Consider the following 72,089-nt stretch of genomic DNA (forward strand, 5'->3'; position numbering starts at 1 on the left):
AGTGCACTATCAAAGGTAGACCTGTAGATGGCAGTAATGCAACACTGGGTGCCAGCTACCATAAAACCCAAAAGATAAGCGTGCACATGCGCACACGGACTTCCTCAGTCTGCTCAAATTAAATAACTTCCCAGCCACAGAATGGCTTTTTTTTTTTAATATATAGATATTACAGAAATAAACAATCACAATGACCAAATTTCAGAAGGAACTAAATTTCACCGAGTTTATGAAATCAAAAGGCCGTATAGTTTTAACTAGAACCACAGTCTGAGCTGCTATTACAGAAAATCAAATCAATCAATACCTTACACGTGACCAATCAGAATGAAGCACTCAGCAGCACTGTGGATTAATTTCTGATCAACAACCAAGTGTTACTGATTTTTGCATCATTTTTTTAGATGAATATTTCAGGTCAACTGAAACTTGAGCTTGCAAACGTGCAGCTTTTTTCTTCTTGATGTTGATTGTCATGTTGTAAACACCCATTACTCAAATCTCGTTATTTGCGCGATACGCATTTCATTTTCACATTTGCCTATATCTTTTTGAAAGGTGTCTTCTCCAATTCTCAGCCATGAAAAGCACTTGCCTGAAAGAACTTTTAAAATGTGAATAATGCATGGAAATTTCTCTCATTCTCTTTTCTTAGTCCGTTACCACATCGGAACCATGAGGGACGCCAGCTCTACTCCACCTTCCATCCCATCACCGACAGCTGCCACTGCTTCTTCCTCTAATGCTTTGTCCTCTAGGTCTTCCACTACCTCCTCCTCTTCATCATCTTCTGCTTTTGCACCTTCATCCACCACTAACTTCTCCAACTCATCCACTACCTTTTCCTATTCCCCCACCAATGCCTCCTTCTCTCCCTTTTCTAATGCCTCGTCCTCTTCCCCCACCAGTGCCTCCTTCCCATCCTCCTCCTCCAGTACCAATACCTCATTCTTGTCCTCCTCCACTGCCTTTTCCTCTTCTTCTCCCAGCACCAATAACTCCTCCACTACCATCTCCTCTTCTCCTCCCAGCACCAATACCTCATTCTTGTCCTCCTCCACTGCCATCTCTTCTTCTCCCAGGACCAATGCTGCCTCCTTATCTTCCTCCACTGCCTCATCATCTCTCAATGGTTCCTCAAATGAACTGAGACTGGTCCTGCTGGGTCGGTCTGGATCTGGGAAGAGTGCAGCTGGGAACGCCATTCTGGGTCGAGATGAGTTTAAGCTGCGTGGAAATGATGCCACTGGTGCCACCACACAGTCATGCATGAAAGGAACAGCTGTGATTGGACAGAAACGGGTCAGTACTGTCTGATTCATATTGCATTCATAGCCTTACACCACATATTCCCATTTTCACCCAATGACTAGGCCAAGTTAGTAACGAGTGTATGTGTTGCTGTCTCAGGTGGCAGTGGTGGACACTCCAGACTGGTTCTGGCCCAGCTGTCCCCCCGAGAAGTTGGCAAGCAATTTGTCCTCCTGTATGGATCTGTGTGCCCCAGGCCCTCATGCCTTTCTACTGTGCATTCCTGTCACCCTGCCTGGCCGCTCAAACTTGCATGACCTGGGCTCTATAAGGAATTCCTTTGGTCACAACGCCATCCTGCGCCGTACCTTGGTCCTCTTTACACACTCGGACATGCTGAAGGACGTAGACGTGGAGGAATACATCGCAGCCAAACGACCAGAGTTGCTCGAGTTGGTGGAGAAGTGTGGTGACAACTACCATGTGCTGAAGCAAGGAGGGAATGGAGAGAATATTGAGGCGCTACTGGAGAAGGTGGAGCAGGTGGTGAAAGAAAGTGGAGGAGGCCATTACGGCTACCAGGGACAGGTGGAGTTTGGCAGAGAAAGGACGACACCATCGCGGAGAGGCCGAGGGGGAGAGGACGATGTGGACCGAGCCATCTCAGCCACTCTACATTCTCTGAGAGAAGAAGAGGAATTTGAGCAAGAAGAGAAAAATGCAAAACCAGCAGGATCCACAGTCTCATCGGTCACTTCTGTGCTTGGCTCCATCCTTCGATTTCTTGGGCAGAAGGCAGGCCAAGGTGCCAAGCAAGTGCCTAAGCTGGTGGCTGGAGGGGCAGTGCTAGGAGGTGTGCTTGGGCTGTATGTCGGAGGACCTGTAGGGGGTGCTGTTGGGGCTACAGCAGGAAGTGTAGCTGCAGAGTACGGAAGACGAAAATACAGCAAACCCAAAACAGACTGATTGATAGTAAGGGACAAATTACTGCTGCAATAATGCTCATAGCCTCTGCAATCTATAAATAACTAAACAAATGCTAAAGCTTTTCTTTGTCAACAAGAGTTAGCAATACAACTAAAATGAACAGTTTCTTACATACCGAACTAATGCGCAGGTTTGCACTATACAAATTAGTTATTTTAGTGGTTTGTTCAATTGTGTTTTACTGACAGAAAATAAAGACAGCTGATGGAGTAAGGATTTTAAGAGGGTGAAAACACAGGTACAAGGAAGTGAAGAAAAACATGCAATTCTGAAACTCAGTACTTCATTGTACCCAAGGACGCGTTATCCTAATGGGCTTCATGGGCAGCTGCCCAGGGCCTCGGCCACTAGGGGGACTCGGAGGTAGTGAGATCGGAAAATATGAAACGATATTTTCAGAAGTTTTGATCATATTGATAAAATTTTTGATGCATTTCGTCACCCGTAAGGAAGCCCACCTTGTCCCGTCGCATAAATCACCCGTCATTGTCAATATGATCACTGTCCACCATGTCTTCACACGCTACGCCAGCTTGAGTTCAATGATTTAAATAATGACTTCGCTTTCCAGAAAAGTAGGAAAGTGCCCTTGTAAGTTGACCCATGGCTGTCAAACTGAATGCGCAAAGCTGTGTGCCACTGCTGTTTGGGACATTACGTGTGTGAAAGGATGAAATGTTTCACATAGCCTAACATTTTGAGATTTAGTTCTGAGAAGCAAGATATTTTTCTCTCTGTTATCGCTCTTTGTTTTCACAAGTTAAAAGTCGCCTGGATTCCAAAATGAAAACGAATGGTTATATACCAAATGAATGTTCTTGTTCTGAATACTAAAGAAACTGTTGTCAGCCTAGGTTATGTTCTTGACATGTTCATTGACTCACTCATTCAAAGGCTTCTTGAGGCTAAACTTTAGTTAACCAGACTTGTTAACCGTGATGTCTGATGGATTTTTTCACCATGCAATTGCCTATTTCACCATTGCTTTTTCTCGATTAAATAGGTGTTGATGGAATTAAAGTTTTATCGTTCAATAGTATTTCTAATTGTGCCACTGTCATTATTTAAGTTTCTGTGTCTAGTTAGACAGGCATGTCTGAGGTGGTGTTTACATTAGACCGTGTCCGTATCGTTGTCATTGCAGATGCACTGTCCGTGCACATTAAAACGCCGGAAAACGACTCCACAAGCGGAACAATTTGAATCCACCAGGGCCCACGTATTCAACCCAGTACGTATCTGATCCGGTGCTGTGTAAACATTGAGGAACGAGGATACGCAGTGCTGAGCTCTAGCTGACGTCGTCATTGGACAACGTCACTGTGACATCCACCTTCCTGATTCGCTGGCGTTGGTCATGCCACGTTGGTCATGTGACGCGACTGCTGAAAAACGGCGCGGACTTCACTTCCTGCTATTTGTGTGTGTACGCGAATCGTTTTAAAAACGTTAATCTGATGATCCGCTGATACGGTCTAATGTAAACACCACCTGAGGGGGTGAATTTGCTGAGCGCAGTTGACAACAGGCGGGGGTGGGTCTGCCCAGGGCCTCGGCAAGGGTTAACCTGGCCCTGATTGTACCAAGTCAAAAGATATTTCTACTCAAAGTTCCGCTATTAAATCTTTTGAAGACTTTATCTTTGCTGAACAGTTTGGGATTCACCATTAGTGTAGCATCTATCATTAAACTAATATTATAAAATACATACAAGCTTTGCAAAGCAGTGGTCTGTTATCTTATAATTATGCTCTTTAAATTAAGGTGGGGCTCTTTTTTTTTTTGGCTCGAACGAAGCTTGTAGCCATACCTGCAGCCCTTTTAAAAAAATAAAACTAAAAACTTCTGGTGTAAAGCGTCTTTATCAGAATCTCCGATCATGGTTTTGGTGCCGAGCGTGGCAAAATCTTGAAAACCACTTCACTGCAAATGGAGTCACTTGACTTCCAGCAAACATCCTGGTTACACAAAATTACATTTCTAAATTAGAAACAAGGAGATGTTCTTCCTTGTTCTGTGCTGCCAGATAAGGAAAAATTTATCTAAATTTACTGAGACAAAACTTACTTTTGTTTTACACGAAAAGTTCCTCAATTTGTGAGCTGAGTTGCAGTTTTATCTTGATTCAGACCCTCAATTAATTGTGTAATCTTGTGCAGGAATAGGTTCCGTTACAGTATTTGGCAAGTTGAGATGCGATTGTGAATGCAAGAGGAATTTCTAACACACAGCCAGGTCCATAAGTATTTGGACAGTTACGGTTTTTCATTACTTTTCCTCTGTAGTGGATTTGAAATGAATCAACATGTGACTGAAGTGTAGAATTTCACCTTCAATCCAAGACATTTAACAAAAATAAAACACCACATTAACCATTTAAGAATTTTAGCCTTTAAAAAAAAAAAAAAAAAGTCCCTCCATTTTCACAGGCTCAAAAGTAATCGGACAATTGCCTGATAAGCAATTTCATGGTCAGGTGTGGTCCGTTTCCTCATTATTTCATGACAGATTAAGGAGTTAAAAAGGTATGTACAGTGGGGAAAACAAGTATTTGATCCCTTGCTGATTTTGTTGGTTTACCCACTAAGAAAGACTTGATCAGTCTGTAATTTTAATGGTAGATGTATTCTAACATGTGGAGACAGAATATCAAAAAGAAAATCCAGAAAATAACTTTTAAATATCTATATTAATTTATTTGTATTTTATTGAGAAAAAGAAGTATTTGATCCCCTAGTAACCATCAAGAGTTCTTGTTAATACAGACAAGTTAGACTCTCCAAATTACCTTGTCACCTAAATTGAAGACACCTGAGATCACTAATGACTTGTATAAAAGCCACCTGGCCACAGAATCAATCAGTTTGTCAGACTCCAAACTCTCCAACATGGGAAAGACTAAAAAGAGCTTTCTGTGGATTTAAGGGAGAAGATTGTAGACCTGCACAAGACCGGTATGGGCTACAAAACCATTAGCAAGAAGCTGGGCGTTAAGGTGACAACTGTTGGTGCAATTGTGCGCAAGTACAAGACTCACAACATGATCATCAATCGACCTAGGTCTGGGGCTCCAAACAAGATCTCACCTCGTGGGGTTTCCAGGATCATGAGAATGGTGAGAAATAGACCCAATACAACACGGGCAGAGTTAGTGGATGATCTTAAAGCAGCTGGGATTACAGTCACCAAGCAAACAGTTGGTAACACTTTACACCGCAATGGTCTAACATCTTGCAGTGCTCGCAAAGTACCCCTGCTTAAGAAAGCACATGTGCAGGCCCGCCTGAACTTTGCCAATGAACATCTGAATGACTTGGAGAGTGACTGGGAGAAGGTGAGACCAAAATTGAGCTCTTTGGCATCAATTCAACCTGTCGTGTCTGGAGGGAGAGACATGCTGCTTATGACCCCAAGAACACCATCCCCACTGTCAAGCATGGAGGTGGTAACATTATGCTTTGGGGGTGTTTTTCTGCACAGGGCACAGGGCTACTTCACCGTATCAATGGGAGGATGGACGGAGCCATGTACCGTAAAATCCTAAGTGAAAACCTCCTTCCCTCTGCCAGGAAGCTTAAAATGGGTCGTGGATGGGTCTTCCAGCAGGATAATGACCCAAAGCATACAGCCAAGGCAACCAAGGAATGGCTGAAGAAGAAACACATCAAGGTCATGGAGTGGCCCAGCCAGTCTCCGGACCTGAATCCTATAGAAAATCTATGGAGAGAGCTGAAGCTCAGAGTTGCCAAGCAACAGCCACGGAATCTTGATGATTTAGCGGTCATTTGCAAAGAAGAGTGGACCAAAATTCCTCCTAATATGTGCAGAAACCTGGTCATCAACTACAAAAAACATCTGACCTCTGTGCTTGCTAATAAGGGGTTTGCCACAAAGTACTAAGTCCTTTTGGCAAGAGGGTTCAAATACTTATTTTCCTCAATAAAATGCAAATAAATTAATACAAATTCTTTAAAGTCGATTTCTTGATTTTCTTTGTGATATTCTGTCTCAGCATCTTAGACTACACCTACCACTAATATTACAGATTGATCGAGTCTTTATTAGTGGCCAAACCAACAAAATCAGCAAGGGATCAAATACTTGTTTTCCCCACTGTAGTTGATTCCAAATGCTGAATTTGCATTTGAAAACTGTTCATGAGAACTCTCAGTTGCTGGGTTTCACGTGACATCACATCCACCTCATTAGTTATTCAAAACTTTAGCTGGTGGTCTACCAAAGCTCAGTTGACTAAGCTTTTGTACGGAGAAGGTGCATTGCTCGTGTGTAATAATGCCTGAGGCTTGCATTGTTTTAGGTTGTTTGAATCGATCAAACCACAAAACTGATAAACGTTTCTTCAGGGTTCCTCGTGAACTAATAAAAAAGGGTGAACGAACACAGAATTTCACAAAAAGATGTTGAGAAAGGTGGCTTTTGAACCTCTCACTAAAATCGAAGGGAGCCGAGTCGAAGCATGCTCGAGTTTGCAGTGATCACTTGGTGAAAGGTTTGTATCTCCCTCTCAGCTCTGTCCTTAGTGTTTTCCAAGTACTTTTCTTGCTACGCGTCATTATTTTATGGTACTTTTTTTTATAGTTACGAAGCGCTAAAGTCCCCAGCTGTTTCTTTGTTTACTCCTCACAAAAGTTCATATGCATGAAGGTCGCGACAAAATTCTTACCCAGCCGTACAGTTAAAATGCGCCGTGATCACTTCTCCGTCTTGTTTAACTAAGATCCAGGTGTTTAAAGGGGTTCCTGATGATCTTTGTGAATGATTTACCTGAGAGATAAGAGCCAACACAAGCGAATTGTTGTTTGTTTACACTTCAACTTGCAGCACTTTGTTGTAAAGATGCGAATGAAAAGCTTAAAAAACAAAACTACTTACACAGGCAAAAACAATACAGGATTAATTCAGCAGTGACTTGATACTGAGGTCCTTTACCCAGCAACATACAAAAAAAAAAAAAAATTTGTAAGCCTCCATACTCTTCCACACTTTCATCTGTTTTGCAGTGTAGAAGGACGTCTGCAACACCAGATAGTTCGAGATGTCGGGGAACTCGACTGAAGGGTAGTTTTCGAGATCGTATGACAAATCCTTCTTTCCCAGACTGTAGGGGTCGATTCCATTGCACATAGCAATCTTCTGAATATATCGAAAGCGAGCAGTGGCTTCTAGATTACGAGCATACTCCGATAAATTATCGCTAGTCGTTTGCACTACGGTAGCTGTTTAGACCACCAGCTATTTCACTTCTGGTAAAACCGCTAAGAAAAGTCATGTGACTGAAATCCAGCAATAGGTGCTCCAGAGGTATTGATGCAAGTGAAGAGGCCATCATTAGGCTGAAAAAACAAAAAGGGACACATCAGAGAGATAGCAGAAACTTTTGGTGTGGTCAAATCAACATTCATAAAAAGAAGGAATACACTGGCAACACCAAAAGGTCTGGAAGACCACAGAAAACAACTAAAGTGGATGAGTGTAGAATTCAATCCTTGGTGAAGAAAAACCACTTCACAACATCTAGTCAAGTCAAGAACAGCCTTGAAGAGGTAGAACTGCCTTTGTCAGAGTCTACAATCAAGAGATGCCTTAATGAATGGAAATAATCGCTAGTTAACCACAAGGTGCGACCCACTGGTAACACTCAAGGAAAGGCGGCCAGATTAGACTTTGTTAGAATTCCGGAACCAGATTCTTTGGACAGATGAAACCACTTATACCAGAATGATGGGAAGAGAAGAGTATGGAGAAGGAAAGGAAGGGCTCATGATCCAAAGCATGGCAGACACGGGCATGTACAGCTGCCAATGGAACTTCATTGAGGAATTGGAATTCATGCCCCTTGATAACTTAAAACTTACTTTGTTCAATTTCTAATTCAATCAGTACATGAGATGACGAGTATGATGGTGGTATTAGCATAAGACTTGAAGCTTTAGAAGCTGATTTGTTTGAGTAGATTGTAAAGATGAGGAGATGAACAGACTAAAGGACTAAAGCGCTGCTGCATCAGTCTACTTACAGTGGTGCTTGAAAGTTTGTGAACCCTTTAGAATTTTCTATATTTCTGCATAAATATGACCTAAAACATCATCAGATTTTCACACATGTCCTAAATGTAGAAAAATAGAACCCAGTTAAACAAATGAGACAAAAATATTATACTTGGTAATTTATTTATTGAGGAAAATGATCCAATATTACATATCTGTGAATGGCAAAAGTATATGAACCTCTAGGATTAGCAGTTAATTTGAAGGTGAAATTAGAGTCAGGTGTTTTCAATCAATGGGATGACAATCAGGTGTGAGTGGGCACCCTGTTTTATTTAAAGAACAGGGATCTATCAAAGTCTGATTTTCACAACACATGTTTGTGGAAGTGTATCATGGCACGAACAAAGGAGATTTCTGAGGACCTCAGAAAAAGCGTTGTTAATGCTCATCAGGCTGGAAAAGGTGACAAAACCATCTCTAAAGAGTTTGGACTCCACCAATCCACAGTCCGACAGATTGTGTACAAATGGAGGAAATTCAAGACCATTGTTACCCTCCCCAGGAGTGGTCGACCAACAAAAATCACTCCAAGAGCAAGGCGTGTAATAGTCGGCAAGGCCACAAAGGACCCCAAGGTAACTTCTAAGCAACTGAAGGCATCTCTCAAATTGGCTAATGTTCATGTTCATGACCACCATCAGGAGAACACTGAACAACAATGGTGTGCATGGCAGGGTTGCAAGGAGAAAGCCACTGCTCTCCAAAAAGAACATTGCTGCTTGTCTGCAGTTTGCTAAAGATCATGTGAACAAGCCAGAAGGCTATTGGAAAAATGTTTTGTGGATGGATGAGACCAAAACAGAACTTTTTGGTTTAAATGAGAAGCGTTATGTTTGGAGAAAGGAAAACACTGCATTCCAGCATAGGAACCTTATCCCATCTGTGAAACATGATGGTGGTAGTATCATGGTTTGGGCCTGTTTTGCTGCATCTGGGCCAGGACGGCTTGCCATCATTGATGGAACAATGAATTCTGAATTATACCGGCGAGTTCTAAAGGAAAATGTCAGGACATCTGTCCATGAACTGAATCTCAAGAGAAGGTGGGTCATGCAGCAAGACAACAACCCTAAGCACACAAGTCATTCTACCAAAGAATGGTTAAAGAAGAATAAAGTGAATGTTTTGGAATGGCCAAGTCAAAGTCCTGACCTTAATCCAATCGAAATGTTGTGGAAGGACCTGAAGCAAGGAGTTCAATGTGAGGAAGCCCACTGGCATCCCAGAGTTGAAGCTGTTCTGTACGGAGGAATGGGCTAAAATTCCTCCAATCCGGTGTGCAGGACTGATCAACAGTTACCGGAAACGTTTAGTTGCAGTTATTGCTGCACAAAGGGGTCACACCAGATACTGAAAAGCAAAGGTTCATATACTTTTGCCACTCACAGATATGTAATATTGGCTCATTTTCCTCAATAAATAAATGACCAAGGATAATATTTTTCACTCATTTGTTTAACTGAGTTTTCTTTATCTACTTGTAGGACTTGTGTGAAAATCTGATGTTGTTTTAGGTCATATTTATGCAGAAATATAGAAAATTCTAAAGGGTTTACAAACTTTCAAGCACCACTGTAGGTAGAGATGATGCAAGGGTTAAAGCCCACTGGCGACACCATCAGCAGGCAAACAAATGGCATCGTGGGTACTGTAGGAAACCGTTAACCAAAGTTACTGTAGACAAGAGATGGACAAAATACCCAACTTCATTGCTTAAGTCAAAGTACAGATCCCACTGGTCAAATGTTACTCCAATACAAGTGAAAGTTGTACAGTCAAATTTTTACTTAAAGTACTTGCTTTTAAAAATACATTTTCTGTCAACACATCGTTGTATTATTGCCACAATGCTTATGAAACCTAACGCCTCTGAAACAACTGACTGGATTTACTGACTAGCTTGTAGAACCTGTAGAATAAACGCCTGGTAGAACATTACAACATGAAACAACTGAAATGAAAAAGAGCCATTGTTATTTTCGATTTTATAATTGTAACACTCCTCCCCACCTCCACAAAGCAGCATGGTAGTGTTCTGACCCAGCTCTGGCAGTGTGCACACACACACACGTATATGCATGTTAATCAGGAAGACAGTGGAATAGCTGTAAATGCAGCTTGCTCAGAAAATAAAAATGACAATCCAACCTGCTTAAAACCCAGGTCCACCCCTCAAGTTTAATAACTGCCGAAACAAAAGACCACCATTTGACATCAAAACAAAAAATTCCAGCAATTTGTTGTGACTGACTAGTACAATACTGTCCATCTCACAGGTCTCGTGTGTGCATAAGTGTATGTATTCATGCACATATGAATCTGCCTGTGCCATTATCATGATGGTTTAATGTTAAGCTAGCTAGTCGGTGAAGCGCCACCTGACATGCTAGCAAAATCTTTTCAAACTCAATCATATTGGGTAGCTAACATTACTAGAAAAGAAAGATTTCTACATTTTATTTGGCAAGATTATGCCAAAACATTCCTGAAAGGGGGCGGCACGGTGGTGTAGTGGTTAGCGCTGTCGCCTCACAGCAAGAAGGTCCTGGGTTCAAGCCCCGGGGCCGGCGAGGGCCTTTCTGTGTGGAGTTTGCATGTTCTCCCCGTGTCCGCGTGGGTTTCCTCCGGGTGCTCCGGTTTCCCCCACAGTCCAAAGACATGCAGGTTAGGTTAACTGGTGACTCTAAATTGACCGTAGGTATGAATGTGAGTGTGAATGGTTGTCTGTGTCTATGTGTCAGCCCTGTGATGACCTGGCGACTTGTCCAGGGTGTACCCCGCCTTTCGCCCATAGTCAGCTGGGATAGGCTCCAGCTTGCCTGCGACCCTGTAGAAGGATAAAGCGGCTAGAGATAATGAGATGAGATGAGATGACTATAAGGTTGCAAAATTGTTGCATAAAAAAAAAGCTTCATGATGTGCTTAGAGATTCGCACCCTGACACTGCATTGCATTTATTGCACTTGTATCAGATTCAGTGGTCAGTGACTTTAAATACATTTTCAGTTACACCGAATATCGGATTGCTGAACTACACCAAATGCAATTCGTTTCATTTGTGTTGTCTGGGATGCGATGTATTAAAAACACAAACAGCTGACCCTTTGACCCTGTTTTTCCAGCTCTGTTTGACTGTGTTTTTCCAGTGTAGTGCTGTGTGTGTGTGTGTGTGTGTGTGTGTGTGTGTAGCTCTTTGTGGCATGTGACCCTGGCCAGAGGAAGTTCTCCATGTCATCAGGGATGTCGTAACTGCGGTAACCACAGCAGGAATGATGAAATATAGCAGGTGGCCCAGCACTGTGCCAGCAACGAGGGTGTGGTGCCCACAATGCTTTGCTCCAGGACATGGAGGGCACCAGCAGGGAGGTTTATCTCTGCGGTACAGACAACTCTAATGCCCCCACTACAGCCCCCCTAGGGCTTCTCGTATCAGAGTTGAGAGATGGAGGGGTAAACACTGTCCACATTGCTAACCTAACAACTGAGCTAAAATGACAACATCCCATCTAAAATGATACTCAGGATGAGAAACAAAGAAAGACTGTGGCTCTCTTGCGGCCTGTGTTACACACTTATGCAAGTTTCCCTTCCTTGTGGGATGTGGTGTGTGTTGTTACAGAAACCGCTTGGTGGTGATTTTCATTTTTAATTTTTTTTTCCGTAAGCTCCTTCCCATGATCTGTGCCAGGAAGTGGGCTGGCTGCTGATGAGACAGCACCAACTGAACACCGCTTCCTGGACACCTGATAGAGGAGAAGAAAGGGCAGTAAGGAACACCAAGTATTGTCACCAGTATAGTTGTGTAACCTTTTCTGACCTCCCAGGGTACCTGACCACAGACATGACTCCCAGCAACCGTGTGAAAAAACCCAAATCCTCAAAAGCTAATGCTTCCCCCCCCCGCCGTGGTCGATTCTCACACCACGGTCATGGATCAACTATGTCCGGTTCCAGGACGCAGTTTAGCGATTTCCCCCAACTCTTATTTCATCTCGGGTTGCTAATTTCCCTGTTGTTTTGTAAAGTTTGCCAGTTTACAGTAATAAATCTTTCAACTGGTCACTTAACACCTAGATATCATCTAACAAAGACAATAGCATGTATGCAGCCTGCTCTGAGAAAGCTGAGATCGGGGTGCGACAATATACTCGTATGGTTTTATACCATACCATAAACATATATGGGTGAAGCCATGGCCTAATGGTTAGAGAAGCAGCTTTGGGACCAAAAGTTGCTGGTTCAATTCCCTGGACCAGCAGGAATGGCTGAAATGCCCTTGAGCAAGGCACCTGACCCCCAACCGCTCCCCAGGCTGCTCTGGGTATATTGTACGTTGCTCTGGATAAGAGCGTTTGCTAAATGCCTGTAATGTAATGTAATGTAATGTAATGTAATATGGGTGTATATATAGGTGTCGCATCACTATTCATTACAGGCATTTAGCAGACAGACATTCTTATCCACAGCAACGTACAACATACCTGGAGCGGTTGGGGGTTAGGTGCCTTGCTCAAGGGTACTTCAGCCATTCCTGCTGGTCCAGGGAATCGAGCCGGCAACTTTTTGGTCCCAAAGCTGCTTTCCTAACCATTTGGCCATGGCTTTATCTAAAAGTTTATTATTTGTGCAGGGGGCACCTCTATTAGCAGCACAAAAGCTCGTTATAGCTTAATGATGAATGGAGGATCCAATATCTACAGTCGCATCCAGGAGGTTTCTCTGACATTTTCAACTCCGTAGAAGTCTGAATACAAGTCTGGTTCATTCCTTCTTTGAGCTGGCGGGCATTCTGACTCTAAACTGGATGAACGGGAGTCCACTCCTATAGATAGTTTCACATGACGTCACAGTCGGGGATTCCCTAGTGGCGGCCATCTTGCGGGTCAAGCTCACCGTATGGGTCACTGACCACACATTGTAACGCGCGAGTACAAAGTCTTCAAAAGAACCCAAGCAGGCTATTTAAAGCTAGCAATGGTGCACACCTGTTGTATTCACGGCTGTCATAATAGGTCAGATGATGACGTCAAGCGGAGCTTTTATGGAATTCCCACTGTACGGGAGCACGAAGGCGAGCAAACAAAGAAACTCAGCATACAAAGGAGAAATCTATGGCTTGCAAGAATCAACCGCAAGGATTATCAGCCTTCCAAACACAGCAAAGTCTGCTCCGATCATTTTATAAGTGGTAAGTTGTTTAAATAAACAATTGTGTTTAAGTTTGTTTTTGGAAACCAAAACATCGTGTAAACAATCTCTGGAGGATGCCTAACTATAATACCACTAATGGATGTAAAATTTGTCTTAAATCAACTCGATATTATACACACACATATTTGTATGCAGTGTTGAGAGCTCTAAAATTCCAATGTTTACATACCTTGGCTGTAATTAGGACACGACTGTCACTTGGTTTTATATGGTGGACTTCATGGACCCAGCCACAGACAAAATAATTGTATGACTCCAGCGACTTGTATGCTTTGAGGTCGTCAAGTGTGTAGGCACTTTTACTATTCACGAAATAGTTCACAATATCAGGGTACGATATGGATGGCAGCCCTGCATAGTCACTTGAAAATGCATCTTTGTCCACTTCGTAGGGGTCAATTCCCCCAATCAAGGCCAGTTTGGCTGCATACCGTTGTCGTGAAATGTCGTCCAATGTATCCATATACTTCCGTTTGCTTGATTTTGCCGACATTGATCTTTATTTTAGAAAACTGACTATATAACTTTATAAATTCATCCGAGATAACGTAGCCGGTAATAGCGATGATCCATTTTGTTAGCCCCACAAGATGGCGGCTGGAGGGCGTTCCCCGGAATGCCGTGGCGTCAGTGAAAACTATCTATAGAGACAAATGTTTTCCAAGGCAGTCTTGTCTACTTTACTGTAGAATTGGCTTCATCTACACTGTTAGAAATAAGCCTACAGTAGGAGACCATTTCTGTCCCCTAAGGTACAACCTACACTAATGTACCTCTTATGGCTCATTAGTAGACCTCAAGGTAACCATTGCCGCTTTTCCACTACAAACGCGGCTGAACCGTGCTGGCTGGAAGTGGGTGGACACATTGGGTGGAGTTAGCGAAAGTGGGTGGACGTCACGTGATGTCGTTAAGCAGCGCAAACAGTGACATCAGTGAGCTTTTAAGCGGTAGTCTCACGACCCGAATAGTAAACAATAAACATGGAGGACATGGAGTCGTTAGTGTTGCTGGTCTTGGTGCTGTGGCTTGTTGTCACCGACAACGCCAACAGATACTGGCAAGAGCGTATAGATGAGGCGAGGCGCATAAGGCTTCAGAAATTCTCGTAATTCGTAATTATTCTTCTTCCGGGTTTGCGGTGTTTACAGATCCCAGCGTGCTCGCGGGGCGTGTGTGGGCATGTGAGGACACTCCTCCTCACCAATCAGTGCACAGGGGAGTGTCTGCTCACGCCCCCAGCCTCACTCGGCACGGTTTGGCTCGCTTCAGCCCCACTCCAAAACCGTGCGAGTTTTAGGGGCTAAGCAGGGCTGAAGCGAGCCGAGTCGTGCTGTTTTTTGGTAGTCGAAACGCGAGCCGTGTCGGGCTGAAGCGAGCTGAAAAAGGGTAGTGGAAAAGGGCCACATGTGTACCTTTTTAGGGCCAAAAAGGTACATATATCTTCCCAATCAGTCTATAAAGGGTACAAATAAGTGCCTTAGAAGGTACTGCCCCAGCGACAAGCCATTGTACATCTAAAAAGGTACAATAATGTACTTTATGTTCTGAGTGTAGCCTGAAATTATTTCAGCCTTTCCACATGCCATACCACCTCTAATAAACAAACAGATTATTGTTAAATCTTTAACCTCTTAAACTCCCTAGACCCAGTATTAATAAACATATAAGCTAGGCTTCACCAATCATGGATTACAAGTGCTGCCAAAAAACTCAAAGAATCCATTTTACTTGAGGTCAGAAGGCAACAAAATGGCTCCCATTCGCTTAGATACTACACAAAATTAACTCTCACTGAAATAATTTACCTCAGAATTTTAAAATAATAGTATCAGAAAAGCTAAAAGACTAAGAAATAATGAAAATATCAAGCAATGAAGGTTGATGGCTATCTTCTTAAACAATATTTTGAAGATTAAAAACCTACCATGTTTGCAGCTCTAGACAGGCAGCCATCTTGGATAGCCTATAACCTTTGGCCTAAAATCAGCATTTGGACTAGCCTAGCATGTGTTGTGTTGTTTAAAATGTGCAAGGTTGAATTAAGAATTAGATTTTTTTTAAACCAAAAAAAAAAAAAAACCTTTCCAGGGCTGTAGACTCCAGTACTAGTTGATAATCCAAAATAATGTTACACAGGAAACACAAGGTAATTTTATCTAGTTAGAGCTAATGCTAATACTTATGTAGCAGCCAAAAAAAAAGTAACCCAATATTAACTCTAAATATACTGTAATTATGTACAAATTTAATCCAATCCTTTAGATTGTCATACAAAAATTACTAAGCCAGCTTCAGCCATATTTTCCACTCAGATAAAGTTAGCTAACGTTTTTTTTTTTTGGTCATCAGGCTAACGTCATGCCTACGGAAGCCGCGAGAGGCCCTTCATATAATCTTTTTTTATTCACCTTGTTATCCCGAGATAACAACATAATTAATTCAGGATCTCGAGAAAACAACACAACTAATTCGAGATCTCGAGAAAACAAAACAATTATTTCATGATCTCAGCTGGATCACTGTATCTCCGTCGGTAGAGACGAAGCCGGGCCAGTCTTCTGCGGAGGTGCCGCGGACTAATTTTGAAATTATCTCTTATTAAAAGACTTAATGCAATCTCTCCCTGTGTCAACCCCTGATCAAAATATTGCCTTATTAGGTGATCAATTATTCCAGACATTCTAATGACCAAAGTTGCGTCTATACAGAATGAGAAATAGCCCCAAAGTCAGCATATCACAAGTCTCTTGGCGCACCTGAATGAACCATTTCTCAGCTGTTTACTCGAGATCATGAAATAATTGTTTTGTTTTCTCGAGATCACGGAATAATTTTGTTTTCTCGAGATCTCGAAATAACGGTTTTGTTTTCTCGAGATCTCGAATTAGTTGTGTTGTTTTCTCGAGATCCTGAATTAATTATGTCGTTATCTCTGGATAACAAGGTGAATAAAAAAAAGGATTATATGAAGGGCCTCTCTCGGCTTCCGTACATGCCATTAAGCCAAGCTACACGTTAAAAAAGTTATGACCTGAACAACATCTAGATGACGTAAAAATATAACTTCAGCTAAATTATACACCGAGTTAAATGTGAGCAAAAACATTTTCTGGTTGTGGCTGTGTCTTGTAGTGGAATTTTCTGGCAAAATGAATCTTGCCACAGTGCACCTGTTTACTTTCACGTCTGCATCTCGAACCTACCAGAGTCTTAAAAACTACTCAGTTTTTATTTCATGTAAATAAAATCTTATTTCATCAGCTATTAGCATTATTTTATGGTAGATATTTGCTAGTTTAGTCCTTCTGTATAACATCCAATGAAGCAAGAAGCTAAGTTAGCATGCTAATGTTAGGATAGTCACATAAAGCATAAACACACAAATTAGTATTTCTTTATAGACTGGTTTATATTAAAGATGGACTTTAATAAATGTAATTGCTATTTTGGTTCTCAACAGTCCTGAAATGTGATGCAAAGTTTTCAAAACTTTCACAAATATGATGCAAGGTTTACTAAAGGAAATAGATGGAATTCAGAGGAAACAGTACTTCTGCATTGTTATGATCAACTACTGAAACCTAAAGGAAATCTTTTTTGACAATTCATTCTTTACAAATGCGAGATTGTTAAGTTAAAATACCAGAAAAAGAACCAGTCATCATTCCAGGAATGTATTATGTTTCAGGAAGTGCTTGCATCTATTTTTAAGAATAATGGATTTCTAAGTGGTGCTATAAAAAAAAAAAAAAACTCACTCCAGATGCTAATTTTGCTAATAGTAAAGGATAGCTTGTGGGCGCTAACTAGCCTTCTTAGCTGTTTCTGAGATACTGAATGCTGGGAAACTCCCTGGCATTTAAACATAGTGTATGAGTCACACTTACGGTATAGTGTGATAAAACTTACATATAACTTATACCAGAAGAATGGAAATTTTAAGAGTTCTTTCACACTTGTGTTTTTATTTTTACAGAAAAAGCGCTGGCCTGAGCCAGAACAATGCTCTTATCAGTCCGAGCTAGTATCAGTAAACTAACTAGCCTAGCTTTCTGTGTTTATTAGCTTTATTATTATCAGCACTAAAGGTTTGTTTCTGGTGACGAAGAGGTTGTTTGCATTCGCTGTGGCTTTAGAGACAGAAATTCAAGAGAATTTGAGATGTGTAAAACTGTGACTTGACTCATGCTCTGTCACAGGGCAGCGTAACACACTCAAACAAAAAGTGCCAACATGCACAAGCTCACAGACGTCCATGATTCAGGGTCAGATTTAGCAAAGGGGGGGAAAAAAAGAGTGGCCTGATTGTAAGCAGCCACGTTTATCGATTGCACTGCATTTGGAATCTGGAAAAAATCTGGCTCAATTTCAACAGAGACTTTGACTTCAGAAGTAGCGAGGGCACTAAATTTTCATCTCATTGCTTGAGGCTTGATGAAAACCTTCCAAACGTTTCCACAAGCCTGATTAGAAATCTGTATCATTGCGATACACAGTAGTCTCCAGATACACAGCGTGTTTATTTTTCCTTGAAGGGAACCCATATGAAGAGCTTCAAAGTGCCACAACATGACAATGACAACACGTGTGAGTCAAACGTGATTACCTCTCAGATGCTAATAATTAATCTGTACACACTCAAACTATCAAAATATTAAAACATCTCAGTTTAAACATTGTTATGGAGGGAAGGAACCAACATCTAAATTCAAACATCATAATAATAATAATAATAATAATAATAATAATAATAATAATCGCACAATTCCATTTAAAAAAAAACCACACACACATATGCACTATATATATTTTGACCAGTTGTTTCTCTTTTTGTCAGTTTGTGCTCCAGTGTTTGAACATGATGTCACAGGTGATGTCACCGGTGGTATCCGGACGCCATAACAGTTTGTATCTGTTCCTTCATCTTTTCCATCATCCCTTCACTGACACTCGTCTTAACAATCCCTAAATTCTGTGAGCCTAAAGTTTCCTCGCTGTCCGTGTCGCCGTAGCAACTGGAGCTGGGTGACGTGGTCAAAGCGATGACTGAATCCATGGAGTCTCTGTTACGGTGAGAAGTGACTAATGCCAGGTGAACAGCAGGAAGTGGCGAAGTGCTCTCTGTGGGACATGCTGGGTGCAGGGCATGACTGTCGCCATTGCCCATTGTTTCGTTTGTGCCTTTCATCTTGCTCTTGTCCTCCTCCGTGCTGTCGTTGGCCTGGTCATTCAGCAACTTCACCAGAAAGTTGATGTACTTCATGGCAAGCCGCAGGATCTCATTCTTGCTCAGCTTCTTGTCTGGTGGGTGTGTGGGGATGAGCTTTCGGAGCTCCGAGAAAGCACCGTTGACATTCTGCTGACGCCAGCGCTCACGGCTGTTCGTGAAAACACGCCTGGCCAGCTTCTGAGGAGGACCTGAGAGAGAAACACAAACACATGTCACATGAACAGCTATGGTATACATGTTATCCATAATCCACAGAAACATGACTTCATGTTATGTGATAATCAAACCATGATCAAAACCATGACACACATTGCAGCCAGGAGCGGCTGGTCTAAATGACCAAAGATAGATAAAAAGACAAAAATAGACAGAAAGTTTCTTTTTTGGAATCAATAATAGTTTTCCCCATATTATTCTTATTGTGCCATCAATTTGATCTTGTGACTGAATGCAATAGTCTAATTGTTCCATTGTCAATATTGGCTGGCGTTGGGTGGTGTAGTGGTTAGCACTGTCATCTCATAGCTAGAAGGTTCTGGGTTCGAGCCCAGTGGCTGACGGGGGCCTTTCTGTGTGGAATTTGCATGTTCTCCCCGTGTCTGCGTGGGTTTCCTCCACAGTCCAAAGACATGCAGGTTAGGCTAATTGGTGGCTCTAAATTGACCGTAGGTGTGAACGTGAGTGTGAATGGTTGTTTGTCTCTGTGTCAGCTCTGCGATGATCTGGCGACTTGTCCAGGGTGTACCCCGCCTCTCACCCATAGTCAGCTGGGATAGGCTCCAGCTTGCGTGCAACTCTGCCCAGGATAAGCGGTTATAGATAATGGATGGACGGCACTGAGTGGTATATCATATTCCATTCACCTAGCATGATATTAGACGAGTAGCTGAATGGAATATATCTGATATACCACAAAAAAAAGCCAGCCAATATCTCATCTCATCTCATTATCTGTAGCCGCTTTATCCTGTTCTACAGGGTCGCAGGCAAGCTGGAGCCTATCCCAGCTGACTACGGGCGAAAGGCGGGGTACACCCTGGACAAGTCGCCAGGTCATCACAGGGCTGACACATAGACACAGACAACCATTCACACTCACATTCACAGCTACGGTCAATTTAGAGTCACCAGTTAACCTAACCTGCATGTCTTTGGACTGTGGGGGAAACCGGAGCACCCGGAGGAAACCCACATGGACACGGGGAGAACATGCAAACTCCACACAGAAAGGCCCTCGCCGGCCACGGGGCTCGAACCCGGACTTTTTTACTGTGAGGCGACAGCGCTAACCACTACACCACCATGCCGCCCCAGCCAATATTGTTATTATTATTATCTATACACATTCCTTTCAGGTGTTCAACGCGTCTTTCAAAATTCTCTCAAAATTTTCCATATTTAACGAAGCAAACCCGGCAGCCATGTTTGTTTACAAATTGTCACAGTCACTCGCTAGTAGGGAAGTTTTACATCTCCGATATGTGACATCATGTTGTCTTGACAACCATGCAATATCATAAACTATATTCAACGCTCATTCTCCATCGGGTACAGTGGTGTAATACATGTAAGATAAGCGATATGCTAACAATATTGCATGCTATCAAACCAAATGAATGAAACCTGCTAGAAGGGAATAGAACACATGTTTTTATTCCATCGAAAAAGTGTCTCTGGATGTATAATTAGATTTTAGCCGAAGACAAGCATACAGGCTACATCTTCAGCCAACAGTGCTAAGAGGAGTGATTGTGAAACTGTACAAGTTGAGGGAACTACTGAAGCAGTATTGGTGCTGTGCTGATTCAGGGAAACAGCAAACCTTTTTAAGAACTGAACCATGTTTCTACCAGTTTAAGCTCTTACATAATTATGTGTGCCAGTAATGGATGATAAACAAAAATGTTACAGATGATTGATTGTACAAGTTAACTTTCAGACTTTAAGAATCATTAAAGTTAGCGTCCTTCTTCAGACTACTGATTCACAAGTGTTTATTATATATATCTTTTTTTTTTTAAAAAAACCCTCACATATTGTCATTTCAATGATGGCGATTAAAAGTAGCTCGAGTTTAAATTTCATGGTGACAAAACACCAGGTCAAAGTGTGTGATGTGCCACAGAGCTGGTCGCCGGTTCCAGACGAGGCAGCATTCTGGTGGTGGAACCGAATTCAATTTTACGCTGTGAATCAGTTCTTTGGGATAGAAGAGCTTTGAACAAGACTGAAACTACCACTCTGTGTATACTGTGCATTAAATAGTTATTCAATCTCATGGTTCCATTGGATATCCTATGTCTATGATGACTAACTCTGTCTTTCACCTTAATCTAAACCGTTAATGACAGCATGAACATTAAAGTGGACTAGAACATGGGTTCTCAAATTTTTCCAGTCAAGGAAACAAAAAATGAATGGTTGTGCTTCACAGATCCCTGGGGTTCCCAAGACCCCACTTCGAGAACCGTTGGAGTAGAGAGGCCAGTGGAATGTTCTAACTTACAATCAGTGAGATCCAATTCAAAATGGGATGACGGTCTTCTCTTAACACGGTTGTTGCTGAAGAAACCATAACTACTGGAGGGACTAAGGAAAGAGCTGCAAGAGATAAAACCAAAACAGATTAACTTAACACACACAAAAAAAAAAAAAAAACAACAACATATTTTAAAGATGGTCATTAATGTGGTCATTTGTAATCTTGTAATCTGCTCCCAAGAAACAAAAACAGGTTTCTGTAACAAATTACACAGTTTAACCACTGTTTCATGGAAGGGGAAAGAAATCCATAAAAAGCAATTATCTTGGGTTTAATGAGTTCCTGTGTTTTGATTGAGATGATGTGACCAGTCAAGACCTGACTTCATTACATCTGTATAGCGAATGATTGATAGAGTCGATGTAGATCTTTACCCGTTCCAGACACAGGACCGTGCGACAGTTTGTGAAATTCAGGCTGCTTGTTAAATTAGAACCTTTTCAACATCTCTGTTTTTCTTGAAGTGTTTCGAGGAACTTGACCTCATTATACACTACCGTTCAAAAGTTTGGGGTCACCCAGACAATTTTGTGTTTTCCATGAAAAGTCACACTTTTATTTACCACCATAAGTTGTAAAATGAATAGAAAATATAGTCAAGACATTTTTCTGGCCATTTTGAGCATTTAATCGACCCCACAAATGTGATGCTCCAGAAACTCAATCTGCTCAAAGGACGGTCAGTTTTATAGCTTCTCTAAAGAGCTCAAATGTTTTCAGCTGTGCTAACATGATTGTACAAGGGTTTTCTAATCATCCATTAGCCTTCTGAGGCAATGAGCAAACACATTGTACCATTAGAACACTGGAGTGAGAGTTGCTGGAAATGGGCCTCTATACACCTATGGAGATATTGCACCAAAAACCACACATTTGCAGCTAGAATAGTCATTTACCACATTAGCAATGTATAGAGTGGATTTCTGATTAGTTTAAAGTGATCTTCATTGAAAAGAACAGTGCTTTTCTTTCAAAAATAAGGACATTTCAAAGTGACCCTAAAATTTTGAACGGTAGTGTATCTAGTGAATCATGGAGGTGAAAGAGATCATATTCACATGTTTGGTCTTCTTCACTGTCCAAACGAGCAGTTTAAAGCTCTTCATATGCTTCAGAAGCACTTTATGTAGGACATTTGTATATCATGCATATACCAATATATATATATGGGAACGAGTGTTTTATTGGGAAATACGCCACTCGTATTTTTTATACGAACACCATCTGGGACATGGAGAACCAAAACCGTGATGTAAATCTCGATATGTCACTCATGAGGAAATTGATGAACTGTTTTGATAAATTTGGGTACTTTTTGTTTGTGAATGTGTTGATATAATAAAAAGAAATTCACACGTTGGCTTGAAGATATGAAGTTTATCTTCTCGTGTTGAAAAACTCGCATTTTTCATACGAAATACATCACGGATCCGATTGACATATTTAAATAATATTGGCTGGTGTTGAGTGGTATATCAGATATATTCCATTCAGCTAGCGTGATATTGAACAAGTCGAAGGTCTCATCTCATTATCTGTAGCCGCTTTATCCTGTTCTACAGGGTCGCAGGCAAGCTGGAGCCTATCCCAGCTGACTACGGGCGAAAGGCGGGGTACACCCTGGACAAGTCGCCAGGTCATCACAGGGCTGACACATAGACACAGACAACCATTCACACTCACATTCACACCTACGGTCAATTTAGAGTCACCAGTTAACCTAACCTGCATGTCTTTGGACTGTGGGGGAAACCGGAGCACCCGGAGGAAACCCACGCGGACACGGGGAGAACATGCAAACTCCGCACAGAAAGGCCCTCGCCGGCCACGGGGCTTGAACCCGGACCTTCTTGCTGTGAGGCGACAGTGATAACCACTACACCACCGTGCCGCCCCAAGTCGAAGGTGAGTAGCTGAATGGAATATATCTGATATACCACGAAAAAAAGCCAGCCAATATTATTATTATTATTATTATTATTATTATGTATACACATTCCTTTCGGGTGTTCAACATGTCTTTCTCTTTCAAAATTCTCTCAAAATCTTCCGTATTTAACCAAGCAAACCTGGTGGCCATATTTGTTGACAAATCGTCCCAGTTGTTCGCTAGCACAGAAGTTTTATGTCTCCGACGTGTGACATCATGTTGTCTTGACAACCATGCGATATTGTAAACTGTATTCAACGCTCATTCTCCATTGGATAGAGTGACGTAATACACATAGGATAAGCGATATGCTAACAATATTGCATGCTATCGAACCAAATGAATGAAACCGGCTAGAAAGGAATAGAACACGTGTTTTTATTCCATCGAAAAAGTGTCCTGTTTGTATAATAATCCCCAATATTTTACTCCGATGACATCACTCACAGTGTTTTCCCGCTGAATTGAAGCACGTTGTCAAAATGGTGAACCAGTTCAAAATTAAAATTGTTTTGATTAACGTGCATTTTTTTGTGTGTGTGGATGTGTCCATATAATATAAAGAACATTACACGGTGATGCTAAGATATGAAGTTTATCTTCTCGTGTTGAAAAATATTTCACTTGTTTGCTTTGCTCATTCATGAATATGTTCACCACTTTGCGCAACCGTGTAATATCCTCTATAGATAGATGTTGCAAAATATTTACAAAAGGTTTTCTAAATTGTAATCTTCCTACAGCCTCAGAAACACTTTGCATGTACAGCTGATGGTCCCAAACATCCTGTTTCTCTGCAACTTTGTGAATTACATTTATTTTTTAAAAAAAACTACATCTACATATATAGATGTCATTTGTGAAGCCTATTAGATGCCAACGACAGAAAAAAAGTGGGGTTTATTGCCTATTTTTTGAAACCTTGATTTTAGCAAACCATAAAAACATTTCACTGGTATTATGTGTGTGTATGTATCACACACTTAAAAAAAAAAAAATCTTTCCTAGGCTTCCTATAAAGATCTTCCTGCAAAGATCATGTTTGTATTTGCATGAAATCTAATCAATTGTTCCTTTGCCCATGGATCACCTTTCCACCACATTTCATCCAAATCCGTTCACTACTTTTTGAGTTATGTTGGGAACAGGCAAACAAATGGGGGCAAAAACATAACCTCCTCCAACAAAGTTAGTGGAGGTAACTAAGCATGATCTTTTCACACATTAAATGTCATGCATTGATCAAATTGTTGCATAGTGTTGTGATGCTTATCTGCTCGCCATGGTTGTAAAGAGTGTTTTTTGGAGTTATCGTAGCCTCCCAGATCTCTCCGTCAGTTCCTAAATATGAAATGGTGGCAGTGTGTGATCAACACTGAAATGCTGCAATGGGCAAAAACAACAAGGATAGAGAGCATTCTCAGAGGCAACAGGATCCGATGGCTCGGCCACGTATCCTGGATGGATGACAATAGAATTCCCAAGCAATTGCTGTTTGGAGAATTGAGACACGGCATACCTTCTAGGGGAAGACCAAGGAAGAGATGGAAAGACTGCGCTAAGGAAAATCTCAAAATCTTTGGATTTGACAGCCAGTCCTTGGACCACCAGGCCTGGAGATCGCAGGTCTATAAGGGAAAGCAGTTCTGCGAAGCCGGGTTGACGTCTATGGCAGAAGAGAGACGCAAGAAGTGCCACGAAAGGGCTACACGGGTCCCCCATTTTCGAACTGACAGGGACCATTGATGATGATGATGATAGCCTCCCAGTCAGGTTGAACAAATCTGGCCATTCTCCTCTGATCTCTGTCATCAACAAGGTATTTCCACTGAATACTTTTTTGTTTTGTGCAAACTTTTAAGACTGTCGTACATAAAATCCAAGGAGATCAGCCGTTTCTGAAATACTCAAACCATGTGGCACCAACAAGTCACTGAACTCATGTTTTTTTTTTCCCCCTTTCTGATATATATGCAGAGAAACAGGACACTTTGTACGATGGTCCTTCAATCAGCCTGCACACTTTTCTTGCACAATATAGAAATTGTATCAGAGAATTGCAGTGTTTACATAACAGCAGTAGAAAGAAATTTGTAGCACGGCACTGCAAGGGAACCAAAGAAGGCAGACAAAGGCTTGTGCAATAAGTCACGGGTTGTTGTTGTAGTAATCAGTTGCTGGTTTTTTTTCCCCCCTCCCTAATGTCCAGAAAATATTGTAAGAACAAAGATCAAGAGAAGATCATTCTGAATGGTGAAAAGCCAATTTGGCACCCCTGAAAACAGCCAATGTTGGATCAACATCAGTCTAATATGTTCCTGCCTTGTTTATAGGGTGGTGTCAATAAATGAGGCTTCGTCAATAACATCTGAACCAAAGCCAATTCAAACTGTAGTTGGTTGTAGCAGGAGAGCAGAGTTTGCCTCGGGTTTGTCACACAGCATCAGTAGTTACAAGAGTATATTTTGTTGTGCAGCAGTACTCGATTTAATTCCATAGGTGATAAATGGTTAAAGAAATACTTTCAGATACCCTAAAGGCACTATAAGAGATAAAAAGTAGGGGTAGGTTAAGCCTAAACAAATTAAATAATGCTAGTTCATGGACTTTAGTATGAATATAGTTCACAACAGCAATATTCTTCTTCTTAGGTTTTCATGGGTATTTGACCATGTGATGATGCACACCTCCTGGCATGCCAATCTGATATAATTATACCAAACATACGTAAAATATCTGGAAAAAGTTATTTAACAGTTATTCCACAAAATCGAGTCGTACATGAGCTGATAGCCGACGAGGCACGTAGCACCGAGTCGGCTATAAGCCATGTACGACGAGATTGAGTGGAATAACTGTTTTATTCTCTCCACATTCACTGGATTTTGAGAAACGGAGCATTTTTCTTTTTTCCAAATTCAATCAATAAAAACTTTATACAAAACATCCGACAAAATCATTTCCGCTTAACAAACCGGCAAAATGACAGGAGCAATTTATGAAAAATGCTATAATAATAATAATTCTTGAAAATAAAAAAGATACGTTCTTACCATCAAATACTTTTATTCCGTATTTTGTTGCTTTTTTTTTGTATTTTTGTGGTTTTGTTTTCAAGTAGAGTTTTTATTTCGTCCTCGGTTGGTTCAGCAACATGCTCCGCCATTTTGTTTTTCTCTACTCACGGTATATGAGCTGATATCCTCATAGCAGAGTAGCCAATCAGAGCATGCGATTGCTCATATCCAGTGAAAGTGGATAGAATAAAAACTAATATCCCATCCAGAGCTGTTTAAACATTTCTCACATGCTGATGATGAATATTATCTCATCTCATTATCTCTAGCCGCTTTATTCTGTTCTACAGGGTCGCAGGCAAGCTGGAGCCTATCCCAGCTGACTACGGGCGAAAGGCGGGGTACACCCTGGACAAGTCGCCAGGTCATCACAGGGCTGACACATAGACACAGACAACCATTCACACTCACATTCACACCTACGGTCAATTTAGAGTCACCAGTTAACCTAACCTGCATGTCTTTGGACTGTGGGGGAAACCGGAGCACCCGGAGGAAACCCACGCGGACACGGGGAGAACATGCAAACTCCACAAAGAAAGGCCCTCGCAATACAACAAATTGTTGTGGACTCATATTTTTTTTCTTACTAGAGACACATTAGTCTCAACATAATATGTAATATGTGATTAATAATTTATGACTGCTTATCTTATAACTCGTATATAATTGTTTGTTGGACATTTCTTCCTATTATGTACAGTATTCTATTATTTCTATGGCATACTTATTCTCTGCAACATATGTAAACCTAATTTCACTGTATTAGTTTGATAAAACACTATTCTACTCAATTCTATTGTATTTACTTTGTAACTGTACAAGAACCTCAAAGGTCCAGAATTTTTAATCTGTTTAAACCAGTTTCTTCGCACAATTAGTCTGCACTGTGGGTGAAAAAGCTTGTGTGCAATCTTATGTAGAAATGCTAGGTATGAAACGATATATCGTGCAACGATTAATCGTGATACAAATTTATGACAATTTGAATTGATGAAATTAAAAAAATTAATCGTGAATATTGTCAAGCTGTTAGTTTTTCCAAGCTATAATTGCACCGTTTCAAGCCAAGAAACACATGTGCACGTACACTCAAGAACAGACTTAAGCACACAGTGAAATTCTTTCTCTGCATTTCACCCATCTGAAGCAGTGAACACACACAAGTGAGCAATAAGCACACACACACACACCCAGAGCAGTGGGCAGCTACGCTACAGCACCCGGGGAGCAGTTGTGGGTTAGGTGCCTTGCTCAAAGGCACTTCAGTCCAACCTCAGGCCATGGCTGCTCCATGTTAACCTAACTTGCATGTCTTTGGACTGTGGGGGAAACCGGAGCACCCGGAGGAAACCCACGTAGACACGGGGAGAACATGCAAACTCCACAGAGAAAGGCCTTCGTTGGCCGCTGGGCTCGAACCCAGAACCTTCTTGCTGTGAGGCAACAGTTCTAACCACTACACCATTGTGCAGAGAGTGCAAGAATGTACAATAGCAGGAATGCATGTGGCTTCACCACAGCTGGAAGTGACACAGCTTTAATGCTACAAAAACACACAAACAAACACACACACACAAAACAGATCTAAAATGGGAAAGAAAAATCGAAGCTCTCGTTTTACAGACTGCTGAAAGCGAAAGAAAAGAAAAGCAAATGGAGGGAGTATAAATGTTGATAAATGTTCATTAAGATTTTTGTTATTGACTTTTTTTTAATAAAAGGAATATTTTAGTTAACAGGCTATTATATTTTACTCCAACCTTTAGGAATGTGGGTAAATAATTATTGCTGGTTAGAGAAGAAGAAGAGGCTTTTATTTGTCAGATGTACATGCAATCACAGTGAAATTCCTCCTCTGCATTTAACCCATCTGAAGCAGTGAACACACACAAGTGAGCAATGAGCACACACACATACCCAGAGCAGTGGGCAGCCATGCTACAGCACCCAGGGAGCAGTTAGGGGTTAGGTGCCTTGCTCAAGGGCACTTCAGGCATGATACAGAGGGAGGGGAAAGTGCTGTTCATTCACTCAACTCTCCTCATATTTTCCCTGCCGGTCCCAGGAATCAAACCGGCGACCCCCTGGGCCTAAGGTTGCTTCTCTGACCTTCAGGCCATGTTATTATAACATGAAACATTTTTTAAAATTATTATGAATATTTAAGTTAACAAAGAATAGGAAAATTTACTTTAGCTTTTTTTTTGCCAATAACATTTTCCGAACTGAACTTTTTTTTTTTTCAAAAATATCGTGAATCGAATTGAACCGTGAATTGTTATATGCCTAGCAAACGCTTATGGTCAAGCTCTTCTACTTCACATACAAATAAATAAGAGGATGGATCTTGTAAACAGTGAAAAGTCAGTGAAAAAAAGAAGAGTGTAGAAATGGAACGTGCGACTGATTACAGATTGCATTCAATTTTGGAAATTTTGCGTTGGCCAGATTTGCTTGTGATTTTGTTCGCCTCCTAAAACCAACCAAGTGAAAACTGAATGTTTATTGCTTTAAGTTGTGTTTTGTGCTGTGTCTCCTGCTATATACTAGTGCATCTCAAAAAATTAGAATACCATGAAAAAGTTCCTTTTTTTCATAATTTAATTCAGAAAGGTAAACTTTCATATATTCTATATTCATTACATGTAAAGTGAAATATTTAAAGCCTTTTTTGTTTTAATTTTGATGATTATGGCTTATAGCTCATGCAAATCAGAAATCCAGTATCTCAAATTATTAGAATATTCCCTAAGATCAATCAAAAAAAGGATTTACAATACAGAAATGTCCAACTTCTGAAAAGTATATTCATTTATACACTCAATACGTGGTTGGGGCTCCTTTACCATGAATTACTGTATCAATGCGGTGTGGCATGGAGGTGATCAGTCTGTGGCACTGCTGAGGTGTTATTGAAGCCCAGGTTGCTTTGATAGTGGCCTTCAGCGTATCTGTATTTTTGGGTCGGGTGTTTCTCATCTTCCTCTTGACAATACCCCATAGATTCTCTATGGGGTTCAGGTCAGGCAAGTTGGCTGGCCAATCAAACACAGTAATATCATGGTCAGCAAACCATTTGGTAGTAGTTTTGGCACTGTGGGTAGGTGCTAAGTCCTGCTGGAAAAGGAAATCAGCATTTCCAAAAAGCTCGTCAGCAGATGGAAGCATGAAGTGCTCTAAAATCTCCTGGTAGATGGCTGTGTTGACTTTGGACTTGATAAAATACAGTGGACCAACACCAGCAGATGACATGGCACCCCAAATCATCACAGACTGTGGAAACTTCACACTGGGCTTCAAACACCTTGGATTCTGTGCCTCTCCACTCTTCCTCCAGACTCTAGAACCGTGATTTCCAAATTAAATGCAAAATGTACTTTCATCTGAAAAGAGGACTTTGGACCACTGAGCAACAATCCATTTCTTTCTCTCCTTAGCCCAGATAAGACACTTCTGACATTGTCTCTGGCTCAGGAGTAGCTCGATATTAGGAATGCGAAAGTTGTATTCCCTTTCTTGAAGATGTCTGTTCGTGATGGGTCTTGATACACTGACACCAGCCTCAGTCCACTCCTTGTGAAGCTCTCCCAAGTTCTTGAATCAACTTTCTTGACAATCCTCTCAAGACTGCGGCCATCCCTGTTGCTTGTGCACCTTTTCCAGCCACCCTTTTCAGCAATGATCTTTTGTGGCTTACCCTCCTTGTGGAGGGCATCAGTGATCATCTTCTGGACAACAGTCAAGTCAGCAGTCTTCCCCATGATTGTGGTTGTGTGTACTGAACTAGACCGAGAGATACACTGTGTTCATACTGTTTTACTCAAACTCGAAATGAAATATTCTAATATTTTGAGATGGGTTTTTAATGTTTTTGTACTGTATGCCATACTGATTAAAATTAAAATAGAAAAATGCTTGAAACATTTTAGTTTATGTGTAATGAGTCTATAATATATAACATTTTCACTTTCTTAAATAACTGATGGAAAATATTGAACTTTTTCACAATATTCTAATTTTTTGAGATGCACTAGTACACACACACACACACACACACACACACACACACACACTTGGCCCATAGTGTTTAATTAGAGTAATTCTTTGATGACACACAATGTATAACGATTCAACAGTACAGTACAGTACAGTGTAGTTCTCCTTAAGTGACAATAGTTACCCCGGAGCCAGGCCAAAACATGTCTCAATGAGTTTCCTAAACTCAAGTTTGGACTGCGTGGCCCTCTTTGCCTGTTTGGTCATGATCCCCAACAGGTTGCCGATCTTTAGCCAGGGTTCTCTGTAGAATTTTCTTGTCAGCAATGCAAATAAGACCTTTTACGTGAGTCTTGCATTTTCTTCTCTACACACATCAGCAATCCATTTACGATACTGCACAGTAATGATATCTCTGATGGCCACAGTCTTTGTTATTTCCAAGATGTCTTCTTTTGAGTAAACGAAGCGAAATGCTTCATCCTTCCGGCGCCACCCACCCTTCACCATACTACGCAGATATTGTCCCCAGCAAGCCGCAAGCTTGGCCATTTGACGCTCACTTACAGTAGAAGCCACGCTTGCGTGCTGTAGATAAATCGCGAACGAATGTACGCTTCCACAATCTTTCTTCTAGTGGCCATGGACACTCTAAAGTCTGTTAACACAATTCTCGACTCATTAAATTTCGCTGTCGCACTAGCCGCACGGTGTATCTTCCGTATTGCTTACAACCTGCCCAAGATATCTAAATTCTCTCACATTCTCGATGGTCTGGCCGTCCATACTAAGCACTGTTTGCTCCTGCGCAAGGGATTGGTCATTCAACACCTGCGTTTTTGTTTTCTTGAAGGATATCGTCAGCCCAAAACGCTTACAGGTCTCACTGAGTATGCTCAAAACTTTTTCGGCTTCGTACACGGATTTAGCGAAAAGAACATCATCATCATCATCTGCATACAAAATCCACTTGACTAAGATAACTGATAGATGAAGACTATCTTGAGTGTTTTTCCTCTGCATTTAGAAGTCAGGCAATCCCAAAACATCACCGAGCACAGAAAAAGACATGCATAATCAGTGTTTTGTGACACATAACATAATTATGTTTTAATGACGGACGACACTGCTGGTCTGATTAATAATGGCTCTGAATTATAAAGCGCATATACAGTGGGGCAAAAAAATATTTAGTCAGCCACCAATTGTGCAAGTTCTCCCACTTAAATAGATGAGAGAGGCCTGTAATTTTCATCATAGGTACACTTCAACTATGAGAGACAGAATGGGGGGAAAGCATCCAGGAAATCACATTGTAGGATTTTTAATGAATTAATTGGTAAATTCCTCTGTAAAATAAGTATTTGGTCACCTACAAACAAGCAAGATTTCTGGCTCTCACAGACCTGTAACAACTTCTTTAAGAGGCTCCTCTGTCCTCCACTCGTTACCTGTATTAATGGCACCTGTTTGAACTTGTTATCAGTATAAAAGACACCTGTCCACAACCTCAAACAGTCACACTCCAAACTCCACTATGGCCAAGACCAAAGAGCTGTCAAAGGACACCAGAAACAAAATTGTAGACCTGCCGCAGGCTGGGAAGACTGAATCTGCAATAGGTAAGCAGCTTGGTGTTAAGAAATCAACTAGCAATTATTAGAAAATGGAAGACATACAAGACCACTGATAATCTCCCTCGATCTGGGGCTCCACACAAGATCTCACCCCGTGGGGTCAAAATGATCACAAGAACGGTGAGCAAAAATCCCAGAACCACACGGGGGGACCTAGTGAATGACCTGCAGAGAGCTGGGACCAAAGTAACAAAGGCTACCATCAGTAACACACTACGCCGCCAGGGACTCAAATCCTGCAGTGCCAGACGTGTCCCCCTGCTTAAGCCAGTACGTGTCCAGGCCCGTCTGAAGTTTGCTAGAGAGCATTTGGATGATCCAGAAGAGGATTGGGAGAATGTCATATGGTCAGATGAAACCAAAATAGAACTTTTTGGTAAAAACTCAACTTGTCGTGTTTGGAGGAGAAAGAATGCTGAGTTGCATCCAAAGAACACCATACCTACTGTGAAGCATGGGGGTGGAAACATCATGCTTTGGGGCTGTTTTTCTGCAAAGGGACCAGGACGACTGATCCGTGTAAAGGAAAGAATGAATGGGGCCATGTATCGTGAGATTTTGAGTGAAAACCTCCTTCCATCAGCAAGGGCATTGAAGATGAAACGTGGCTGGGTCTTTCAGCATGACAATGATCCCAAACACACCGCCCGGGCAACGAAGGAGTGGCTTTGTAAGAAGCATTTCAAGGTCCTGGAGTGGCCCAGCCAATCTCCAGATCTCAACCCCATAGAAAATCTTTGGAGGGAGTTGAAAGTCCGTGTTGCCCAGCGACAGCCCCAAAACATCACTGCTCTAGAGGAGATCTGCATGGAGGAATGGGCCAAAATACCAGCAACAGTGTGTGAAAACCTTGTGAAGACTTACAGAAAACGTTTGACCTCTGTCATTGCCAACAAAGGGTATATAACAAAGTATTGAGATGAATTTTTGTTATTGACCAAATACTTATTTTCCACCATAATTTGCAAATAAATTCTTTAAAAATCAGACAATGTGATTTTCTGGATTTTTTTTTTCTCATTTTGTCTCTCATAGTTGAGGTATACCTATGATGAAAATTACAGGCCTCTCTCATCTTTTTAAGTGGGAGAACTTGCACAATTGGTGACTGACTAAATACTTTTTTGCCCCACTGTATGTGTATATATATATATATATATATATATATATATATATATATAACAATGTGCATGTGTAAAGAAAGGCTGTAGACCAAAAATGGCTTAAAAATATTGAAGCATTTCATTTCATCATTAAAAAAATACTGTAAACAGTAATCAGTAAGCCATAACAAATGAAACAAAGTCAATATTTGGTGTGAGACGACCCTTTGCTTTAAAAAAAAAAATAGTAGTCTCAGGTATAATGAGTGCAGTTTTATAAGGAAATGAGCTGTAGGTTTTATTGAGCATCTTCCAGAACCAGACACAGTTCTTCTGGACACTTTGACTGTCACACTCGCTTCTTCATTTTGCACCAAAACCCAGCAGCCTTCATTATGTTTTCTTTTTTTAATCTGAAAAGTGGTCTCATGTAGGTAATATGCAGCTCAGATACAAAATTTAATTTTGTGCTGGAAAATGAACGTTTGGAACGCTAAAGTGTTTTTGTACCGAATCAATAATGTAGACGTCAAAAAACAGAAATCTGTAGCAAAGTTTGTATGCAAAAAAAAGGGTGTCCAAGGCTTTTTATTTTTTACAGTACTGTGTGGATGTGATAATACTTCGAATTACTCTTTATACGTGATATACAGTTTAAAATTCCAACCAAAGCCTTTTATGATGCTTTTTAGCTGGGCAAATGACATCAGGAACCAGAGACTGTAAGATTTCTTCGTATCTCACTATGGTCTGAGAGGTGTGCATGTGAGATTCCTTGACTAAAGAAGCCAATTTCAGTCTTGGTTGATTGACAACGTTTGTGATATTAGTATAGGTAATCGTATGGAGCCGAGTAAAATTAAGGATTAATTTCACGAGTGATTTCAAAGTCGACGAGGGCAATTTCAAAACTTTGAAATCACGAGTGAAATTGATCCTTAATTTTACGAGGAACCATACGATTACTTGTTTATAATATACAGAGCCAAATTCATACTTCGGAGGCCATTCAAGTTCACAACATTTGTCATTCACGTTTTCTGAACCAATCAGGGCGCGAGACTATCTTGCATGTTTGAATCAGTTTCTAAAGCGTCTTTCATCATGACACAAAAAAACTGCGATAGCACCTTGTCTAACTCACAGCATTCATATGCCACTAGAGAGTCGTTTATTTGTCTTTCTGCGGCCCATTTCTTTTTTTTTGTGATCAACATTTTTCTTTTTATTGGTAGATTTGATAATTCAAACAGACATTGTAATCTTTAGATGTAAGATAACACAGTACAGTACGTCAACTGTCATTGGACAACACTAAACAAAAGACAAAAAAGACAAAAAACCTAACAAACAAGTAGAAAAAAACAAAACAAAAAACATTCCCCTTTTACAAAACACAAAATTAAAATGAAATATAATAATAATAATAATAATAATAATAATAATAATAATAGACAGAAATTAATCAAGGGTCTTGGTTTCTTTTAAGAGGTCTTGAATAGATCTAGTCATGCTTGACCATGCCTGAACAGTTCTTGGTTTGGCCTTGTTGAAGCGCGCAGTTGTGCGCTCCAGAGAGGTTACGTGCTGGTATGAAGTGAGCCAGTATTCTTTTAGGGGTAGAGTGGGGAGATACCAGTGTTTTAAAATTGCCTTTTTTGCGGGGCGGCCCGTTTCTTAAACACGGAAAGCCAAAAATGCGTCCTTTTTTTGGTATTTTCATTTTCGCTTGCAGCTTTCAATTGGTTTATCATTTCTTCGTCAAATATAGCGAAACACGGCATTGCTGAGTCAGCAGAGTCGGCCATTTTGTTGACGGAATTTGCTCATCTTTGTAACCGTAACCAAGCAACGAACTAGCCAATAGCATTTCAGAAATATGGCCCCGTGTTAAGGAAAAAAGCCCTCCTTGATTGACCAATCAGAATTGAGTAATTTAGCCCTATGTATTATAATGATACACTACCGTTCAAAAGTTTGGGGTCACCCAGACAATTTAGTGTTTTCCATGAAAAGTCACACTTTTATTTCCCACCATAAGTTGTAAAATGAATAGAAAATATAGTCAAGCCATTTTTCTGGCCATTTTGAGCATTTAATCGACCCCACAAATGTGATGCTCCAGAAACTCAATCTGCTCAAAGGAAGGTCAGTTTTATAGCTTCTCTAAAGAGCTCAACTGTTTTCAGCTGTGCTAACATGATTGTACAAGGGTTTTCTAATCATCCATTAGCCTTCTGAGGCAATGAGCAAACACATTGTACCATTAGAACACTGGAGTGATAGTTGCTGGAAATGGGCCTCTATACACCTATGGAGATATTGCACCAAAAACCAGACATTTGCAGCTAGAATAGTCATTTACCACATTAGCAATGTATAGAGTGCATTTCTGATTAGTTTAAAGTGATCTTCATTGAAAAGAGCAGTGCTTTTCTTTCAAAAATAAGGACATTTCAAAGTGACCCCAAACTTTTGAACGGTAGTGTATATAAAGAAAATCTTGCACTCTAAGCCCTTACCTGTTGAGTAAAGGGTGTCCAGGCAGGTATTGGTGAGGCAGGAGAGCTCTAGTTGGAGGCACCGTTGCTGTCGAACCCCCAGAGAGGGCGGCTAGCTGTGCCAGTCGGAATTCTCCGGGTCCGTGTGGCACTGTGGGTATGGGGTGGAGGGTGGTGAGCTGAGTAGCAGGCATGGGGATTGGGGGCAGAGGGGGTTTACTGTGAGCCAGACTGATCACAGGGATGTTAGGGGGCAACGGAGCAGGGGATGAAGAGGGAGGAGACGGAAGGACGATGGTGGAACTGGATGTTGACGTGGAAGTGGAAACGGAAGAGATGCTTGTGTTTGGGGGTGAGGTAGCAGGTTCAACTGCTGTCGCTTTCTCTGCATCAGTAAGTTGCGATGTAGCAGGAGTGCTCGGGTTTGTGCTCGCGCTGCTCTCGGCACCATTAGCCTCGTTAGCTGCAGGGCTGCTGGTGCACGGAGAGTGAGTGTGTGGAGGAGTTAAGGGGTCAGTCATTGACAGAGCACGGGAGGGGGATACACTGGAGTCCAACTTCTCCATCATGGTCTTCTTCTCTCTGTCTCTCTCTCTCTCTCTCTCTTTCTCTCACTACAGAGCTCCAAGTCCGTGCTTCAGGTGTGTTCTTTGCCGTCACACACTCTAAAGTCCTGGCTTGTATGGCTCAGTGCATGTTGATGACATCTCTCAGAATATTTCTTAATTCTTCCTGGTGAATACTCTTATCGGATGCCTCAGCCAGGCAATCTGCGGTGTTTAGTCTGCAGATCCCTTGTTGTCAGTCTCACCAGGGTGCATTTAGTTTTATTTTCAGTTCAAACGCCACTCTAAACAAACAAAAAAGATCAACAGAAGTTGCAGAAATGTGAGACTTAAAATTGGCGTCCATGGCCTGCAGGAGTATAGACATGGGTCTGTAGTTTTATTAATTATGTAGGTCAATGTGTATTACTATTGCTATAGTTTATTTATACTACAGGTGTATAGGGTTCATTTAAAAAATAAAAAAATCACAATCAGTCTTAGCCACTGGATTGCTCATATTCTTACAAGTATTTTTTATGCAAATACAACCATGTCTAATTAAATATGAGTACACTTGGATAATTTATTCAACTGAAAATCTATCACAAATTCAACAATTATCAACATTTTCCATTATCAACTCCTGTATATATAATAAGCGATAAATGTGCACACATGCAAAATATCACACATGCAAGCCATGAAATAAATAATTATTGTTCAGCAGTGAGATTTTTTTATCTGTACAGTTTAAGTAGATGCAATGGACCCAAGATTGTCATTTCTAACTACAGGTATTAGTGTCTCGACTGCTGAGTTCAACTGAATGAGTGCATGAATCTACATATACTGTACGCCAACACGACTCTATGGATTTCAATTGTAATAAAACAGGAAAAGGGCTGTTTATGTGATACAGATATTTATATGATCTACATGTTACAGGGTTCTGTATGTGGAAAGATCAGGAAGAAAAATCTCTAAAGACATCATTAAAGGAATGAATGAATGAATAAATAAATAAATAAATAAATAAATAAATATTACAGGACACAATTGCCTGATTTTTTAAAATTAATTCATTATCTATTATATTTACTTTTTTTCATTGAAAGGGGTCACTGGATGCAAAACTCAATAATAATAATCACAATAATAATAATAATAATAATAATAATAATAATAATAATAATATGGAATGATCAGGAAGAAAAATCTCTAAAGCCACCAATAAAGGAATAAATAAAGAAATAAGGAATAAATAAATATACATCATAGTACACAATTGCTTAATTTTTTAAATTTATTTATTATCTATTATATTTCCAACATGTTTTTAATTGAAAGGGGTCACTGGATGCAAAACATTTGATAATAATAATAATAATAATAATAATAATTGGAATGATCAGGAAGAAAACTCTCTAAAGCCATCAATAAATGAATAAACAAACAAACAAACATACATCACAGTACACAATTGCCTAATTTTTAAAATTAATTTATTATTTATTATATTTGCTTTTTTTTTTCATTGAAAGGGGTCACTGGATGCAAAACTCAATAATAATAATAATAATAATAATAATAATATGTGGAATGATCAGGAAAAAATCTCTAAAGCCACCAATAAAGGAATAAATAAATAAATAAATAAATAAATCACAGTACACAATTGCTTACTTTTTAAAATTAATTTATTATCTATTATATTTCCAACATTTTTTTATTGAAAGGGGTCACTGGATGTAAAACATATGCAGTTTATTTGTTATATCATTTTTGGTATTTGGGTCTTGCATGCTTCAACCATTTTTGTCTCTCTTTTTTTTTCTACAAAAGCGACATTTTCTAAGAGTGGATTTGATCATTTGCAACCATATTTCAATATTTTTGGACAAATCAAGCGACAACACAAAACTATTTACTTGGGCCCATGCTGATTAACGAGTTCAATTTAACACACATCTACTTTCCCTGATGAACGTGAAAATAAATCAAGGCAAAGGGACTTATTCACTTTCGTCACCCGCAAAAAACAAAACAATGCGCCGCCGATGACATCTGTTTCGGACCGAATAAATACGCGAGGACTGGTGACGGATAAATTCGGCCGGCCTTGAATGATTCATGATTTGCTTTTGCAATCGAGATCCTTCCCCTTTTTCCTCCCTCGTCCTCTTTCTCAGATGCCTGCTTCCATTCACCGAGTGTGTTTCCCCTTTCTGCTTAAGCACATAAATATATCTCTTATTATTCTGGAGTTTTTAGTTCAACAGAAAACTGTAAAAGTGTGTTTAAGGAAAGTCACCGTCATGTATGATGTCATATTCGAACTTAACACTATCAAGATTTACAGTACATCAGGCAACGGTGCCAGTGTGTGCCAGTGTGTTTATTTACAATCATTGCATGAAATTCATTGGTAATTATTATCGAATTATATGCTGTTATATAGAGTTAAGTCGATGGATTAATTCCTGTCTGAACTGATTGACAGCTTTTTAATGAATTATCGAGTCTCTGCTGGCGTTAATGCTACATTTAGCCGAAGATGTATCTGCTCGTGTATGCCTTTACATCTGGATGCTATTTTCAGTCTCAACACGACATTGTAATATGTTGATCGTTTTCAGGACTGCAGATACAGAAGAATAAAAGATACTCATGATTTATTTCATGTTATAATGTAATCTCCTGACACATACAGAAAGGGTACTAATAGTAAAATTAAATTCCATGTTTGGATTTATATCTAGATAGAATATTGCATGGATTATTCTGCTTGAAGATGTAATGTAGAAAAGAGTGTGCAGTTCAGTACACGTCAAGTCCTTATTTCTAATTAGTACTAAAGATGCCTATGTTGTTGCTGTCATTATTATTATTATTATGCATATAAATAAAATTTTTATGACATTTTGTATGTTTTAACAACATAAAAGGCCTGAAAACTATGATCGTGATTGTAGTATTGCCTTCCAGTTTCGATTTAACAAGATTAAGGTGACAAAGTGTGTTTTAAGCTGGATTTAGAAACATCTATACAGCTTACTTTCTCTAAAACACCATATAGTTCCTCAAGAACATGTCCGTTTATGCGTTAAATGTGGCCATTTGATCTTAACCATCCAGATTGCCAAATGTAAATACACTGTACATCAGTGAAGTTATTTCATTTAAAAAAAAAAAGTTCAGTTCTCTAACTGTCTAACAACAAACCGATGTTGACAAAGTCAACTTCCTTGATAACCTCATTGAGAGCTTGCTTAAGGTACTTACCATGTTTGTGGAGAGAATGTTGATCACACCTTGACACACACTCGTGTTGGACTCTCCACTATTGGTGTGTGTCTTCATGTCCTCGAGTGCCTGTCTTCTGGGTGACAAACACGACGTCCTGTTCCATCACGCCTTTCATTCCCTCCTCACTAACTTACTTTCTCTCTCTCTCTCTCTCTCTCTCGCTCTTTCTCAGTTTTTGTATGTTCACCTTCCTGTCCTTAAAGCAGAAATGGAATGAGTGCGACAGTTAAATACCAAAACGACCGACTGGTGTCACATTTCTGTGCGACTATCGACAAATAAAAATGAAAGAAACACAAAACTGGTTCAGGTTCTATGGGTTCTGGTGCATCACTTCACTGAGAACCTATTGTGCAGATGCAGGTGATGGATTTAGCTTCCAGTCCCTGTTCCCTCGCTCTCTCTGTTTCTCTTTCTTTCCCTTACCTTCTAATCCCACAGTAGACATGGTGCTCTGGTTGATTTCCATTGGATGGGAATGTATTGGACTTTACAGAGAGAGAGAGAGAGATGGGTGAAAGAGAGGGAGAGACAGACAGAGTGAGAGACACAGACAGAGAGAGAGAGAGAGAGAAGGGAGGGAGAGAGGGAACAGTTTTCCTCTCTCTGCTGGACAGGAGGATGTACTCACACAATATGGTGAGCACTGATAAGAGACTCAAAAACCGCCTGTGGACCTTAGATAAGGAAATGTGGCCCCCCCCCAAGTATACCCCCAACACACACACACACACACACACACACACACACACACACACACACCTCTCCCTGGTCAGTCCTGGACTCCAGAGGTTCTTGGATCACAGCTAGAAGGAAGCTGGCTTTACATCACAGTTGAATAACACCAAAGATGGCCGCACACACCGAACACGCACACGTGCGCACACACACACGCAAATTAGAATAATGATTTTTATACATCAACTATATGTGCATAAATACAAAATATCAATGACATGAAATATCAGTGATATTCTTCGTTATTAAGGAATCAGCTTGTTTCTTCTTGGTAACGTCTATTTTAAAACATATTCAACTTCGGTGTTTAATTATTTTTAAAAAAAATCATCAAATGAACCGGACATGACCACTTTCTCAGCCTCCTGCAGGAATTAATTTCATCATGTCGATTTGATCTACATTTAAAACCATTTGCATTGAGAGCTTGTTGAAGCGTTTTCGTGGTTCTTGCTTCCGTTCTACCTGGGATCCCTGTTGTCATGGAAACCGCTTGGGTTCTAGATTGATGAGTTCCCCAGGCTTAAAGCTCGGAAGCTAAATCTAAGCTGCGTTTCAAACCTCGTTTATGTTCATTCCTTAGCTTAGCAACCTCTGTCCCGTTTGATTTGAAAATGAATATGGCTTAATATTGTTACTTGAGGACCAGCGTTCATATACTTCTGATCTTCTGGTGCGTCTTTAACACCTGCGGTCCCAGCTGAATGCACGCTGCAGTGCAGTAGATTTGCGTGTGTTAAATTAAGCCTATGAGAGAGTCTCAAAGTGTAATTCCATTGAGAGATGCATTTCTCCATTTCTAAATATAACCCGCTCTAGGCGTATACCAGACTCTCTAACGCCCAGGTCAGACCAGCAGCCTGCCCGCAGGGTTTCAATAGACCTTTGCATGCATATAATCGTCGAGTCCCGAGAGAGCGAGCAGCAACACCTGGAGGAAACCAATTCTAATTATAAGGTCAAATGAAGCCGAGATGCACTAAATAACTCTGATGTGTAACGATAGTCGTCCCATGATGCTGTTGTAGATCTACTGCATGAAATTTTTAAAGAAAATAAACCTCAAAGTTAAAGTGCAGAATCTCAGCTTTATTGCTTGCACATCAAGCGATGTTTGTAATTACAACCCATTTCACGCATCGTTCTTATAAGGAATTATGCAATTGGCTGCTCGGATGTTTTTCAGCCAGCTGTTTGACTGCAGAATTAGTTATGCACAAGAGCACGAACAAAAAAAAAAAAATCTGTCGAAAAAAGTGCAAGCGTATGCCGAGTCCTTGATACCAGCCTGAGTGCATGTTCCAGATGAATAAATCACAACCTTATTACAACAAATCTGTCATTTCAATTTATAGATTAACACTTTCAAAGATTCATATACGAATCCATAGGATTAACACCTCATGCTTGAAACATGCTGTTCCATGAGTCGTATGTTAAATATGATGACACTTCTGATGATGCTCCCATGCAGAAAAAAATGAAACCTGTGCAGAAATCAGACACCAAAATGCAGGCTTGTAGTACTCGAGTCCAGGACTCATGCCCTAATTTTAAGGACTTCTGACTTGACTTGGACTTGAACACTGATGACTCGAACTTGGACTCGTGCATTAACTGCAGTCGGACTCGTAATTTTTTCTTTATTTTTTGTAACATGCCATAATAATTTGGCGTAAGATTATTAATGTAGATATTTATCTCATCTCATCTCATTATCTGTAGCCGCTTTATCCTTCTACAGGGTCGCAGGCAAGCTGGAGCCTATCCCAGCTGACTACGGGCGAAAGGCGGGGTACACCCTGGACAAGTCGCCAGGTCATCACAGGGCTGACACATAGACACAGACAACAATTCACACTCACATTCACACCTACGGTCAACTTAGAGTCACCAGTTAACCTAACCTGCATGTCTTTGGACTGTGGGGGAAACCGGAACACCCGGAGGAAACCCACGCGGACACGGGTAGAACATGCAAACTCCACACAGAAAGGCCCTCGCCGGCCCTGGGGCTCGAACCCAGGACCTTCTTGCTGTGAGGCGACAGCGCTAACCACTACACCACCGTGCCGCCGTAGATATTTATTTTTATACTAATTTCATGCAAGAGAATGCACATTCACCTGTTCATACATCATGTTCAGGACGTTAATGGCACTAAAATGCCTGGAGAGAACGCTCCTAGGATTGTCCACTTTGCTTATACAGACTTCTCGTGCAGTGGGAAAAAATGCACTGCTCCTGTATGTGTTCCATATGTAGAAGAACTATCGAGGAGATGACGGGGACGACCTTGAACTTCAGTTGGCATTTGGTAAGACTCCACCCAGAGAAGTAAGTGACACGCTGTGTTCATTGCCCTGTTGATAGCGGGGCTTGTGTCGAACTCGAGTCGGACTCGACTCAAAATTTTCTTTAATGGCTTGGACTTGAGGCGGCACGGTGGTGTAGTGGTTAGCGCTGTCGCCTCACAGCAAGAAGGTCTGGGTTCGAGCACCGTGGCTGGCGAGGGCCCTTCTGTGTGGAGTTTGCATGTTCTCCCTGTGTCCGCGTGGGTTTCCTCCGGGTGCTCCGGTTTCTCCCACAGTCCAAAGACATGCAGGTTAGGTTAACCGGTGACTCTAAATTGACCGTAGGTGTGAATGTGAGTGTGAATGGTTGTCTGTGTCTATGTGTCAGCCCTGTGATGACCTGGCGACTTGTCTAGGGTGTACCCCGCCTTTCGCCCGTAGTCAGCTGGGATAGGCTGCAGCTTGCCTGCGACCCTGTAGAACAGGATAAAGCGGCTAGAGATAATGAGATGACATGAGACTTGGACTTGAACACTGGGGACTCGAGACTGGACTTGGACTTGAGCTTTAGTGACTTGACTACAACACTGTTAAAATGTGTAGTAAAAGTTTGTCATTTGGAGCCACAACTACACATGACTCTCATGACCGCACAAACACACAATTCACCCACAAACAGCACTAGCTAGCAACATTAGCTGTGAGCATAGCAAGCCATGGGAATTGTTCAATGCCTCGGACACCCATCACCCATTGACCCTTGCTAGCATAGCAATGCTGCTGAGAGTTTCTTTCTCTGGCTAACCAGCTAATGCTGACCAGACAAGGCAGAGCAGCCATAATTTGTCTGGCTCATGTGGGTACAGTATTTCTACTTCAATGGCAGAAGAGTCTGCCCAAAAGAACATTGGTTCACTTCGTTCTTTTTCATTTATTTTCAATGATAGTGACAATGACTGACAATGTTACCCACTTTACGTTACCCAATGTCCTTAATGTCCCCATACCATTAGCATGGATGCTACTTAACCACATTTGGTGTATTTGTGTTTGTATTTGTAAAGATGACTTTTTAAGAGTCGTCGTCGTCATCATTACCGAACCCAATCCGGGTTTGAGGCGAGCCATGTTTGGTTGACTTGGCCAGAATTGCAGCAGCACAGTGGCCAGTTCCTTTCTGTGCACTCACACACACACACACACACACACACACACACACACACACACACACACACACACACACACACATTCATACCTATGGGCAATTTAGAGGAGCCAGTTAACCTCACTGCATGTCTTTGGACTGTGGGAGAAACCGGACCACCCGGAGGAAACCCACGCAGATACGGGGAGAGCATGCAAACTCCACACAGTTTGGGCTCGAACCCAGAACCTTCTTGCTGTGAGGCGACAGTGCTAACCACTACACCACCGTGACACCCAGCTCAAAACATCCATCCATGCGTTATCTTTAGCCGCTTATCCTGTTCTACAAGGTCGCGGGCAAGCTGGAGCCTATCCCAGCTGACTATGGGCGAGAGGCGGGGTACACCCTGGACAAGTCGCCAGATCATCAAAGGGCTGACACACAGAGACAAACAACCATTCCCACTCACATTCACACCTACGGTCAATTTAGAGCCACCAGTTAGCCTAACCTGCATGTCTTTGGACTGTGGGGGAAACCGGACCACCCGGAGGAAACCCACACAGACACGGGGAGAACATTCAAACTCCTGAGGGCACACAGAAAGGCCTTCGCCGGTCTCTGGGCTCAAACCCAGGACCTTCTTGCTGTGAGACAACAGTGCTCACCACTACACCATCATGCCGCCCAGCTCAAAACATTTACCAGATAATTATAAGCCTCAAGACACACTGAGTTCTTTAAAATTCTGGCTTTAGGTCTTCCGTCAGATGAGACAAAGATTATGCTGCATTAGAGTGCTGGACAGAAGATAGTAAGTACTCCCAAAGTCTATCACTTCGTCTTTGAAACATGGTGGCATGGGTGTGTATGGCTGGATCTGGATCACTCATCTTTAGAGATGAATTCTGAAGTGAAGAGTAGAATCAGAATTGCACAAATTGAACCAACCACCTCAAAACCATATGCTTTCATCTTAAAATGGATTGAGGCATGGGAATAAACATTTGTGTAGGCTTTCAGGCCCAAAATGTGAAATGTTCTTTACAAGACAAGTCAGTCCCCCAAACTAAATAAGAAGACAAGACTCAAAATGCACTCCAAAGCAAGCAGGAACTAACTCAATAATGATTCGACTACAGGCCTGGAACCAACCAAGATGTGATGATACCCAATATCTGGTTGGCCAAAGACGTCAGGTTGGAACAACAAATACTGAAGCCAGCTTGGTGTAGAATTTATTAAATTGTCTCTAAGAGGGATTTGCGTGATTGGTGTTCACATGCCTTATAGAAGGAGACTCGACAGCAGAAGTAAAGCTCTTTGCTTAACCAACAAACATCTCCAGTGGTTAAGTAGGTGGGTTTAAGAACATTTGAATAATTTTTTATTCCTTGAGTCCACTTCCTATTCCCTCCCATATACACAAACTTCTACCCTCAACTAGAGTTAGCATTATTAGAACTGTCATGGCATCACTTTCAAGCGTACTCAGCCACTCAACTGCTTGAAAGCCAAGTTCTAACAATTGGCTGTAAACTTGCAAAATTCAGCTCACACTGATCTCTGAAAATGGGGAAGAGTACCTACACTGTGCTGTTTTGCTTTGTAATGAGCTTTTAATCTCTGGTGTTAGCATCATTAGCTTCATCAGACTTAGCTAGCTTTATGTACAGTACATTTCTATGCAGATGGTTGATTTAAAGCTTTGCTTTACCCTGTTTTCTAAGTGTTAGGTTTTGATCTGTCTGTACTGAAGGAATTGACAAAGTATGATCTAGGAGCATAGATCTCTGCCGCCTCAGAGATTCTGCCTCACGGATCGATCCGGGAGCAAAGAGTCACCAACACAACTGTTCAGAGTTGTTTTTCAGTTTATTGTAGGACAAACATGAGTATATGTTCACATTCAAGAGTGTATTGTAGCTCTGTGATAGGATAACGATGGTTTAATTGACGAAGCCGAGTTATTCATGTATAACGTAAATGGGTGATGAAGCATTACATCACTGGTTTAGACTACACTCCTGTATGAAAGAAGAGAGACATTATGTACCATTACATCACCCGTCAGGATCAGAGTCTTATGAAAAGAAGAAAGACATTACCGGTCAACATCACCTTCATTCAGCAGAGAGCAGAATGTGCGAGTGAAGATAAATCTCAAGGATTTAACTTAACCAAAATAAGTAGCTATCAGACCAGCCTGTTCCAGTTTCAAGCATGCCAGACAAATATTTTTATCACTAAGTGATTAAAAAAAGGATCTACCTGATTACGTCCACCAATTTTGCTGGAGGAGGTTATGTTTTCGCTTCCGTTTGTTTGTCTGTTCTCAGTGTAGCTCAAAAAGTAGTGAACGGATTTGGATTAAATTTGGAAGGGCGTTGTGCCCTGGGCCAAACAACAATGGATTAAATTTTGATGCAAATCCGGATATGTATATGGATCCAGGAAATTTTTTTCTTTTTCACACGTAACTCAAAAAATAGTGAACGGATTTGGTTGAAATGTGGAGGAAACTTGGGCCATGGGCCAAAGAACACTGGATTAAATTTTGATGCAAATCTGGATATGTATATGGATCCAGATATGTATGCGGATCCAGGAAATTTTTTACTTTTTCCAACATAACTCAAAAAATAGTGAACGGATTTGGATGAAATTTGGAGGAAATGTTGACCATGTGCCAAGGAACAATGGTTTAAATTTTTATGCAAATCCAGATATGGATATGGATCCAGGATCCAGATATGTATGCGGATCCAGGAAATTTTTTACTTTTTCCAATGTAACAAAAAATAGTGAACGGATTTGGATGAAATTTGGAGGAAAAGTGGGCCATGGGCCAAGGAACAATGGATTAGATTTTGATGCAAATCCAAATATGTGGCTTGGCAGAGGTACCGTATGAACCACGGGCGATTGCTCTAAGACAACGAGGGAGGCTCAGCCTCCTCTAAAAATGACGAATATCATGTAGGATGAATTGCGCTAGGCTTATATTATAGCTGACCTTATAACATTGCTATTTCAGATCCAGAATCATATAAATATATGTGCTCAACCCACTACAGTGCGAAATCATTCCCTTATAACTTTCCCCAGTTCGCCTAATGTGCACGTGAGTTTTTCCCCCTCGTGACAGCGCGATGCAGCCCAGCCTCAGTGGATTGGGAGCTATGCACTTGTCAATCTCAAAATGCAAGACGGTTATTGGACAAATACTGCGAAAACGCCCGTCCACGGAGTCTCATGGACTCCCAGCCTCAGTGGACTTCAACGGCATTTGGAAGCTATGCGCTTTTCAATCTCAAAATGCAAGACGGTTATTGGACAAATACTGCAAAAATGCCCACCCACGGACTCCGAGCCTCACAGTGGGAGGGACATGGCAGTTTCCGCGAGGAGACTGGTGATTGGTGAAAGCGGCCGGATATTTTCTTTGATTGACAGCTCGTTTCAACTATAGACAGGCAGCGGTGAATTTCAGTTCAGTCCCATGCGGATTCACAAGTGCTGTGGTGTATTGTAAGAGATCAGCTTACATTTTGATTTCATTCATTACATACGGTTTCTACCAGCTTTTTTAGTTTGTATATATTTTCATTGTAAATAAAGTGTAAATATAGTGTTGTCAAGTTTGCTATCTTAGTTCCAGAAATTTGTTTATTTGAGTGACTGAACTTGAACTTGAGGGGGCTAGTCAGCTAGCAAGAAAGCTGCGCACGGATGCCGAGCATTGCTGATTTAATTTTGGCGAAGCCATTTGCCAGTCTTCCTTTTGAGGAAAAAATTAAAATTAAAGAGCAGGGTAGACCAATGCCTCAAACTGACTTGGTGAAAAAGGTAGGGAATAATACTCGTTCCTTTCAGCTCTCCTGGTACGAGAAAGTGAATTGGCTAACAGCAAGTGACCCACATCAACAACAGTAAATAGGCTACTTTAGTAATATGTCATGGATGGACCAAAAATATAGAATCTATTTAAAATGTTTATGCTGAGTATATTATATTGGAATATATATTTTTCTGGATATGAATTAAACACAGCTACAATCTGGAAAACATTTTTAAACAAAAACACAGCCGAGAACATTTCACACTACAGACCTGGATTAAAAGTGAAGGGTTATCAAAATTGTCAATAAAACATTTCTCAGTCAAAATAAGTAAAATATAGGGAAAGTGTCATTGAATGAAATGTGTGGCACCCAGCTCTATGTTTGGCTCCCCAAGGTCAGTGCTTGTGCCTATTCCAGAACACTCTGCTGTTACTGCTGAGGTTCCTGACAAAGAGCTGCTTTCAATAATGATCAATTTTTAAACAACATGCCACAATTTTAAAATATAAAATGTTAAAATATGGCGGCACGGTGGTGTAGTGGTTAGCGCTGTCGCCTCACAACAAGAAGGTCCTGGGTTCGAGCCCCATGGCCGGCGAGGGCCTTTCTGTGCGGAGTTTGCATGTTCTCCCCGTGTCCGCGTGGGTTTCCTCCGGGTGCTCCGGTTTCCCCCACAGTCCAAAGACATGCAGGTTAGGTTAACTGGTGACTCGAAATTGACCGTAGGTGTGAATGTAAGTGTGAATGGTTGTCTGTGTCTATGTGTCAGCCCTGTGATGACCTGGCGACTTGTCCAGGGTGTACCCCGCCTTTCGCCCGTAGTCAGCTGGGATAGGCTCCAGCTTGCCTGCGACCCTGTAGAAGGATAAAGCGGCTAGAGATAATGAGATGAGATGAGATGTTAAAATATACCCCCCCCCCCAACACCACCATCATGTATATTGGACAGTAGGCTAATGGGCCAAAAGAACCTGTTATTTCACAGTTTGTGACCCTGCCAACAATCAGCCAGATCAGAGGCAAGAGTATGGGCAAAATTGATGTGTTTTTTCTTTTTTCTTTTAAAATCTGGAAATATCGTAACCAACCAGCCTCCCCTGTTTGAAAGACTACCAGCCGCCACTGGTATGAACTCTACCGAGAGTCCTTCTAGTTCATAATGTAAATCTCCCACAGTTCAGCTTTATACAGATTGTATTTATATACCTGTCCAAGAGCAACATTGCTAAATCTACATCCAGCGAAATCTCTTTCACCAGAAATAAATTACAGAAATAATCTTCGAAAAGCATTGCCAGTGTTTATTCTGATTTTTTTTGTGTTTCCTGTCATTCGAGTCTTCTGAAGCACAGATTTTTTTATCACAGGAAAATGACCTCACTAAGAAGAGGTGGGGTGAAGGTGTGTTGGGGCGTGTCTATAACAAGAGGTCAGTGTAAACATAAACAAGCATGACCCACAGTTTTCCAAATGTATTTTCTCAGCCACATAATACACGTATGCTGAGGCCATTGCTTAAACCATAATTTTTTTTTAGCATGTTCTACGTACACTACCGTTCAAAAGTTTGGGGTCACCCAGACAATTTTGTGTTTTCCATGAAAAGTCACACTTTTATTTACCACCATAAGTTGTAAAATGAATAGAAAATATAGTCAAGACATTTTTCTGGCCATTTTGAGCATTTAATCGACCCCACAAATGTGATGCTCCAGAAACTCAATCTGCTCAAAGGAAGGTCAGTTTTATAGCTTCTATAAAGAGCTCAACTGTTTTCAGCTGTGCTAACATGATTGTACAAGGGTTTTCTAATCATCCATTAGCCTTCTGAGGCAATGAGCAAACACATTGTACCATTAGAACACTGGAGTGAGAGTTGCTGGAAATGGGCCTCTATACACCTATGGAGATATTGCACCAAAAAACAGACATTTGCAGCTAGAATAGTCATTTACCACATTAGCAATGTATAGAGTGGATTTCTGATTAGTTTAAAGTGACCTTCATTGAAAAGAACAGTGCTTTTCTTTCAAAAATAAAAGTGACCCCAAACTTTTGAACGGTAGTGTATTTCCCAGGTTATTTGTAATACAGTAACATCAAAATATGACTATTGCATCTTTAAGTTTTCCGCCATGGGAAAGATCTCTTAGAATAGAAACCTTTATAAGTTAAATTTTTATCAGTAAAGTCTTTAATAGGGCGGCACGGTGGTGTAGTGGTTAGCGCTGTTGCCTCACAGCAAGAAGGTCCTGGGTTCGAGCCCCATGGCCGGCGAGGGCCTTTCTGTGTGGAGTTTGCATGTTCTCCCCGTGTCCGCGTGGGTTTCCTCCAGGTGCTCCGGTTTCCCCCACAGTCCAAAGACATGCAGGTTAGGTTAACTGGTGACTCTAAATCGACCGTGAGTGTGAATGGTTGTCTGTGTCTATGTGTCAGCCCTGTGATGACCTGGCGACTTGTCCAGGGTGTACCCCGCCTTTCGCCCGTAGTCAGCTGGGATAGGCTCCAGCTTGCCTGCGACCCTGTAGAAGGATAAAGCGGCTAGAGATAATGAGATGAGAAGTCTTTAATAGTATTTAGAAGGTTGCCAGGAACATCACAAGTTGCCTTTGTTTTCATTCTTTGGAATGACTTTATCATTACTATCATGTCAGTAATAAAAGGATTTCCATGATCTAATGGGATAACGTTCCAAGTCGAACATCTTTAGCGTGCTGGAACCATTAGCCATTTAAAGAAACCTTTGGGGACCCTGTACCAGGTAGAGTTCCACATGTAACTATAAATGGATAAAACAAATTAAGAGCTGTAAGGTAAAACAATGTTCTAGTGGAGTATTTAATAAGGAGTATCGATAAAAATCTACTAAATTGATATTAAGGTTCATATACAGTAATCTACCTTTAACACAAATGTTTAAAATGGAAAGTCGTTACACTTTCTTTCAAACACACAGAGAGAGAGGGAGAGAGAGAGAGAGAGAGAGAGTAAAAAGTCTCCATGGACACGTTTCCTGTGGCCCGTGTAAACACTATTGTGAGTGTTTTGTGATAGGGATCAGAGAGGCTAATTGTTTAGAGCAATAAGAGCAGTCTATTTTGTAGGGAAAGTGACAAACACTGCAGCATGCCAGCACAGACAAGTGTGTGTGCATGTGCATCATCGTGTATGTGTTATTTAAATTAGATCTTAGAAAGCAGCAGATGATCATTCCAATCATATTCTACATGTGTATTTAGTCCAGTTAGTGTGTCCACAGTGAGAGATTCAATCAGATAGTATAGTGTACAGCGTTTGCTCTAGTGTTAAATGGGCATTCTGCTATGAAACTCGTATATATTTAATATATTGTTTTTACGTTATATAGAATGATACAGTGCTCGATTGCATTTCTCAGCCGCAGCGTTTTATTAGAATTTACAAGTTTCGTGTTTCATACCTAGCAGGCATTATACAGATATGTCCTGTGGCTCCAAGATGCATCATCAAGAGGGGATTTTCCCAGTATTCCGACCGGAAATTCTCACTCTGGAGGCAGAGAGGTCTCTAGCCATGTTTACAACAAAATGTGTCAATGGTTACAGTTTGCATTTTAAAAAATTCCCTTCAATACCAGGATAATGCACTAGGACTGCCAAAAAAAAAAATCAAGTTTGGAAAGTTGGACACTCGGCATTCACAGTTTTCTCGACAGTCCTCAATATACTTATCCCTCAAGCGTTCTTTAGAAAGTTAGATTAACTTCCTACACAGGCTCTACTTGGAATATAGAGCATAGTTCACAATGACCCTAATCCATAACTACATCATCACTTGTTTACTGCAATGCATTATGGGCGATACCCGGGGTCAGCTGTGCTGTATTGTTTACTTTCGCCTTTGTTGTGTCTAACCGGTTTTAACCATGCGGCCTAAAGTGAATTGCCGTGTGCCTTACTGTGTCTCCACAACAAAGAGAACACCTAATTTGAGCTTTTATCAGCTGCCAGTCGAGAAGAAGAGAAGAAAGAAATGGATAAGTTTAATCCGCAGGAGCGGCACGGTGGTGTAGTGGTTAGCGCTGTCGCCTCACAGCAAGAAGGTCCAGATTCGAGCCCCGTGGCCGGCGAGGGCCTTTCTGTGCGGAGTTTGCATGTTCTCCCCGTGTCCACGTGGGTTTCCTCCAGGTGCTCCGGTTTCCCCCACAGTCCAAAGACATGCAGGTTAGGTTAACTGGTGACTCTAAATTGACTGTAGGTGTGAATGCGAGTGTGAATGGTTGTCTGTGTCTATGTGTCAGCCCTGTGATGACCTGCCGCCTTTCGCCCGTAGTCAGCTGGGATAGGCTCCAGCTTGCCTGCGACCCTGTAGAACAGGATAAAGCGGCTAGAGATAATGAGATGAGATGAAGTTTAATTCGCAACGAAAACCTTCGAACTGAATCGAAATGGACAAGTGTTTGTATCTTACATTTCTCTGGTGGGAAAAACTTAAACTGTGACCCAGCAATATTTCCATGGTCTGCAGAACGGCCTTCGGTTATAGAAGATTAAAACAATCGACACTGTTTATCGTCTGAAACTAGCGATATTCCAAAGCCTGTAAAACAAAGAAGCATTCTTCGGCCTTTGCCTCTCAATGTGCCGAAACACTCGGCAGTCGAACGAGCCTGTCGGACTGATAAAACTCCCAAACCATGAAGAGATCTCTTTCGGGTGCGTATAATGTTCAGTGTACCTCACCAGCGGCATTTATTGAAGAAAATGCATTTATACTGAACATGACACGGCAGATCAGTGGGTTTCCAAAGGTTTTTTTTGGTAACGTTTCCTGATATCAAGTTTTATTTAACTAATTACTCATTTATCACTCAGACCATTATTTGCCCACGAATCCCCTGCAAGAGCGCTGTTCCGTGCCAATTCCCGATATTCAGATAAATTTGTTTTCTCGATAAAGTTTAGCTGGTGCAATATACGTCCTCAGAAATAAGACATTCTGAGATTTGATGGTGGTGTTGTTGTACAGCGTAGTAGACTCGATCTAGACTCTTCCCGTCTCACCAAGCTTGATTTGGATTCTGATTTTCCTGCTGTAAACCCTCAACATGTTATCCACCTCTTTAAATTACCGATTTCATTGTCTTCCACAACAGAGCACGGCAAAATCGCTCCTCTCACATCGCTCTCATGTAAAATGAATCTGACATCCATCATATCGCTCAAATACCGACTCCGGCTATCCCCCACAATGCACTGCGGTAAACAAGTGGTGATGTAGTTATGCTTGGGGGCTATTTTGAGACATATTACAGGTTAACACTAGAATCCTGTAAATTGTAAATTTTATTATGGTGGCAAAAATGGTGTGTGAGCATTTATTCAAGCAACTGACCCACGTATGTGCATTCCTCTACTACAAAGCTGTTGTTTGTCAGGGTGAAACAATGTACTGGGATCTGAAATACAATGACCAACATGTATAATAAGTTACATGGCCACACAACCATGTCATAAATGTTAAAAAGAATTCTTCATTAGCTTTCAGACAACACAGAAGTCAGGAAGTCAAAAGCGGAAGTCAGGCATTTTAGCCAACTTTGGAGCTCTTTTCCAGTTAAAATGATGACTCAGGTGCTGCTTTGGAGCCAACCTGAGTTATGGTTCAATTTATAATTTTTCCCCAGGTAAGAGAGTTTGTTTTTCAGTCAGCTTCTTTTGAGAGAATCTCGAGATTTATTTATTTTTAAGATATGGTAAACTTGTAGTACATTTTGTTTACAGTATTAAACTTCTGTTCATAGCAACTTTAAATTTGTTTTATATTGTTATATTGTTTTATACAGGGTGGCACGGTGGTGTCATGGCTAGCACTGTCACCTCATAGCAAGAAGGTTCTGGGTTCGAGCCCAGTGGCCGACGGGGACCTCCCCGTATCTCCATGGGTTTCCTCCGGGTGCTCCGGTTTCCCCCACAGTCTCAAGACATGCAGATTAGGCTAATTGGTGGCTTTAAATTGACTGTAAGTGTGAATGTGAGTGTGAATGGTTGTTTGTCTCCATCAGTGCGTTTACATGCACATAGAGAAAATCGAATTTCTGCCGTAGCTCGACTGAAATCGAAGTTCTAAATGCCATGGAAACACCTTAGCTCGGCTGAAATCGAACCGAGCTGGATTTCTCGTAATCGAGCTACACGACCTAGATTATGCGATTGTAGCCGAGCTACTTAGCGCATGTAAACCCTATCGAGCTACGTAGTCGAGCTACTTACTTCAGCACTGCCCCTTCCGGAAGTGACAAGTGACGAGACCACAAGCGGGAAACACAACAGCCTCGGTCGGCATGACAACAGTAGTAGAAACGTGCACTTCTGAAGCAATGAGGAGATAGAGTTCATGCTCATTCAGCTTAAGGAGTTGAATATATATATATATATATATATATATATATATATATATATATCTCGATGTTGCTGTCCTCGTCGTCGTTCTTCTTGTGAACACGGAACTGATAACTTTGTTTATACTCTTGAATAGCTCTTCTTCATGACGACAACTGGAAGTGTACCAACACGATGGGGCGTGTAGCGCCACCTGTGGCTCGGGTGCACAATGTACCTCACACAATAGCTCAATTTCCTTGTGTGCATGTAGGATTGGATTTCTCTGGCACCCCTGCTGGGACCCTTAGCTCGATTACCGACAGTAGCTCGATTTGGATGTGCATGTAAACGCACTGTATGTGTCAGCCCTGCGATTATTTGGCGACTTGTCAGAGCATTTTTTAACATAGTTACTGGGAGACCAAATGGTCTCCCAGTGGCCAGATTTGGTCTCCGAGTCAATGCCAAACCAGCTTCACTGGGAGACCAAATTTTAAACCAAGTTATGTCTTATCATTTGGTTCAATCAGTTGCAATTAATTAACCAAGTACCATGTAAGTATACATTTAACAAGGAAAACGAAGATCTATGTTATAAGATATACACACAAGATCATGTTGGTTAAGAAAAACAAAACTAAAATTTGGTTACTGAGATAGCTGATGTCAGAATCCGATGTCATTACTGTGTAACTTTGAGTGTCTTTGACATAACATTTGTGCTTGGTAATTGCTCTTGATAGCTGTGTAGTCACTGTAGTGTGTTTGTCTGTATGGTGATTGGTGAACCACTTTGCATCACAGAATATGCCGCAGTGGTGCAGCCGCATGGACTCTGGGGCCTGTGATTGGATTGCCCAGACCAGTTGGTCTCCTAGTGGAAAATCCTTAAAAAATGCTCTGCGACTTGTCCAAGGTGTACCCTGCCTCTCACCCACAGTCGGCTGGGATAGGCTCCAGCTTGCCCGCGACCCTGCACAGGATAAGCGGTTAAGGATAATGGATGGGTGGAATTTAATTGAACTGTGAAGTCAGTATCATGAATTGAATTGATTTTTTGACTTCCAAAAGGGGTCTGTAAAAAACAAAAACAAAGGGAAAATCCTCTGAGGCAGGAATTAGGTGGTACCGCCTGTTTGGTTGGAAAAGAAAACCTGCAGCCACAGCGGGTTTTTGCTGGTAAGATTAGACACCTAGTTTGTCTCAGACCTCAGATGGACAAACCAAAGCACCCTTAAGGGTGGTCAGTGGAACCTTTTATACAATGGGCCTCATTTATCCATACTTTAGTAAAGTTGTGTGTAAATGGTTTTGTAGGCCAAACTGAACTCCCATCAGATACTAAAGTGAATGTTGAGGAATGGGCAGCACAGTGGTGTAGTGGTTAGCACTGTCACCTCACAGCAAGACGGTCCTGGGTTTGAGCCCAGTGGTCGACGGGGGCCTTTCTGTGTGGAGTTTGCATGTTCTCCCCGTGTCTGCGTGGGTTTCCTCTGGGTGCTCTGGTTTCCCCCACAGTCCAAAGACATGCAGGTTAGGCTAATTGCTGGCTCTGAATTGACCGTAGGTGTGAATGTGTGTGTGAATGGTTGAGAGGAGGAAACCTCTATAATAATCCAGTAGAAGGTAACGGGAAACCACCACTGTAATTCTTTTCATCAAACTTTGATGGCTGAAACCGTTAGAGCGGACCTGCCAGCAGGCAGAACACTAAAGGAAGGATGAATGAATTGGTTTGGATCCAGTAGCGGTATCTGTATTTGTTTAGTGCTTGAAATATTTGCACCTGTACCTCTGTTCAATTCAAAATGAAACTGGGCTTGTTCTTTTGTTTCATTTTTTTTTTTACAAATCCTACCACGTTGTCCCCAGGAACACTGGAAAAGAGTGGGAGGAAAACCCAAGAGGTAGAAATGGCAGTACTGTCAGCAGGGGCATAGCACCAAATTCTGGGCCCTATACACAATCAGTGGCCATGGGCCCCCCAAAAAAACTCAGCAGTTAACAATGCTATCTAACAAGGGCGTATTACCAGTCCAGTCAGTTATGTAGCCACACATTAATCTAACAACTCTTAAATGAATAAAAAAAACCTAAATCACACAATACTTCACTGAATCTTTGTTTTATTTGCAGAATGATTAAAAGTTGTAACAGCAAATGCCACCAAAGGTCACCAAACATAATAGACCTGCATGAAAATTGAGCACCTTTGCATTGGGCTGAAGAGAACAGATTTTTATCAAGTAGCTTATTTATTACATAAAAGAAAAATGCCATTTCCAGATTTTGTGTTGTGCAATTTTTAGCACTGACAATCGTGGTGGTATTGAAGCATTTATAACCATGGGTGTTCATTTAATGTAGGCTATTTGCTTTCACATTTGGACTCACCTTTCTTGGGAAAGAAGTTTGTGAGCAGTTGCTTTCCCTCACTTCTTTTCTTGTCTCTTTCCTGCCTCTCTTTTCGTTTCTAAAAACCGGATTTTGTTTTCTTGTGCGTCATCTTCCATAGCACAGATAGCCTACCATGCGCAGGTGCTGCTTCAGCAGAATGAACGCTACGTTAAATGTGCCTAGTTAAAAAGCCGGGTGAAAGCGGACTAAGCCATTTCGTGCAAAGGGTGGGGGGGACCTGTCCTCAGACACTATATGTAAGCTCGGACACACAATTCAATCCATTAATCAAACGATTTATTTACCCAAAACTTTACATTTACATTAGTTAGCAACATATATTGTGATCTTTAAATTGTATTGATATTTAAAGGAAAATAAAATTACAGACTCCTCAAGGGCCCTCCCCCCACTTGGGGCCCTGGTAACTCAGTCCCCCTTTTACCCCCACTACGACGCCCCTGACTGTCAGCATGATCTGAAATCTGGCTGTGACAGTTCTTCAAACTCAGCTACATCACTTGAATTCAGTCTTTGTTTTCCTGCAAGCTTCATATCTGAAACATGAAACATGCAGATTAAGAAGAGTGTGAATCTTATTACCTTTGCCAACTTCGTTGGAGGAGGTTATGTTTTCAACTCTGTTTGTTTGTTGTTCCCAACGTAACTCAAAAAGTAGTGAACAGATTTTGATGAAATTTGGTGGAAAGGTGAGCCATGGGCCAAGGAACAATTGGTTAAGTTTTGATGCCAACCTGGATATGTATGTGGATCCAAGATCCAGATATGTATGCAGATCCAGGAATTTTTTTTTTTGTTCCCAATGTAACTCAAAAAGTAGTGAACAGATTTGGATGAAATTTGGAGGAAAGGTCAGCTATGGGCCAAGGAACAATTGATTATATTTTGATGCAAATCTGAATATGTTGCTTGGTGGAGGTGCCATTCTAGTTTGTATCTGTATTTGTATCTTTTTACATCATATCTATTCATTCTAAATAATGTTTTCATATTCGGTTACATCTGCAGTATCCAGCTCAATAAAAGAGGCATGATGGTATAACTTTCACATTATAAGTAATATAATGTACTTATATTATACTGCGTGCATTCAGTATTCATGTAAGCGATAAAATACAATGGGAATTCCTAAGAATTTCCCACAGTTGAGGTTTTCAGTGTCCAAATCAGCCCATCTTCCAGATTGAAAATGTCAACAGCATCTTTTCCATGCTGAGTCTCATAAGAAAAAGATTCAGATCTATAAAATTGTGTATCTGTTGCAGACTTCGAGTACCCAGGATGCACCTGAGAAGCGCAAGGCGGATGTTAGGGACAGCTGTTTCCTGTCCACACTTCCTGTTCAAGCTGAGGGGGAGAAAGCAGTGGAAGGGGTGTAGTGGGGGGCCGTTGGCGAGGCCAGCGTCCATTTCCAAACAGGATATCTCAGCCACAGTCGCAGGTGTGAGCTCACAAACGCTCATAATTCACAAGTGATTTCTTAATATGTGACACTGAGGGGCCTATACTTCCAATTAGGAGTGTGGCGCAGCAGGGGGGAGGGAGTGGGCGGTGGGAAGGGCGTAGGAAGACCTCTCTTATCTGTTACTCAAATTCACTATCCAGCAGAGGAGCTCAGTGCACTGACAGTAGCAGACCATTTGAAGTCCTCTTCCTTTAAAACGTGAATAAATTTCACTTCAGTTGTCTGTAACGAAGGAAGATCCATTGGGGATGCTTTTGATGAGCCTGACCTTGGACGGATTTTACGGCCTTGTGCTGCCGAGGTCATCGTGAACGATGTGCAGAGCTGGCAGTTGAATGTTTTAACTGAAGAACTAGAATGCATTCATGTCCTGTTTGTACAACACTTACCTCAGCAGATGTGGTAGAAATGGCAAAAGATGTGGTTGAAGTTTCAAAGTCCTCAAGCAAAGACCACAAGACCTCAGTCAAGCCAATTTATTTAAGTGAAGTGAATTCTGGTCAACTGTCTTGGCTCACTATTACGAATCACTTTCTTTGGCTCCCAAACGACTCACTATCATTCACATTGTTCAATGCATGTGTTTTTTTTCCCCCAAAATTCAGCCATAGTTACTGATAATATGAATAAAGATTGTTGATTTTGCCTCTTTATTACTTACCACCTCCTACATGTTTGTATTATGTTTATTAGTCTTCATTTATTTCATAGATGAGGACTATTGTTTTTCAAATCAAAGTCCTTCCCATGCCACGTGGCGCATAGGGTGGCACCCATCTCCGTTTCCGTAGCTCTCGCATAGCTAGGGTTACAGTGAGGGGCTAGTCCTCTGGTAAACGCGAGAGTTTGACTCCCCACTCGCATCTGTATTGCAGCGTGCCTTGCCAGACAGCAGCAGGTACCATTTTTATGATGGTCTTTGGTATGACCCGACCGTGAGTAGAACTCGTGATCTCCCGATCGAGAGGCGGACATGCTAACCACTAGGCCAACTCACGGTGGTACTATTGTTTTTGGTGATAATTATTTTTCTTTTTTTTTTTTTTCTTCCAAAAGTGGTTCAGTTTTGGACAAATTTTAACCATTGGTAGCCACGGACAATGGAAGCTCACTGACCCAAGATGAGTGACCTTGACCCATTTTTCAAGGTCACAGAGTATATTTTACGTGTTTTTTGTTGAAAATGTCATTTCATTCATTACAGTATCGACTAAAGATATAAGGATTTCCCCCGATATTTTATATAAACAAATGAGATGCTGATTTCCTGCGCAAAAAGCTACGATACCAGTCAAGCAGAAAGTGACTCATTCTAGACCGCAGTCGAAAACAGTTCGTTTCCTAAATAGCCCAAACCACAACATGTTCAAAAACACCAACTGTGCCAAAATTTGTCATTTGCTCTGGACCGGTGCAGGTTCTTCTTTGGTAAAGAAGTGTTTATCCGTTTTCGAAAAATTGAATTTAATGTATTTTGTGAGTTTGCAAAAATGGTCAATATAGCCATTTCACCATGAAATATTGATTTTGGCTTATGATATGCTATAGTAAGCTACCCCAAACATGTACCCATTCTACCAGAATCAAGTGTCAATTTTAACCTACTTTTAGAGGTTAAAAAAAAAAAAGTCATTTTCTGTTTCTGACTGTACTATTTTCAAACTTGGTAAAACAAGTTAGTTCCTGTTATTTCTTATTAGATCAGATATATATATATATATATATTATATATATATATATATATATATATATATATATATATATATATATATATATATATATATAAGTCAATATAAGTCATTCCCTCAGCAGGCTCTCTAGTTTTCTCCCTCTTTTTAACAGAAATAAAATAAATTAATCATAATTTGTCATGTTCCTGAGAAGCACAAAGTCCTTCTTCATGGTGGAAAGTTTTATGATGATGTCATATCCACCTTTTGGTGAAGTCGCTTCATCTCACACTGAAAAAATGAGAAAAATCCAGCCTTTAATTGAAATAAATTTATTCAAAGAAAAACAAATCCCTCATCAAGAAATAAATATCAAGAAAAACACATGTTCCACTACTATTGGCACCCCTGCATTTAATACTACGTACAACCTCCCTTTGACAGTAAAACAGCACGGAGTCTTTTCCTATAGCATTTTATAAGGTTGGAGATGCAGAGCAGGGCATCTGAGACCGTTCCTCTTTACACAATCTCTTCAGATCATCCAGGGTCCTCGGCCCTCTCTTGTGCTCTCTCCTCTTCGGTTCACCCCACAGGATTTCAATGGGGTTCAGGTCAGAGGACTGAGATGGCCATGATAGAAGCTTGATTCTGTGCTCAACGAACCATTTTAGTTTTGGTTTGGATCATTGTCCTGCTGGAAGATCCAACAACAACCACCCAGTTTTAGTTTCTTGGCAGAAGCAGCCAGATTCTGATTTAAAATGTCCTGGTGTTTCATGGTGTCCATGATGCCATGTATCCTAACAAGGGTTCCAGGGCCTCTGGAGGAAAAACAGCCCCAAAACATAACTGAACTTCCATCATATTTTACAGTTGGGATCGGGTTCTTTTCATTATAGGATCCTTCTTTTTACATCAAACCCACTTTGAGTGTTTGTTGCCAGAAACATCCATTTTTTGTGACATCAGACCATAGAACATGGTTCCAATAGTGTTTCACAAATTTCAGGTGCTTACATTTGTGGTTATTTGACAGAAAAGGCTTTTTTCCCCCCTCACATACCTTCCAAATCATCTCTTGGCATGGAGGTAGAGTCTGATGGTGGTTTTGGAGACTCGGAAACCCCAAGATTTGACTTTTTTTTTTTGCCTCTCGTACCCTCCTCCTCATTGTACGTGGCAGGAAAAATAAACTTGGGTCCTCTTCCAGGCAAGTTTGTAACAGTTCCAGTTAATGTCCACTTTTTCTCATCTCATTATCTCTAGCCGCTTTATCCTGTTCTACAGGGTCGCAGGCAAGCTGGAGCCTATCCCAGCTGACTACAGGCGAAAGGCGGGGTACACCCTGGACAAGTCGCCAGGTTGTCCACTTTTTCTCATCTCATCTCATTATCTCTAGCCACTTTATCCTGTTCTACAGGGTCGCAGGCAAGCTGGAGCCTATCCCAGCTGACTACGGGCGAAAGGCGGGGTACACCCTGGACAAGTCGCCAGGTCATCACAGGGCTGACACACAGACAACCATTCACACTCACATTCAGATGAGTAACCATTTTTTTTAAATAACCATTCCCTGACTTATGAATGTCAACACATTTCTCCCTCATTGGGATTGTGTGTTCTCTGCTCTTATCTTTCCCATGTTGATGGATGACTAAGGGAATTTGTCCTCTGTGTCACCTCATATTTGTTCCCCAGTTAATCAAGAAGTCATGGATTACAGATTGAAAGTTCCTACACACTCCAATCAACTCAACGATATACAATTTAAATGGGACACATGCTTCAGTTACATTGGGTTCGGTATCATTTCCAGGGGTTCCAGTAATGGTGGCACGTATTTTTCCTGAAAATAATTATTTCTCAATGAGGTACTTGTTTTTCTCTGAATAAATTTATTTCAATTAAAAGGTTGGATTTTTCTCATTTTTTCAGTGTGAGATGACATGACTTCACCAAAAGGTGGGTTTTTTCTAACCCTTTTTACTAATCTTTAAAGGGGGGCTAATAATCATGGCGGGACCTGTATATACTAGTGCATTTCAAAAAATTAGAATACCATGAAAAAGTTCCTTTTTTCATAATTTAATTCAAAAAGGTAAACTTTCATATATTCTATATTCATTACATGTAAAGTGAAATATTTAAAGCCTTTTTTGTTTTAATTTTGATGATTATGGCTTATAGCTCATGAAAATCAGAAATCCAGTATCTCAAATTATTAGAATATTCCCTAAGATCAATCAAAAAAAGGATTTACAATACAGAAATGTCCAACTTCTGAAAAGTATATTCATTTATACACTCAATACTTGGTTGGGGCTCCTTTACCATGAATTACTGTATCAATGCGGTGTGGCATGGAGGTGATCAGTCTGTGGCACTGCTGAGGTGTTACTGAAGCCCAGGTTGCTTTGATAGTGGCCTTCAGCGTATCTGTATTTTTGGGTCGGGTGTTTCTCATCTTCCTCTTGACAATACCCCATAGATTCTCTATGGGGTTCAGGTCAGGCAAGTTGGCTGGCCAGTCAAACACAGTAATATCAAGGTCAGCAAACCATTTGGTAGTAGTTTTGGCACTGTGGGTAGGTGCTAAGTCCTGCTGGAAAAGGAAATCAGCATCTCCAAAAAGCTCGTCAGCAGATGGAAGCATGAAGTGCTCTAAAATCTCCTGGTAGATGGCTGTGCTGACTTTGGACTTGATAAAATACAGTGGACCAACACCAGCAGATGACATGGCACCCCAAATCATCACAGACTGTGGAAACTTCATACTGGGCTTCAAACACCTTGGATTCTGTGCCTCTCCACTCTTCCTCCAGACTCTAGAACCGTGATTTCCAAATTAAATGCAAAATGTACTTTCATCTGAAAAGAGGACTTTGGACCACTGAGCAACAGTCCATTTCTTTCTCTCCTTAGCCCAGATAAGACACTTCTGACATTGTCTCTGGCTCAGGAGTAGCTTGATATCAGGAATGCAAAAGTTGTATCCCCTTTCTTGAAGATGTCTGTTCGTGATGGGTCTTGATACACTGACACCAGCCTCAGTCCACTCCTTGTGAAGCTCTCCCAAGTTCTTGAATCGACTTTTCTTGACAATCCTCTCAAGACTGCGGCCATCCCTGTTGCTTGTGCACCTTTTCCAGCCACCCTTTTCAGCAATGACCTTTTGTGGCTTACCCTCCTTGTGGAGGGCATCAGTGATCATCTTCTGGACAACAGTCAAGTCAGCAGTCTTCCCCATGATTGTGGTTGTGTGTACTGAACTAGACCGAGAGATACACTGTGTTCATACTGTTTTACTCAAACTCGAAATGAAATATTCTAATATTTTGTAATGGGTTTTTTATGTTTTTGTACTGTATGCCATACTGTTTAAAATTAAAATAGAAAAATGCTTGAAACATTTTAGTTTATGTGTAATGAGTCTATAATGTATAACATTTTCACTTTCTTAAATAACTGATGGGAAATATTGAACTTTTTCACAATATTCTAATTTTTTGAGATGCACTAGTATAACACAGATGGGAACCGTCAGGGCTTTCTAGACCTTCAGAGAAGCCCAAACATAGCAGCATTTCAAATGTTATATTTAATTTTTTTCATTCTTTCATTATAATTATTCTCTTCTAGTTCTAATTTGGCCTCATTTATCAAATTTGCTTCAGAAATGAAAGCATTACTGTCCTGAAAACATTAAAATCGAGTTATCCAATGAGATTTTTTTGTTTGTCGTCTCTAGGCTGAGAAGAGTTTAGAGCTGGCTCACTCATTGGTTAGGACTTCATTGCCAGGACAGAAGGCCATGGCAGTTTATGTAGGAAGTGACAGATTAATTAACCGATCAGATTTTGATTTATAGTGGGAGGGGCCCAAAATGTATCACCCTAGGCCTTCTCGAAGGCCAACGCTAGCTTAAACATGAATTGGCGCCGTCAGCGCAGCAGTGAAGTCACCTTCCAGCTGGTGTAGTGTTCATCAGTAGTGTTAGCGAATGCTAATAAATCAGTCAAGCCAGTGCTATCGAGAGCAAGGAGCACAGGCTAACGACCAAGAAACTAAGATTTCTGTCTCCAGACTCTTCCACGCATGCTGACTACAGTATTTTTCACTCAGACTTAAGTATTCGGGCGGCACGGTGGTGTAGTGGTTAGCGCTGTCGCCTCACAGCAAGAAGGTCCGGGTTCGAGTCCTGTGGCCGGCGAGGGCCTTTCTGTGTGGAGTTTGCATGTTCTCCCCATGTCCGCGTGGGTTTCCTCCGGGTGCTCCGGTTTCCACCACAGTCCAAAGACATGCAGGTTAGGTTAACTGGTGACTCTAAATTGACCGTAGGTGTGAATGTGAGTGTGAATGGTTGTCTGTGTCTATGTGTCAGCCCTATGATGACCTGGCGACTTGTCCAGGGTGTACCCCGCCTTTCGCCCGTAGTCAGCTGGGATAGGCTCCAGCTTGCCTGCGACCCTGTAGAACAGGATAAAGCGGCTACAGATAATGAGATGAGATGAGACTTAAGTATTCGTTTCCCTGTGTAATTAGTTATTTTTAAAATCAACATCGACAACTACACACAACGGAGTGACCTGGCAGCCTGCCACTAATCCCGTACAAAATCCTTTGCCCTGTTGCTTTTTTGGTGTCTGGCTAAGTTTTGGCTGAGCTCAGAGGCCACCGTGTCAGTCAGTGAGGAAGGCTCCTGTTCCTTCTCTCGTACAAAGCTTTTGACCCTCTTTCATATCTCGTTACAGTAAATGCTAGTTTTTATACCTCCTCACAAACTTCTCAAACACTCCTCATAATCCACTTCCCTCCAGTTCCAAATATTTCCCAAAGAGGAACACAATGACCTGCTGGGAAATCAGGACGGCAGGCCACCATTCTAAAACTTTGTCATACCTCTCAGGTCACAGTGTCATGGTGAAAAAAACAACAGTAGCTGTTCCTGTCCTCCTTTCATGGCGCTAATGTTCATTACCCAAACGGGTCTCTCGTAAGAAGAGCTGGAAAGGCGACGACGCTTCCCAGATTGTGTGATATGACAGGAAATAGTTTCACATCACTCAACACTTTCTGCTTTTTTCCCCCACTCTCTACTCAATAGCATCACGGATTTGTTTTTTCAATATGCACGTCACTCTCACCAGATATTCATTCTTCCTCTCTTTCTCTGTGCTTTCCTCTCCTGGTAGTCATTAATGTGAATTTTAGAAATGATACAGATTTTATACAAACCGCTGATATTAAATCATGTGTTTTAATGTACATGACTCCTCACTGAGCGTAAACATTGTATTTCTATCAAAGTGCCACTAGATGGAGAAACAGGGTTGTACTGAATCTGGTCTGAGTTTTAGTCCCAGCACTGGTATACTGTACTATTTACTAGAGTCTGAGCAAGATGAAACGTCCATCACTGATTCTGATTATTGATTTTAAATAAATAAAAAAAAACCCTGTTTGTCATTTCATATAATCTTAAAATCAGATATTGAATACACTCACAGTTTTCATTTTAAAAAAATACACTGATTTATGCCACAGCGCTTGAATTCTCTATTCTGATTGGTCAGAAGTTGTTGATTAATTTACTTTAATAGATAGTTTTCACATGACGTCACGGAGTCGGGGATTCCCTAGTGGCGGCCATCTTGCGGGTCAACCTTACCGTACGGGTCACTGAGCACACATTGTAACGCGCGAGTACAAAGTCTTCAAAAGAACCCAAGCAGGCTATTTAAAGCTAGCAATGGTGCACACCTGTTGTATTCACGGCTGTCGTAATAGGTCAGATGATGACGTCAAGCGGAGCTTTTATGGAATTCCCACTGTACGGGAGCACGAAGGCGAGCAAACAAAGAAACTCAGCATACAAAGGAGAAATCTATGGCTTGCAAGAATCAACCGCAAGGATTATCAGCCTTCCAAACACAGCAAAGTCTGCTCCGATCATTTTATAAGTGGTAAGTTGTTTAAATAGGAAGTATAAGGATGAGAAAAAAAACAGTGAATCGGAGGGCTGTGCACATTTGCGCAGCTTCGCGCAAAATGTGCCAGCTTTCCGATTTAAATCAATTCCGATTTAAATCAACTCGATATTATACACACATTTATATGCAGTGTTGAGAGCTCTAAAATTCCAATGTTTACATACCTTGGCTGTAATTAGGACACGACTGTCACTTGGTTTTATATGGTGGACTTCACGGACCCAGCCACAGACAAAATAATTGTATGACTCCAGCGACTTGTATGCTTTGAGGTCGTCAAGTGTGTAGGCGCTTTTACTATTCACGAAATAGTTCACAATATCAGGGTCCGATATGGATGGCAGCCCTGCATAGTCTCTTGAAAATGCATCTTTGTCCGCTTCGTAGGGGTCAATTCCCCCAATCAAGGCCAGTTTGGCTGCGTACCGTTGTCGTGAGATGTCGTCCAATGTATCCATATACTTCCGTTTGCTTGATTTTGCCGACATTGATCTTTATTTTAGAAAACTGACTATATAACTTTATAAATTCGTCCGAGATAACGTAGCCGGTAATGGCGATGGTCCGTTTTGTTTGCCCCACAGGATGGTGGCTGGAGGGCGTTCCCCGGAATGCCGTGACGTCAGTGAAAACTATCTATAGCAACTCAGAGTAGTTCCAGCTGCAAGGTTTGCTTTAATACACTCATTATAATGGGCTTGCAGTTCTATACTAACAACTTAAGAGATTATAATGGGATATGTTCCACATACACTCACTGGCCACTTTTAATAGGAACTTGTTCTTGATTCTAATATCCCTGTTCTTGGCTGTAGGAGTGGAACCCAATGTGGTCTTCTGCTCGTGCATGCTGAGATGCTTTTCTGCTCATCATGGTTGTTATGAGTTACTATATCCTTCCTGGATATAGCTCGAATCAATCTGGCCATCTTCCTCTGACCTCTCTTATCAACGAGGCATTTGTTTACACCCACAGAACTGTCACTCAGTCAATGTTTTTTTTTGGACCATTCTCTAGAGACTGTTGTGTGTGTAAACCCCAGGAGATCAGCAGTTTCTGAAATACTCAAAGCAGTCCATCTGGTTCAAACCAACACCCATGCCACAGTGAAAGTCACACTTTGAGATCACAATCATTTTTCCCATTCTGACGTTTGAAGTGAACATTAACTGAAGCTCTTGATTTGTATCTGCATGATTTGATGAATTCTGCTGCTGTCAAGGGATCGGCTGATTAGAGAACTGCATTAAACAGCAGGTGGATGTACCGGTACAGGTGTGCCTAATAAAGTGGCTTGTAAGTGTAAACTGATGAAAAAAAGAACATGTAATTGTTGAAATTCTGAGGTTTTCTGGATGGAGATGTTTATTTACCATTTTTGGAAGGAGTCTACAGTGTCAGTGCTTTGTAACACATAAAATGTAACTGTAAATGGATAACACAGTATGACCATTTTCTTTCATTAATAATTTTCTTGAATACAATTGAAATAGTTGGCCAGTTCCTGTGGTATCTCATCTCATTCTCATCTCATTATCTCTAACCGCTTTATCCTGTTCTACAGGGTTGCAGGCAAGCTGGAGCCTATCCCAGCTGACTATGGGCGAAAGGCGGGGTACACCCTGGACAAGTTGCCAGATCATCACAGGGCTGACACATAGACACAGACAACCGTTCACACTCACATTCACACCTACGGTCAATTTAGAGCCACCAGTTAACCTAACCTGCATGTCTTTGGACTGTGGGGGAAACCGGAGCACCCGGAGGAAACCCACGCGGACACGGGGAGAACATGCAAACTCTGCACAGAAAGGCCCTCGCCGGCCACGGGGCTCGAACCCGGACCTTCTTGCTGTGAGGTGACAGCGCTAACCTCTACACCACCGTGCCGCCCAGTAATAATAATAATAATAAGCTTCTGGATGGGGCGGCACGGTGGTGTAGTGGTTAGTGCTGTCACCTCACAGCAAGAAGGTCCGGGTTCGAGCCCCGTGGCCGGCAAGGGCCTTTCTGTGCAGAGTTTGCATGTTCTCCCCGTGTCCGCGTGGGTTTCCTCCGGGTGCTCCGGTTTCCTCCACAGTCCAAAGACATGCAGGTTAGGTTAACTGGTGACTCTAAATTGACCGTAGGTGTGAATGTGAGTGTGAACGGTTGTCTGTGTCTATGCGTCAGCCCTGTGATGACCTGGCGACTTGTCCAGGGTGTACCCCGCCTTTCGCCCGTAGTCAGCTGGAATAGGCTCCAGCTTGCCTGCGACCCTGTAGAACAGGATAAAGCGGCTAGAGATAATGAGATGAGATGAGCTTCTGGATGTCCTGGTTGTTAAAAAAAAAAAATCTACTCCAGGGAGGTAATGGCCCGAAAAGGATCACACTGCCTTGTGTTTGGTTATTTTCCTATAACAGGAGCATGTGCCATTGTCTTTTATTCCTTACATGACTGTCAGTCATTCAAACATTATACTTTCCTACTATCAATGACAACAACAAAGGAATAATGAACTAATTCTAATTAAATTTACTACCGATATCAGCGTCGCCTCACAGCAAGAAGGTTGAGGGTTTGAGCCCAGTAGCTGACAGGGGCCTTTCTGTGTGGAGTTTGCACGTTCTCCCCGTGTCTGCGTGGGTTTCCTCCGGTTTCCCCCACAATCTAAAGACATGCAGGTTAGACTAATTGGTGGCTCTAAATTGACCGTAGGTGTGAATGGTTGGTTGTCTCTGTGCATCAGCCCTGCAATGATCTGGCAACTTGTCCAGGGTGTACCCTGCCTCTAGCCCATAGTCAGCTGGGATAGGCTCCAGCTTGTCTGTGACCCTGCACAGGATAAGCGGTTATGGATAATAGATGGATGGATATCAACGTGATCTCCGGAAAGCTTCGGTTCTTCACTTTGTTTTTGAGCTGAAATTTAGACATGGGGTGAAATACTTTCAACATGTGTTCATTCTGGGTCTAATGATTTAAATGACTCAAATGTCCTGAGTGGTGTCTGTGGTTTATAAGTGCTGGTGTATAAACAGTTTCATCTGCTAAGCAAAAAGAAAAAAGGAAAAAAAAGAAGAAAAGAACAAGAAGGGCACTCGGTAGAGTGCATACCTCCACCAAGCTACATATTCAGATTTGGATAAAAATCTAATCATTTGCTCCTTGGCTCATGCACCACCTTTCCTCCAAGTTTCATCCAAATCTGTTCACTACTTTTTGAGTTACATTGGGAACAAACAGACAAAAGTGAAACCATAACCTCCTCCAACAAAGTTGGCAAAGGTAAAAAGAAGCCATCCATCCATCCATCCATCCATCCATCCATCCATCCATCCATTTTCTTCCGCTTATACAATGTCGGGTCGCGCTGGCAGCAGGCTAAGCAGGGTATTCCAGGCATCCCTCTCCCCAGCAACGCTTTCCGGTTCCTCCTGGGGGATCCCAAGGCACTCCCAGGCCAGATGAGATATATAATCTCTCCAGCATGTTCTGGATCTACCGAGGTCTCCTCCCAGTTGGACATGCCTGGAAAACCTCCAAAGGAAGGCGCCCAGGAGATATCCTAATCAGATGCCCGAACCACCTCAGCTGACTCCTCTCGACACGAAGAAGCAGCTGCTCTACTAGAGCTAGAAACTATGCAGCTTGATGCAATTGATATCACATATGAGGACTGATGAGTAAAAGCTAAACCTAGTTAGATAAAACAACGCATTATGATTCCTCATCAATCACTGCAAACTTCTCAGCAACACAAATATACAAAGTTCTGATTAAATCACCTTTATCATATGATAACGCATTTCTATCCTGATGGGTCTCTTGGATGACCCCACTCCTCTCCACAGGACATGCAGACTCACTGAATGGTTTCATCATCATAATGATGAAAATGGAAATCTGGAATGAAACAGATCTCCAAATTAAACAACGATGGGAGATGTTGGAGCAGCTACGCTCTTTACCACATCATCAAAACACCAATGAGTCAATGTCTTTCTAAAGACTGGCCTTCATCTCTCTGGTACTGTTTGGAAAACTTGTTTAAATCTACACCAAAGAGCACTGAAGCTATTCTGGAGGCTCACTAGGCATAAAACCATTCAGACCAAATGTTCATTTTCTATGAGAACTAGCATCTCTTGGTGGTGAGCAGCAGCATGACTATTGGTGGTGTGTCTTGGGTGGTACTGGTCACCTCAGTATTCTCATCCTCCTTGACCTCTCTGCAGCTTTTGACACCATTAACCACACCATTCTTCTCTCGCGCCTTGAATCCTCCCTGAACATCACTGGAACAACCCTCTCCTGACTGAAGTCTTATCTTACAAACCAGCAACAGTTCATCAACATGAACAACGTCCTCCTATGCCCCTCTCACACAAGCTGTCCCCCAGGGTTTGGTGCTTGGTCCTCTTCTGTTCATCATCTACATGCTTCCCTTTGGTCATATATATCATACGTCACCATGGATTCCATTTCCATTGCTATGCCGATGACGTCCAGCTCTACATCTCTGCCAAATCCATCACTGCTGCTACCCGCTCCACTCTGACCAGGTGCATCACCAAAATCAAATCATGGATGGAAGCCAACTTTCTCAAACTCAACTGTGATCAAACAGACATATACTTTTGATCAAGATATACAGTGCTCAGCATAAATGAGTACACCCCCTTTGAAAAGTAACATTTTAAACAATATCTCAATGAACACAATTTCCAAAATCTTTACAAGACAAAGTTTAATATAACATCTGTTTAACTTATAACAGGAAAAAGTAAGGTTAATAATATAACTTAGATTACACATTTTTTAGTTTTACTCAAATTAGGGTGGTGCAAAAATGAGTACACCCCACAACAAAAACTACTACATCTAGTACTTTGTATGGCCTCCATGATTTTTAATGACAGCACCAAGTCTTCTAGGCATGGAATGAACAAGTTGGCGACATTTTGCAACATCAATCTTTTTCCATTCTTCAACCTCTTTTAGTGACTGGATGCTGGATGGAGAGTGATGCTCAACTTGTCTCTTCAGAATTCCCCAAAGAAAATAATTTCTTTACACCACAAAGGTGCAGGCTACAAGATGATCAGCAAAGCTTTACTTATCAGTCAGAATACTGTAGCAAAAGTGGTACAAAAATTTAAGAAAGATGGAACTGCAACCAGCTCACAGAGACGTCCAGGTCGTCCACGGAAGTTAACACCTCGACAGGAGCGTCTTCTGATGAGAAGCGTTGAAGAAAATCAGCATGCAAGTTCACTGCAGTTATCTAAAGAAGTAGAAAGCCAAACTGGGGTGACTATTTCCCGTGACACAATACGGCGTACACTGCAGAGGAATGGCACGCATGGATGCCGTCCACAAAAGAAGCCTCTCCTAAAGCCCAGGCACAAAAAAGCCCACCTAGAGTTTGCCAGGGCCCATGCTGACAAAGATGAAGACTACTGGGACTCTATACTCTGGAGTGATGAGACCAAAATAAATGTTTTTGGAACTGATGGCTTTAAAACTGTATGGCGTCGCAAAGGTGAGGAATACAAAGAAAAATGCCTGGTGCCTACAGTGAAACATGGTGGTGGCAGTGTCCTTATGTGGGGCTGCATGAGTGCTGCTGGTGTCGGGGAGCTGCGTTTCATTGATGGCATCATGAATTCACAGATGTATTGCTCTATACTGAAAGAGAAGATGCTACCATCACTCCATGCCCTTGGTCATCGTGCACTTTTCCAACATGACTAAACACACATCTAAGGCCACTGTTGGATTTCTGAAGAAGAACAGGGTGAAAGTGATTCAGTGGCCAAGTTCTCCTGATCTGAACCCAATCGAACACCTATGGGGAATTCTGAAGAGACAAGTTGAGCATCACTCTCCATCCAGCATCCAGTCACTAAAAGAGGTCATTGTTGAAGAATGGAAAAAGATTGATGTTGCAAAACGTCACCAACTTGTTCATTCCATGCCTAGAAGACTTGGTGCCATCATTAAAAATCATGGAGGCCATACAAAGTACTAGATGCAGTAGTTTTTGTTGTGGGGTGTACTCATTTTTGCGCCACCCTATTTTGAGTAAAACTGAAAAATGTGTAATCTAAGTTATATTATTAACCTTACTTTTTCCCGTTATAAGTTAAACAGATGTTATATTAAACTTTGTCTCATCAACATTTTGGAAATTGTTTGTGTTCATTGAGATATTGTTTAAAATGTTACTTTTCAAAGGGGGTGGACTCATTTACGCTGAGCACCGTACTTAACAAAAGTGTAATAAAGCGTATTTGCCCTGTAGTGAATTTTGAGTTTTAAAGAAACTGAATATGTTCTTAATCCTGAGTATCTGTTGTTATTTTGTGAATTCTTACCTTTATAACTTCATTGTAACTTAAGGTCCAAAACACTTAAGTTGTCTACTGGTAGTGTGCATGAGGTAAGGGTTAGGGCTAGAAAACTAATAGTATACCTAGAAGGGTAATTGCAGTAAACTTCAAAACTAAAAAGTGGACTAGATGTATATAACCAGTAACTAATAGTATATTTTCCGATATGCTATAAAGTATACTTTTATAAACTAAAAAGTGGACTAGAAGTGTGTAACAAGTAAACCAATAGTATATTTCCAGTATACTTTAGTAAACTAAAAAGTGGACTCGAAGTATAAAACAAGTACGGAAAACTCATAGTATATTTCCAGTATACTATGAAGTACGCTTCTGTAAACTAAAGAGTGGACTACAAGTATAGAACTAGTAAACTATTA

At 41.3% G+C, this 72,089-nt stretch overlaps 2 protein-coding genes across 3 annotated transcripts in view; one reads left to right on the plus strand and one right to left on the minus strand.

The window, feature by feature from the left end:
- Window positions 1-6,212, plus strand: part of LOC132884861 (uncharacterized) — a 20,849-nt gene extending 14,637 nt beyond the window's left edge. For both annotated transcript variants that reach the window (XM_060918870.1, XM_060918871.1), the window contains 2 exons: window positions 656-1,302; window positions 1,411-6,212. In XM_060918870.1, coding sequence (XP_060774853.1) covers window positions 656-1,302; window positions 1,411-2,217 — 1,454 coding nt within the window. In that variant the 3' untranslated portion in view covers window positions 2,218-6,212. The remainder of the gene's footprint in view (window positions 1-655; window positions 1,303-1,410) is intronic.
- An 11,810-nt stretch (window positions 6,213-18,022) lies between these two features.
- lyl1 (LYL1 basic helix-loop-helix family member) lies at window positions 18,023-39,945 on the minus strand. The gene is made up of 4 exons (XM_060918867.1): window positions 39,373-39,945; window positions 35,564-36,392; window positions 21,260-21,354; window positions 18,023-18,941 (listed from the first exon to the last, which is right to left on the minus strand). The coding sequence occupies exons 2-4, from the start codon at window positions 36,109-36,111 to the stop codon at window positions 18,400-18,402; spliced, it is 1,185 nt and encodes a 394-aa protein (XP_060774850.1). The 5' UTR covers window positions 36,112-36,392; window positions 39,373-39,945; the 3' UTR covers window positions 18,023-18,399.
- Window positions 39,946-72,089: the final 32,144 nt, after the last annotated feature.

Source organism: Neoarius graeffei, chromosome 4 (genome assembly GCF_027579695.1).
Source record: "Neoarius graeffei isolate fNeoGra1 chromosome 4, fNeoGra1.pri, whole genome shotgun sequence".
Lineage (NCBI taxonomy): Eukaryota > Metazoa > Chordata > Actinopteri > Siluriformes > Ariidae > Neoarius > Neoarius graeffei.

Coding starts and splice junctions, on each gene's coding strand:
- lyl1 (XM_060918867.1), bottom strand. CDS start 36,111: ATGATGGAGAAGTTGGACTCCAGTGTATCCCCCTCCCGTGCTCTGTCA. Junction 21,355..35,563: donor GGACACCCTTTACTCAACAG/GTAAGGGCTTAG, acceptor TATCTCTTGCAG/CTCTTTCCTTAGTCCCTCCA. Junction 18,942..21,259: donor TGAATTGGATCTCACTGATT/GTAAGTTAGAAC, acceptor TTTCTCTCTCAG/GTCCTCCTCAGAAGCTGGCC.